The sequence below is a fragment of the Cupressus sempervirens genome, chromosome 6 (assembly GCF_028749045.1).
Source record: "Cupressus sempervirens isolate cs-2001-9-10 chromosome 6, ASM2874904v1, whole genome shotgun sequence".
Lineage (NCBI taxonomy): Eukaryota > Viridiplantae > Streptophyta > Pinopsida > Cupressales > Cupressaceae > Cupressus > Cupressus sempervirens.
Genome location: NC_143123.1, coordinates 66,875,563 through 66,947,651, shown reverse-complemented (window position 1 = coordinate 66,947,651; position 72,089 = coordinate 66,875,563). Strand labels below are relative to the sequence as shown.

The 72,089-nt window shown below is 32.4% G+C and overlaps 1 pseudogene; it reads right to left on the bottom strand.

Annotated features, from left to right (window-relative positions):
* Nucleotides 1–31,520: 31,520 nt before the first annotated feature.
* Nucleotides 31,521–32,522, bottom strand: LOC149551159 (galactinol synthase 4-like; annotated as a pseudogene).
* Nucleotides 32,523–72,089: the final 39,567 nt, after the last annotated feature.

The window sequence follows — 72,089 nt, the reverse complement described above, 5'->3', positions numbered from 1 at the left end:
AACTTTGGTGAAGCCATTATAAATGCAAATGAACAATTAGTGAGGTGTCAATTCTAAGGCAATTTTTTTTTCTATAACATATAGTTCAATTGCTAGAAATATTTCATCTAGAGGCGTTAATTGATAGATTGTTAACTTTTCATGTAATTTGCTACTTTGGTTGGGTAGTTCTCCTTGCATTTTTAAATCTTGTTGTAGCCTTTAGCCTAATGACAGTTTGGCATTACATCTAGGGTGATAAGATAGTTGACTTAAAACTTTGCATTAAAGAAAAAATCAAGGGATAATATTTGAATTGTGGATATTTGTAAATTATGTTGGTTTTAGACATAGTTATAGTTATAGTTATATATGTGATTGGGACTATAAGTTTTTTCGTCATGTTTATCTGTTTGAAAAATAGAGATTAGTTAGTGAAATTATTGGCTTTCATTCCTGATAAATAATTCTTTCCTAATTTTATTTTTCCCTACAGGAACCAAAATTTAGACGGGCTGTGCCAATATTATTGCAAAGACTTTGCTCTCATAGGAGCCTTTTAAATTGAACAAAATTTGAGTTGTAAAGCATAATTGCTCGGTGGAGACTTAGGATATCGTGCACATTTCTTCCTCCTTCCCACTATTTTGTATGAAATAAATCATGTGATGAACAAAAAAATGGTGTGGAAGTAGAAATGTGCATGATACCCAAACTATGCACCGAGCAATTATGCTTTAGAATCAAATTTTGTGTAGTTTAGAAGGCTCCTATGAGAGCAACGCTTTTACAATAATTGGCATCACTCATCAAAATTTCTACCTATCTTTGGTAGCAATTTCAATGCACATGTCTAAACTTTGACGTCACTTATATGGCACCAGTGTAGAAAATTCAAGAGTGTTGGTCACAATTTTGACACACATGTCTACACTTTGATGTTTCTTGTATGGCACTAGCATAGAAAATTAAGGAGTGTTGGTCACAATTTTGACACCAAATTAGGCATGGTTTACATCAAAATTTTGACCAGCGACACCCACAAATGGGAAAGTAATAGTTTAGTTTGGACTAAGGAAATTGAAATAATTTGCGTCAGTAAATCCACCTTGATGAAGTCAAAATTTTGATGCAAAATGTTTGTGTCAAAAAATCAACTAAAAAAGATCAACAACAAGTTTAGTTGCCTATTTGACCTACTTATGTCAAAACTTTGACCTTTTTGCATCAAAATTTAGGCCTAAATTTTCTAGTGATTACATCTTTCATTTGAGATGTAATGATGAGATGCATAGTTAGCAAGTGACAAAGGATAGTCGGATGCGCAAGGCCTAGTATCGTACATGTGAAGTTTTGTATAGACTATGAGCCAACTGTGCTATTGTAATTGTAATTAATTACTTATCTTATTATAATTAATTGGAAAAGCCTCAAGGCCAACTCATGGAATTATTTTAAAGATAAGGTATAAAGGAAAGATGTTCTATGTGTTTGTAATGGGCTGTGATGATTGTATGAAGTGCAAAGTGTGAGAAGGAGTAGAGTTTTTACTAAATGCGAGTAAGCAATCCAAGGGATTATTGGATGCAAATTTTGTGATTTGGTTATAAGATCAGAAGGAGAAGAGGTCTGGTTGAAAAGACAAAGGAAGGAAGTACTATTAAATTCTATTATCCTACAAGGAATAATATAGAGATCATTTGGATAGTGGGTTCATTGGCCTTAACCTTGAATTTGTTTGGGTAGTGAGTCTAGCTATCTTCTACAGCTCCTAACAGGGTTGGAATCTCTTAACAAGGATTCAAAGTCTTCTAATAGGGACTGATATGTACTAAATGTTGTTATAGACTCCTAAAAGGGTCCATCCTCTAACAAGGAATATTTATATTAGTACATCATCTTGTGGGTATCATCCCCAGCAAGATTTTCCCTCTAATCAAGGGTTTCCCTAGTTAACATATCTAGTGTTAGTGTGTATGAGTATCTTTTTGTGGTTTTTGATTATATTACTCATATGGTTAAAGTTTTTTAAGGTTAATAATTGTGATAATAGTTGGATAATTGATTCAACGCCCCCACCCCCCCGCAATTATGTTCATGGACTATATATTCTAACACTATTGATAATATCACTATCAAAATTATTAATTGTAATGTAACATGTAGTTCTAATATCTTAATGATGTCCTATATTATTCATTGTAAATTAAGGATGCCTCAATACTTATTTTAGGACTTGGTATAAAGGAAAAATCATTTCCTTGTGGACTAGTATCTAGTGCAAATGTTTAGTAATTAGTGAGATCATTGTGTTGATTATGCAAGCTTGAACATGAATTTTGATAAGCTCAGAATAGGATTGATGTTGAGGATGTATTATGAGCCTTAAAGGAACTATTTTGGTAGAGAATTTCTTAGTTAGTTCGAGACTAGATAGATTATCCAAAGGATTTTTTGGTGAAGAAATTTTGAGGCTATTTGAATAGCTAGTTTAGTTGTCCTACTTTCAACTCCTAACAAGGTTAGCCTAGCTCCTAATGAGGTTGGAATCTTCTAAAAAGGATTCAAAGTCTCCTAATAGAGACTCATATCTATTGATTATGTTTCATTGGCTCCTAACAAAGTCCATCATCTTACATGGAGCTTATATATTAGTATATCATCTTGTGGGAATCATTCCCATCTAGGTTTTCTCTCTAATCAAAGGTTTCCCTAGTTAACATATCTAGTGTTATTGTGGATGGTTATCTTTCTATGGCTTTTGCATCTATTATTTACATGTTTTTGAATTAATAAAGATATTGAGAGTTGTTTTAAATGCATAAATGATTCAACTCCCCCCCCCTCCTAGTTATCTTGGTGAAATTTTCTTTCTAACATTCCCTAATATGCCCATCAAGGACTTAGTGCATCCCTTCCTAGCCCCTAGCTTGGTTCCCCTTCTTGGATCTTGAGACTAGATTTATCTACAATTCATAATTTGAGGTAGGTCAGCCTTCAAGAGAAAGTTAATTCAAGGCCCTTTATAAACCCCTTCATTTTATCCATTTGGGATCCATCTACAATCTACAAGAATCCATCATTCATATGTTTGAGTACACACAATCATTCATGCACACTAGCACTCAAGTTTTCAAGCATCCTTCAAGAAAATTTCTCCATTGAAGATCAAGAATTCAATTTCTCAATGAATTAAAGGAGTTTATCTTCATGATCTCCCTCAATCTATTCAAGGTCATTTGTTGCATCTTCTACATCCATTCATCTGCATTCTTGATCTAGGCCTATTGGTAAAGAGAGCTCATTGCATTCTATTTAAGAAATCCTATTATTGTAAGGTGAATTCATATATTTACTTTACATTGTACAATTCAATTATTCTAATTCAATTTTAATTACTAAATTGGGGTTTGACTGAGGTATACCCCCCAATCAACTAGCAAAAACCTTTTTTATTATAGGTTTTGTATCTTAGATTGGCAAATAGATTATAGATTCAGATACCCTTTTTGTCATTCTACGAAAGGAAAAAATCAAAATTAGGGTTAGACATAGTTTTAATTATGTAAAAATTGGTTTTAAAGGACCCAAAACCTTGTACAAAGTATCATAGAAACAAGAGAAAAGAAGCTCAAAAAACATAAAGACTCAGAACGTAAAAAAGAGCCAACAAAATAGACTAAAAACAAGAGGCCAAAATACAACTATGCATAAAATGATAGCAAAAGGAAAGAAAAAACATAGACCCATGACAACTACAAAGTCTTCAGAAGATCAGTTGCTTGGTCTGCCAGGATGTTCATGTTTTCAATAGAGGCTTTCATATCATCTAGCTTATTTTCTTCCACACCCTCATTCTTCTTGGAATTATCCCTTGTATGCTTGCTAGGACCATGGTCCTCTTTTATATCCTTAGAGCCTTGACCTTTACCTTGTTTAAGCTTTTTCAATAGGGTGTTAAAGTTGTCAGCCACTATCTTCAAGATAGTGCAATTTTGATTGGCAAATTTCTTAACCATTTTCTCCAAGTTACCCACTCTATTGTCTAGACCATCCACTCTTTTTTGAGGGTCTTTGCCCAACTGATCCATATTTTTATTTTTGGCTTCAAGTGGTGGAACATGTTTCATCAAATTCTTTACCTCTTTATCATTTCCTATAACCTCAAAAAGTCTATCAATGTGTTGACCCAGTGTTCTCTCTCCCCTAGTCATCCTGTTGAGATGATCAAAATCTCTCAAGATGTCCTACATTTGTAGCTTTAGATTTCCAATATCCTTCATCATAAGCCCTGGGTTACCAAAGATTCCCTTCAAAAAATCTTGGTCTTCTTCATCCCTATTATGCACAAGGTAATCCTCATGCCTCCTCTATTTGTTCCTATCCATCTCAGTCTCCTTAACCCCTTTATCAACATCCAAATCCTGAGCAAGCTCTTTTTTCCTATTTCTCTTCATCCTCTTAATTAGGAGTTTATCATCAGAGGGAACAAAATTCCTTCTGATATTCTTCCCCTTGTTTCCTGAAACCTTGCGTAATATACCTTTCTTCTCCATACCTTCTTCCTACTCGTCTTTAGAATTAGTGTCTTGTTTAGAATCAAGGGTCAGACATAGTTGATCAGGGACACACTATGACTTTTCTTTAGGATAATTCCTCCCTTTTATGAAATTTACCCTACTATATCATCGAATGATTTCTAGATTTTGTAGATTTGGTAGTTTTAGGCCTATATTGAGTGTTAATTGTTAGTTTAGAACAATGCAACAAGCATAAATTAAGATTCCAAAGGTGAGTCTCCTATCCTATTTGTCATTTTAGAATATCTACTTATTATATCTAAATATCTTATCCTATCTATCATTACAAATAGGGTTTTCAAGGAATTTTGCATTTTTCCCTTATTTTGCTCACTGAGATCTAGTTTACATTAGTGTCCTTTATCACTTAGCTAGCACTAATCTTTCTAGATCTATTCTTTTATAATTTTGATTTAAAGGATCAATTTTCTTGACTCCCTCTTTGAGTTGTGTAAGTGTGGTTATGTGATTAACTTAGGTTTATTTTCCTTGATTCATGTTTCCCCCTTAACACATAGATTGAAACATCAAAATGTTAGTATAAACTATTGGATCTGTATACCCCACTATTTTTATAGTAGCAATTCTTGTAGCATCCCTAGAAATTTTAAACATCTTTGGCTTATGACCTTCCTCAAAAATCACCCAAGTTGTTGTTGGAAGTCTTAGTTGGAAACCAAGATACTAAGAGGCGGGGGAGGATGAATCAAGATCTATAATACATTTTAACCTTTTAACAATTCATAGTGCTTTCACCACATTTACCATCTCATATTTGATTGCATGCATAACTTGTAAAATCAAACTACAATAACATATAGATTTAGTCTATCAATCATATGCATGAAAAGTAATCACATGACACAAAGATTTGGTTACCTAGAAACACTTCAATTTGAAGGTAAAACTGGGTTGGGGATGACACCCACAATTATTCACCACTATAGTGATAAAGTTAACCTATTAGGGTTAAAATAGGGGTCTAGCCTATTAAAAACATTTTAGACTATTAGGCCTCACCTTGTTAAAGGATTTTACTCTTACAACAAAGTAAGGACTCTATTAGGAGATTTAAAAAGATCTGTTAAGACCTCTCTACTAAGTAATTATCCTCGACTCAATTTGTTAAAACTAATTTAGTACCTAATCCTTGGTCTACTTTGATAAGCTATTTTTGGATCTCCTTTCTTCAATCTGATATGATATATCTTTTTTGTTCTTCTCTAGTTTGACAAGATCACTTTCTCTATTCTACAATAACAGAACTCTTTATCTTCTTCTACAAATCTTCTTACTTTCATACTTGAATTACATGAATAGATTATTTTCTCCTCTCATCACCATACACTTCATCTATACATCTATATTGAAATAGGTTTAGATCTACTCTATTTAAATATTTTGTAAAGAGATTTCTAGATGCTTCATGATTTCATCTCTCCATCTAATTCATTCATCACAAAACATAGGAATCTGTGATCCATGTCATAAAATGTTGAATAATATTTGTAACAACCTCTACAAGTATTAAATTCCTTGTCCATGTTATCCTAAAATGGTCAACCTCAAATTTTGTATCATTCTTGACTTGAATATCATTTCTATGTTGCTCTCCACTTATTGTCTTTAATACCTAGAATTCAATGTATATGTTGTTAACACTCAGTCTTTACTATGCTTGACGTCTTCTGTATAACTTAGCATCAATGTGCTCAAACTTCTTGATAGACATTAGACTCATATTACATTAAAAATACTCAACAATAAAAGACTCTCTCATCTCCTATAAAGCTCAATATATACATGTTTATATGTAAGTTTTTACATGACTTGGCCCATATAGAGTAGCTTAGTTGTAGTGATGACCATCTCACTCTACCTATTATATGACTAAGTGTTTGACACTAATGGACAACACCAGTTAGAGATACCAATACTTTCTTTGGTTTGGGTCTTTAGATTATACTACAATCCAACAATACTCTCTTTTATATCAAAAATATCAACCAAGGAAGGATCATCTTGCTCCTAACTTTGTCTAAAAGGAAAGTCTAGTTAAGAGTAAGCTTAGGGACCAAGAACATGTCACCTTTCTTCATCATCTCTCTGGCCTCTTCAACAATATAGTCAATATCATTCAAATTTAATTTCCTAAACATTTGACTAATTATCACCTCTTTCTTGGATTCCTCAACTCCCATAAGCCTAATCTACTTTTTCTCTTTAGAATATTTCCTTTTCATTTGTATCCAAAAATCCTTGAGTTCTTTGGAATGTATGAAATCATTAGACTCAATGAACCTAGCAATTATATAGTGTCTCTTTTATCTCCTAGACCCATAGGGTTTCCTTTGCATATCCGACATTTGATTCTAATATTTATTGACTTTTTAAAAAATAGAGGAGGGAAAAGATGGACCTACCTCATCCTCATGTCTCATGTTTCTTAATGTAGCAACAATTTTTCAGTATCTCCCATTTTTTTCACACATATCATATGGAACTATAGGGGGTGATAATTCATCTTTTGATATCTTAGAAGAAGTTGAATGACATGAATATCAAGCATACTATATTCTTGTATCATTTTCATATTTATACACAAAAGAAAGGTTCCATTAATCTTCCTAGCAGTTCTATTTTCATGCTAGTAAATTTTCTACTAGGGCATTAATTAACTCGATGTCTACAAACACATTTTGGACTATAGGCATTTCCATGTCTAGATGCGAGGGATTATTAACTAGAATTTTTGCATATCTCTTAGAATAAAATGGTCAAAATAGAGCTCTTCCATGAATAGGTAACTAAGCATCATGACCACCCATCATGTTGTCACCAAAGAAACTTCTAGTTTCTGTGTCCTGAGACTCTAGCAACAATGTCATCAAGGTATGTTGCAAAGGGTAGACTACTTTATCCCCTACGATCACTCCCTTCTTTTTTCCAAGCATGATTAAAATTTATGCAATGCAAGAAAAAATAATAGGAGAATCTAACCCACTATTTGTTTGCAAATAAATCCATTGTCTATAGTTCTTCAAGTGCCAACAATTCACCCTGCCAAAAATGCCCCTTGAATTCTGATTTATAATACCATCCATATTATTAGTTCACACTTTGAAATGAATAAAAATTTGTGCAAAATGAATTATTTCCTCAACCACCACCTTTCATGACTATCTCATAAATGTCTCATCATTTTGTGCCACCCCAATGCCTTGAAATCTAAAAAATCCTTTTTTTCCAAATTGCAGTGGCAACTTCCAAATATTTGAAAAATAGTAGTAATCGATATATTGCATCTCTATACAAAAGTAAATACTTAAATAGTGACATTTATATTTTAGATTATTTGGAACATAATAACAGTGGAGTTGCAATATGCCTTAGGTAAAAGTACAAAATTATGTCACCCTTTTGTAAAGGAAATGAATGACAAAACACAAACTATTCAATGTTAACGACATAAAATTGACATTTGTATTTAGAGTTTGAATATGATTTTGTTAGAAATTTGGATAAGGTAATATATTAAGGTTTTAATTTATGGTAACATATATTCTATTCTATTTTGAGATGGAAAAAGATAAGAATATGTTTGAAGTATAGAAATCCAAAACCCTGTCCAAGTATGATAAAGGTAAGTAGTTAAGATTTAGATATTTTGATTCAATACACTTCACAAAAAGACACCTGAGGTTATGTGCACTATAGGGAGGTAAAAAATAGTATATACAGTACATGGTTAATTTTTCTAATGATTTTTTCAAGTGCAATATGAGTTATTGTGGATTTACTAAGAACAGGTTGACAGGACAAAACATAGTTAAAGGGAAAAAAATGGCATTTTGATTAAGAAATTGTTTTTCTTTACCAAAATAATTACTCAAAAAAGTTGGGATGAAATCCTATATGTTAAACCACATGTGGAAAAATATTATTCAAATATTTAGGAAACTATAAAATAGCAATATCAACATGACTAAGAAGTTTGGGATAAAGGAAAGGAATTTTGCTAAGCAAAGTATGACACTTTTGTGTTGCATTGTATAATAATGATATAATGTTTATATGTGAACTTTATATGATTGGTATGGAAGAATAATTTGGTTCTAGATCAAAGAAGAGAAGTTATATGTACAACTTTGAAGAAGGAACTACAAAGACAGATCAAATATTAAAGATATTAACACTATAAAAGGTTTTTGTATTTATCTCTATTGATAGCATTATATAGTTGTAGATGTATGTTTGATAAGTGGGCTCATCTTGCACTCCTTTTTAATGTAATAATAACTCCTACTAGGTTTAAGGCTTCTAATACGGCCTAGTGCTCTAACAAGGGTTGATACACTATGCAAATGTAATAAAATCCTAACAGGGTCAATATCTTTCACATGATACTTTTGATTAGTGGATCATTTTATGGGTACCATCCCCATCATGGTTTTCCTTGGCCAAGGTTTCCCTAGTTGAAAAATAATTGTGTTATGAGTTGTATTACATTTTTCTTATGTTTACTTTTTATTTTGATCATCTATGCAAATTTAAAGATTGTTAATAGTATCCATAGTTTGGAAAAAGTTTGTGGAATATTGATTCACCCCCACTTCCCCTCTTAGTATTTCCTATTTCTTGTTGGAGTTGATGAAATCCAACTTCGAAGACACCCAAGATCACCTACATGTGAAAACTTGTCAAAGAGAAGCCAAGGAGAGAAGAGCATGGAGCAAGGGAAAAACCCTAAACGGACATGAGAGACAAAAAGTATGCAAACACAAGAAAATATGTATTTACAATATGTTAAATGTCTTGATGTGATAAAAATACAATGAGGGAGAGACCGCTTATAAATGCCTGAAGGAATCTCCTAGAACAAGCTAGAAGATGCTAGGAGATAAGTGTGACAACTAAGCATACATCCACATGAGGTGGAAACTCCGTGAACAAGGTGAGAGGATAAGTATGACTTAGGATAGAACAAACTCCCGTATTGTCAACAACTTATAACTAACTCCTAGACTACAATTAATTAATGAAATGCATTTACCTAAGTAAGCTTAAGTAAATAGAATAAATAATTAGTAAATTAATTATTTACTCTAACACCCCCCCTTAAGTGCAACTTAGGAAATGCCTTAAGCTCACAAAACTAAGATGAAAATGCAGAATGGGTCCTAGCAATGAGGCCATGTTAGGTACCCATGAACAATGCAAAAAAATGCAACCTCTAAAAATGAGGAAAGAGAGAAAACCATGTGGGAAAAACCCTCCCCTAAAAAGAGGTAAGAACCTAGTGAAGAACTGAAGAAGCCTATAACTAGGGGAATGTCCCCTAAAATAGGAACAAAAAGTGATCATGAATAACATCACTGAAGCAAGAAGCCGCAATATGAAATAAAATTGCTGATCTAAAGAACCTTCATGGAAGAAGAAGGCATGAACCGAGCATGTCTATATGGTAGATGATCCATCTCACTGAAATGCATAGGTAGCTAGCCACTACAATCACCTTGTATATAGGATCAACCACTAAATACATAGTTCACACTATCGAACCATCAAACCAAGGATGCATTAGAAAAATAGCATAACCCCCCCTTAATGCAGATGGGGTGAGATGACAAGCAACTAAGAAGGTGGGCCAAAGTCTCCTATAGACAAACCAAGAACGACAAGAGAGGAAGAGGTATAAACACCTATAAAGACACGGTCACACTAACACTGCATGGGGCTAATGTCATGGAAGGGACACACACTTGACAAAGGGAGAATGCCTAAAACAACAAACAACTATCCCCCCCATGGTGTTTTATAAAAATAGTGCATGTACAATTGACTCAAAACAACATTCATGACCCCCAAAATGCAAGAGTGGCACTTTATCTCAATGTGATACATAAAAGTGCTTCAAAATGATATCTACAATGATCAAAACTGAAAACAAGCTTCAACAAAACATAGTACAGCCCAAAACAAAGGAAACCATGCCAGGAAAATGATCCTCGGGCCTAAAACACTCAAGATATCCACCATAGAGAAAAAATGCCAAAAATATGATAGAAAGAGCATGGGCCAAACTATAAGAAAAAGGACCACATTTTTGAAAATGTGACAGAACCAACTTTCTAAAAATATAAAGTTTTCAAAAAATTGACATGGGACACAAAAGATATGCAAGCCAGAGTCAAAAATAGGACTTTAAAATTTGACTAAAAAAATAGGCAATAAAAATGCATCAAAACCTAAAAATTCCTACACTAATGTCTCCATCTTGGAACCAGCTTTCCAACACTTTTTTTGGATTGGAAAAATACCTCCGTATGCTCAAGTTATGGCCAAAAAATTGAAGGTAGGTCCAAAATGACCTAGGAGGAGAGGTGCAAGAAGTGGATGATGCAATGCTGATGTCATACTAATGTTAGCATTTTACTGTATTAAATTTGACGGTTAGCGGCTCGTCAACACAAAAAGGTGCCACGTGGTAGGCTGACATCAACAGGGTGATGTGGCAGGTGACATAGCAGTGACCACGTGGCAATTTGCCACATGGCGCACATGCCACATGTCACCCCCACATAGTGCCAAGTGTCTGCAAAATGAAAAAATTTATATGAATCCTAACTGCAAATGGCCTTCTAAATCTAATGGCAATGTCTGTTTGGGCTGAAAGTGCTCTAAAAATTCACTGATCCCCTAATTTGAAGAAAAATGCATAAACAAACTAGGGTTTGTGACTCCAAATCACGGCTTCAAAAATTCTTCAATGAAGCAGTAGTAGGGAGCCTTTTATACCATGTTGGAATTGATGAAATCCAACTCTGAAGATTCCCAAGATCACTTGCATGTGAAAACCTATCAAAGAAAAACCAAGGAGAGAAGAGTGTGGAGCAAGGGAAAAACCCTAAATGGACATGAGAGACAACAAGTATGCAAACACAAGAAAATATTTATTTACAATATGCTAAATGTCTTGATGTGATAAAAATACAATGAGGGAGAGACCGCTTATAAAGGCCTCAAGGAATCTCCTAGAACAAGCTAGAAGATGCTAGGAGATAAGTGTGACAACTAAGCATACATTCACATGAGGTGGAAAGTCCTCGAACAAGGTGAGAGGATAAGTATGACTTAGGAGAGAACAAACTCTCGTATTGTCAACAACTTATAACTAACTCCTAGACTACAACTAATTAATGAAATGCATTTACCCAAGTAAGCTTGAGTAAATAGAATAAATAATTAGTAAATTAATTATTTACTCTAACATTTCTAACAATTGGATAAGAGCATAATTACTTGAGGAAGGCCTAGCATATTGAGTAAGATCACTATTCATATGAAACAATTGAAGAATAATCTTGAGGGACTTGTTATAGTTAAAGAGGAAAGAAATAAATGTAAGATCAAACTAATTAAAGATGCAAAAGATTTTAGATCAAAACCTCTACATTGAAAAAAAAAAAGAGTCGCATGATAAGATCAAGGATTGTGAAGTAGTTTCAAGGCTTAAAGAAGGAGAATGAAATTATAAAACATGACCATGAAATAAAAAAATTGAAGATGAGTATGATGGGAGATGAAAATATATTTCAATCAAATTTAAGATCTAAGAATGTAGATTTGAAATCCAAACTTACTAAGGTGGCATCTAAACTTGAGACTACAAAGTTATAGTATACAAAACTTTAGAAGTACAAAATCATTGTTAAAACATAACTTACCCAGAAAAAGAAACATCTTAAGAAGTTATAGTAAAGTACTAAAATATTGATGAGCATATTATGGCACAAATACCTATTGGAGACAAAATAGGGGTTGGATATATTGAAGGAGAATCATCTAAAGGATATAAAGTTGCTGAGGAACTAGATCTACTAAACCAAATACCTAATCAACAAGAAGATATGAATTAAAAAGTACCTAAATCCAATGATTAATAAGTGTTCCATTTATTCTCATGAGAGATGGATTCATTTTGAATCACTACTCATGAAATATGTGTAAATGAATTTGACTCAAAAACTACATAGTTAAATCCTTATAGCAATATCACAATTTGGCTTGTTGTGGAAATTATCTCCTACTTATCAATTGATGAGCTTAAGAGGATTTCTAATGATTTTTTTTATAAGGCACAACACTTTGTGAAGGTTTTGTAAATGGGGTTGCAAGTAGATTGGGTTTAACCATGGAGGAAATTTCATAGTAAACTGCACTCAAGATGAAGTAGTACTAGGATGGGTGACCTCCCAAGAAATCCTAATGCTTCACCCTATGAGAATCACCTAGATCCAATGAGTGCTAAGTGTTCTATTTATTCTCATGAAATATAGATTAATTTTGAATCACTACTCATGAAATATGGATTCATGTTGAATTACTACTCATGAAATACGGGTCAATGAGTTTGACTCAAAAACTACATAGTTAAATCTTGATATAAATATCACAAAGAAGTACCTAATCAATCTGAATAATATAAAGATGTAAAGATAGAATTCAATGGAATATGCTTTGCATGTAATCATCTTGGATATATGAAGAAGGACTACATAGGTAAGTATTGCAAACCCTTTTTTGGTTATTGTTATAATTATTTTTATTTATGGTCATAGATCTAATGAATGTAGGAAAACTTGTTTAGTAATAATAATAGAATGTTTGAAAGTACTAACCCTACCACTACTAAACCTTTGGGAGGAAATTTTTTTATAAGAAATGGAGTAGTATTCTATAAGTGCAATAATTTTGGACATATTGCTAGAGATTACAAACTACAAGCAAATTGATTTGGACCAAGATATGGAAACAAAGTTATAGCATGTTAGAGTTGTAATAATTTGGAACATATAATAAGATTTTGTAGAATGAAAAACATGATTTTCAAAATTCAAACTCTGAACAGGGTGATATTTCTCTAGAATGTCAAAATTGAGCCCCTGGCTTGGGGCACGGGTCGCAGAAGGAGGATGGTCAGGGATCTTCAGGTGCAGGAGACTAGGTGGAGAAAGATGATGGGGACCTAGATGCTCCACCCAAGGGGTTGTATAAGATTCCATTGGCTGCCAAGGTGGCTCTTCTTGGCTTTGCTAAATGGTCATCACTTTTCAAGGTCAAGCCTACAGGTAAGTCCTCCTTCCCTCCTATAAAGATTTTGCCTGAGGCGTAGAAAGGTTCCTGTGCCATTGCCATTCTGAATGAGCTTGTGGATCAAAGCATTGTTTCAATGATTTTGACATTGGTTGGTAAATTCTTAGGTCGAAGGCCAAATATAGATATTGTGAGATCTTTCATTAAGAAGAAATGGGCCCTCAAAGGTCAAGTCTCTATCATGACAATGGTTAAGGGCTTTTGGTCTTTTGACCTCTCTTGTATGGAAGACCTCTCAAACATTCTATGTGAGGGGCCATGGGTTGTAGGAAATTCCACTCTGGTTCTTTAGAAGTGGTCCTCTAAGATGAATCTAAATGACTCTTTCTTTGTGAAAGCCCTCATCTAGGTAAGGCTTCCAAAGCTCCCCTTATAATTTTGAAATGAAGATGTTTTTGTGGGGTAGCCAGCTCCTTTGAGGAGCTCCTCTCAATATATCTGATTATAGCCTCAAAAAGACATCTTACCTACACTCATATTAGCATAGGGGTAAGGGAAGGTGTGGATATGCTAGAAATAGTGACATTCCACTCAAAATTGGGAGTGCATGTTCAAAAATTGATTTATGAGTTTTTTCCTTTTGCATGTTTCCTCTGCTTTAAATCAGGGCATAACGCAAACCAATTTCCCAGAGCTAAGGTAGAAAGGAAAAAAAAAAAGACTACTAGTACTTCAATAAAAGGTAAGAAAATGGTCTAGAAACAAAAAATGACCAATTCATTAGAGAACCAAGATGGGACTGAGGAAAAAAACAATGTCCTTGACTAGGAAGGAGATCAGAGCAATGAAAGAGGAAAAGGATCAAAAGAGAACTAGGATGGGACTAAAAAAAAAAACAATGTCCTCAACTTAGAAGGAGATTAGAGCAATGAAAGAGGAAAAGGATCAAGAGTTTCAAAAAATAAGGACCATGACGTTGGTACACTGGGGGACCCCCGTGAGGAGATCAAGTCGGTAGAAGAATCTTTGGCCCCTACCAGAGAACTAGGTGGATTCCCAATGGACTATGATCACAAACTTAGTGCAGGAAAAAAAGGAGAAGAGGTAAACCATGTAGGGTAGGAGAAGGAAGATGAGGTTCAAAATCAAAGGCTTTTGGAACCCCCTTTGACTTCTCTAGTGAATTCGCTAGCTTCCAATGCCCTGAGGAAGAAGTTTTTAGACCTGATCAATAACTCTTCCCTAGATTAGATTGCAAAATTGGAGGAATGGATTAATAGTTGCTCTTAAGACAACAAAGATAAGGGGAGTATGGTTAAAAAGAAAAAAAATGAAAATTGAGATCATCTTCCATTGTCCCCAGGGATGACTAGAAGTAGGATCAAAGCAGATGTTGGGTTAAAACCTAAGTCTGCAAGAAGAAAAAGTCTAAGTTAGGAATTACAAGATGAGGCCAAAAAGAACTTGGAAGATGGGAGCCAGAGAACCATCAAGGAATGTTCTACAAAAAAGAAATGAAGATCATATCTTGGAACATAAGGGGCCTAAATGGTGCCCACAAATAGGAGATAGTCTAGAATATGATTAATGATCAAAGACCTAATTTTCTACTGATTCAAGAAACAAAGATGAGAAAAGACATGGTAGGAAAATTATCTTTTAGTTGCAATATAAGTAGTGAAGCCACAGATTCGAAAGGAGTTGCAGGGGGGTTCTGACTCTTTATAATAAAAAGGCTTTCCAAATATCCATTTTTCTTAATGAAGGTAATGCTATCCTTTGTAAGGTTTCCCATGTACATAGTGGTGACTTCTAGTTTATTTTAAATGTGTATGCTCCTAATACTAAAATGGAAAGAGTGGTTTTTTGGGCCAAGATTCTTGATGCAATTCACAATAGTAACATAAATAAAGGTGTTATTATGGGGGATTTCAACACCCCCCTTTCAGATGAAGAAAAGTTAGACCTCTCTAATTTTATTAACAATCTTTTGGGGGGATGATTCACTTGGTCAAATAGGAGAATTGGTGGGGATTGCATCCAAGTTTATTTGGACAGAGCCCTCATTTCCCCAGACTGGATGCAAACCCAAATGTGCAGACTTTCTCTTCTTCCTAGAGTTGGGTTGGACCACTCACCCATCTCACTTTCATTTAATCCTCTATTAGTTAAATAGAATTTCCCTTTTCATTTTGAGAAGATGTGGACTTCCCATCTGGATTTGGAAGCTAATATTTCTTCTTGGTGGAATATAGAGGTGGAAGCTAAGATCAAGAGAATATTTTGACTTCAATCCCCACTTTGCTATAGGATCATCATAATTCTATGTTGAAGGCTATACCCTCTTTGCATGAGATTTACCAAGCTCTGTTATCTCTCCCTGCTAACAAAGCTCCAAGGCTGAATGGATTCCTAACTTTCTTCTTCCAAAAATATTGGGAGGTGGTCAAAGGGGATGTGGTGAAGGTAGTGTAGGAATTTTTTGGGTCCAAAAACCTTTTGAAGGAACTTAATTCTACTTTTTTGGTGTTAATCCCAAAAACCCTAGGGGCTGATTCGATGGACAATTTTAGACCCATAAGCCTATGCAATTCTTTCTATAAAATCATTTCAAAAGTTTTGATCACTAGAATTCTCAGTGTTCTCCATTTGATTATTTCTCCATAAGAAATTGGCTTTGTCCCAGGGAGATAGATTCTAGACTCAATAATGATGGTTCATGAAATGATTCAGTCTTTGGAAGTTGGGAAGAGGGAAGGATTTCTGATCAAGTTGGACCTATCTAAAGCCTATGATAGGGTGGAATGGGACTTCTTGAAAGTTGTTCTCCAGGATTTTGGATTTGATGCCCAAGTTAAATTAATTCTTTAGCTTGTTTCCACCCCCTCTCTGGCTATTTTAATCAATGGAGCTCCCTCAAATTTCTTCTTCCCCTCGAGAGGGTTTACAGAGGGTGATCCCTTATCCCTTATTCTATTCATTATTATGGTAGAATGTATTGGGAGGTTAATCTTGAGGAAAAGATAGGACCAGAGCCTACATGGTATTAAGCCATCATCCGAACATATTACTTTCACCCATTAGCAATTTGTGGATGACACAATTCTGGGAAAGGAAGCCATGGTTCAAGAGGCTAAGGTGTTAAAATGTTTTTTGGATACTTACATGAGGGGTTCAAGATAGGGTATAAACTAGGAAAAAAGATCGATCTTTTTTGTAAACACCCCAATTGAGCATCAAAGAAAGATAGCTCATATCCTAGGATGTGGTGTGGGGTCTCTCCTAGCTAGCTACCTTGGAATGCCACTGGGGTCAAAACTGCCAGAATCTTTCTGGAATGGCATTATTGATAGATTTAACAAGAAGCTAGTAGGATGGAAAGGAGCTACCCCTAGTCAAGTAGGTAAATGTACTTTAGTGAAATCAACTCTTCAAAACCTCCTAACTTATGCCCTTAGCCTTTTTGAGATCCTAGTTAAACATGCTAATAGAATGGAGAAAATCCAGAGGGACTTTTTGTGGATAGGGGTTGAAGAAAAAAAGAGATATCATTTAGTGGTGTGGGACAATGTTTGTTTGCCTAAAATATATGGTGGTCTAGGCATTAGAAAAATTAGACACCTCAACAATGCTCTACCAACAAAGAAGATATTGTGCTTCTTTCAAAATTCTAGAGAATGGTAGGATATCATGGTGGAAAAATATTTGAGAAGGCAGTCCCTTAGCTTCATATTTAGCAAAGCTGATCTTCCACATGGATATTTTATCTAGAATAGGATCCTTAAGGAAAAACCTTTGGCTAAATCAAAGGCAAAGTGGAAAGTAGGCAATGGGGAAAGTATTTTATTCTGGCAGGAAAACTGGTTAAGCCAGGGACCCCTCATAAATCACCCTAACTATGAGAGATGGGCTGATTTATGTATAAGAAGATTTGGCCTAAAAGTTAGTCACTACAAAGCTGATCAAGGATGGAAAGACCTATCTCTAGTATTCTAGGATCTTAAACCACTGATGACTATCCTAAATGCCATGATCCTTAATAACAAGAGGGATGAAATTATATGGGGAGATAATTCAATGGGTTATATTCAATTGCATCAAGCTATTTCTTGTTGTGGAATAGGATGAAGAAACCTATTTGGGAAAAGGCTTGGATGAATGGCCTCACTCCAAAAATAAACATATTCTTCTAGCTACTTCTTCAAGAAAAAATTCTAACCTTGTATAACCTAATTAAGAGGGGTTAGATTATCCCAAGATGGTGCAACCTTTGCAAGAATGATTTGGAGTCAACCAACCACCTTTTTATTCAATGCCCCTACTCCTTAGAGGTATGGGATCTTATGACTAGGGGCTATGGAATTAGTTGGTGTAAACCAACCAACATCCAAGAATTCTTTGGACAATGGACTAGCATGTACAAAGGAATGAAGACATAGATGATATGCTCCTGGTCCCTTCCACATTTTTGCTAGGAAATATGGAAAGAGAGGAACAATCATATTATTAGAGATAGGGAAGCCCCTACTTTTTTTTATCATAGATAAAATTGTTACCACCATGAAGGAGAACTTCGCCATTAGAAACATGGGAGACATTGAAGGAGGAAACAACATAGAAAAGAAAAAGGATAGGGAGAGGAAAAGATAGGAAGCTATGTGGCTTTTTCCCCCTGAAGAATGGCATAAAGCCAATTTTAAAGACGCAACCAAAGGGAATCTTGGCCCCGCTAGCTGTGGAGGAGTTATCAAAAATGGTCACAGAAAGGGAGTTGTGGCTTTTTCCTATCCCTTAGGGATTCAAATGAATCACTTTGTGGAGGCCAGTATGGCCTGTCATATTGTTAAGCTGGCTCTAGCTATCGTAATTGAGAACCTTTGGTTGGAGGGAGACTCTTTAAACATAATAATTTTTTTAAACAGTTTCTCTAAGCCCTCCTAGACCATTGCAAATGTGGTGGAGGAGATTAGATCAAACTTGGGAAAATTCAAAAGGGTCCACATCAGCCCTATGTACAAAGAGGCCAACTCAGTTGAAATCTGGTTTGCAAATGAGGTGGTAATAAAAAACATGGCAACAATGTGGCACAATGGAGATATCTCTCTAGTGGCTATGGAAGATATTATAATGTTGGAATGTATCTAGGGAAGTACAAAGGAAATCTTACATTAATTATGGAGATATATGTAATAGCGCAAGTAAGACAAGATGTTAGTGAAAATCATGGGAAGGTAATAACTCTCCATCATTTCATGTACTTGTGGCATGTTTTATGGGTAGCTTTTCCTATCCCCATTAAAATTTCCAAATGTAAGAAAGATTTAGGGACACAAAAATTGCAGGAAGTTGAAGTCTATGAGTATAGGATTTTCAAACAAGAATTCAAGATGGTTGGGGAGAGGAGCAAGAAGGAGCTAAGTAGGGAGGCAAAAAAATGGAGGAAAAGAACGAAGGTCTAGAACAAGTTGGAGAAGGGAGGTATAGTGAGGTAAATTGAGAAACTCCATAGCTTTGATAAGGAGATCACCAAGCTCTTGGTGAATACCTGGAAGGACGAGCATGTAAAAATTGATGAAGTTTCTCATCAAATCAATGTGAAAATGATAGCTTAGATCATGGAGATACCCATGGAGGGGATAAGTTTTCATAGGGATAAGAAAATGTCTACTAATGTAGTTAAAAATTTTGTAAAGAATGAGGAAGAAAGGAAGCAGTTAGTGAAGGTTGACATATACTATGAAATGGAGTTGATAAAAAAGTTGTGGAGGTATGTTTTAAGGGTAGTTATTGAATACATTTCTTTGGACACTAGATTCGACAGGGTTAGAACAAATCACTTCATTTTGTTAAATCATTTTAGGCATGGCACAAAAATTTTCTTTCCTTTTTATCAGTTTACTTCAATGAGTAAGGGCATTGAGGGTTTTAAGAAGAAACCCAGTGTAAACCCAGCCCTGCATGAGGGTCTGCTCCTATTGGTCTATGAATATCTTAAGACTTAAATGAGGGGTAAATATTTTGGCCACTCTAGGGATGATTCAAAGGCCACTAGGAGCTTGAACTATTTTGATTCTGAGGAAGTTCAAAGTCTAAGCTCAGAAGGTGAGGATAACAGCTCCTCAAAAGGAAAGAAGCCTAAGGGAGGGGAGAAAATTCCTCCTCCAATCAACACTGTTCATAGCAAAAAGGGCCCTCGGGGTTTAACCCCCAATCTAATGAAATAAGAGGAAGAGGAGTATAATGAAGAGGAAGAGGAAATGGAGTTAGAGGAAGAGAAGAAGGGGGAAGACAGTGAGAAGATGGGGGAAGATATTTCTATTCTGTTAGGGAACCCCAAAAAGAGAAATTCCAAGGAGGAGCTGCAACCAAAAGAGAGAAAAGATCATATCCCTGAGGCTTTAGGACCCCTCCCTTCTATCTCTCCATCTCAGGAGATAAAGGGAACTGTGGTGGAAGATAGTGGGGAGATAATTATGAAAGACAGAAGGAGATCATGGAAAAACTTCAACACTCAAATGACAAAGATGGGGATTGTTAGGGAGAAAGTGAACCTGTAAGTCATGGAAGACATAGAAGGAAAAGCCCATTTCAATGAACTCATAGATCTTGCTCTGGTTGCAATTTTAGACAATGCAAGAGAAACAAGGCTCAATCTACTCAATAATGCCAAAAATAGCATGATAGATAATTTTTTCTCTATCAAGTGGTTGTTCCATGAGATTGAGATGCTCAAGGAGAAAAGGAGCTAGGAGGAAGGCCATAGAATGAGCAGAAACCAAGATCATCTTGCTGGCCAAGATAATCATCTCTCAAAGGTTGAGAAAAAGGTGCAAAAAATGGAAATATCAAACCAAAACTTGGCTAATCAGGTGATTACTACCCTAAACATTCTGAATGAGAACATCAATAGTCTAGGTGAATTGCTGAAAAATGTAGCAATCGGTGGGGATAAGGAAGAAAAGGCTAGCTCAGACCTCAAGTAGACCGAGGGAGAAATTAAAGAGACCAGGGGCTAGGTGGAATGAACTAATGATCCAAAATAGGAATGTGTGGGTGTGGAGATCTAGAGCACCAACAAGGAAGCAGAAAATCTGTAGGATCTAGATAGTGAGAAATAATTGCTAGTGGTCTTATTTTTTGCTTCGTACTATCTTTAGTTTAGAGCTTCCAACTTTTGTCTCCTGGCCATGGGCCTATCTTTTTTTATGGCTTTTTATAGGTAGCTGCATAGGGTCTAGACTTTATTTAAAATTATTATCTCACATATTATGTAAAAACACTTGGGTTTTAGGATCCCTATAAAACCTATTTTTCTTAATCAAAAACATGAGAACACCTTACATAAGATTATAGAAAATAAGAACTCCTAATCCTAGGAGAAATGTGAACAACAATGCAATAATGAATGAAAGTTTGAAAGGGAAGCAAGTTGAAAGTCTTAATAAAATAGTTTTTGAGAAGGAACACATGTAATAACTATGGTATGGGATGAAAAGACAAAAGACACATCATAGAGTAAGATGAAATCAATAATCACTATAGAAACCCCTTTATCAACTTCAGCAATCATCTTTATGAAGAATATAGAGGATAATACATTAGATATTCATTAGACCCCATATTGGAAGAGTTAAGGTTTGTGCACTTAGTAGTGGCTTAGAATTAGTATGAGGATGTTATGGTTAAAAGAATAGAAAAAGATATGAAGATATGTCAGGTCACAAAAGAATTGAAGGTCTACTAGATTTAGTAATAGCTTCTTGATTGTGTGTACTTGTGCAATTAATGTAGATGTGATTTTGCAAGGATTTAAGGGTTATAATTGACATATTTGGACACCATTTGATTGATTGGAGCTTAAAGAAACTTTGTAGAGAGATTAGAAGGAGGTTTGAAGGATTTTGAAAGTGAATTCAATATTTTTTTTGAGAACCTTAAATTTTCAATATGAAGGTATTTATTTGTTTGTGAGATCATTTCTTGAAGTGAAATTGAAGATAAATTGTGAAAGAAAAATGGATTCACCAATTTATGAAATTTTAGAGAAATTTTTTGGCAATATGGATAGGTATCTATATGAGTGCTATCATTTATGGTAACATATACTTTTGATATTTCATGATGTTATCAAAATTAGAAAATTATCTAAGTGTTAGATAGTTTGTAATAGTAAAGAGATAGATATGATATGTATGGATGATAGACTTCAAGTTATTTCATGTGCAATTGAGGATTGATAGTTAATAGGGTCAAGATGATGTATGCTTGTGTGCAGACCTATATGGACGGTACAACAAAAGTTATAGTTAAATTAGCAGTTTAGGTAATTATCAGACACTACTAAATTTGAACTCAATTTTTGACAAAATTTGGTCAAAATTTTGATCTAGGTTGGTCAAAATTTTGACCAACCTACGAGATGGTCAAAATTTTGACCAATACATTTGTCAAAAAAAAAAAAAATTTTGCTAGCTCTGAGTTGTCATTATTGGTCAAAATTTCCACCAATGTTTGGTCATTTTTTTTAGAATTGGTGGAAATTTTGACCAATTCTTGGCAGAAAACTATCAATAATTGGTAGAAATTTCCACCAATGTTTGGTTGAATTTTTTTTATAATTGGTGGAAATTTTGACCAATTCTTGGTAAAAAATAATCAAGAATTCATTGAAATTTCCACCAATGTTTGGTTGAAATTTTTTTAATGCTATATCAAGTAATTGTTTCTTGTCCAAGCCATTTAATGTGAACAAGATTGTGAAGAATCTTGTTCAACAGATAATGGAATGGATTCTTTACAATTAGAGGACACCTTTGAGAAGAAAAATTCTCCTACTCCAACTTTATCTTTGCAGATATTTAAAAGGTTGCAAATTAAGTGGCTTGGATAAGAAACAATTGCTTGATACAACATGGAACAAATGGACATTTATCCATAAAGAGATGAATCATAAACATATTGAACTTCTTGCCATCCTAAATTTGATTCTATTATTCTAAGAGCATTATTGATATTACTGAAATTGACATAATAGATATAATTTTTTATATAAATTTATCTCCATTATCTACAGTAGTCCAAATATAAGGTTTATATAGCTAATTTTTTTTAATCTAGGTAACATCCACTAATGGTAAATAGTTAGCCTCTCATATAACAATTAATGACAATCTTGAATAACAACTCTTGTGCACAAAGAGGGTAGTGATTAACATACATTGGAAATCTTAAATAACAATTAATGAAGGAAAGGTGTGATTAAATGTGAAATATAAGATATATACATATTTGGTGTTTTTCTTTAATGATCTCAATCTTGAAGTGGCCACTATCTTCATGGGCTATGACATCATTGTCTGCTACCAAGACACTAAGATGTCACCAACATACTAAAAACACAATTTTTGTTGTATATATTAAAAACACCAAATAAGTTACACGTCTTTTATTGAAACTTTTGTGAAGAAAAACTATAACTAGCTCAACCTTCACTTGTTGCCTTTAGCTCCAAATTCTGGAATGGACTAAAATCTTCAAATTCTTCTTCCACAACCTACATCTAAAGTTTCTCCATTTGTCAACTAGATCTACAAACTGCCTTTCCACTTTCCTGAAAGATGTCAAAGGCAATAATAGTTTTCTTTACTCTTGGGGTGAGATGGGGTGGGATGCCCATCAACAAGTTCTAGCACTACATCCAAACCACCCTTAAATTCAATTCAAGCAAAGCATGCGAGTAAATGAAGAACAATGTCTTTGCTACTAGTCAAAATAATAAGATTGGAAAGATGGAGGCCACATCAGAATTGACACAACTTTGATCATTTTTTAGCATCTATAGAAAGAAATACATATATACTTGAAATAACATCAAATAGGAACAAAGAAAATCCAAACTCAATAGAAATCAAGACTCATTCAAGGAAAAAATGATGTATTTGTTATATCAACAATTATTAGTGATACACATTTGTTAGAGTAGACATAGTAGAAAACATCAGTCTAAGAGAAGCATCTGATTAGACATCCAATACAACTTATATTTTTGATATTGCATCCAACGAGAAGATCATACAATAGTACATCCTCAATCATCACAAAACATAAAACCTTCATCAGTAAATCAATCCCATAGACACAATACATCAGTAAAGCAAATAGAAGAGGAAGAATATAGAATATTTGACACATCAACAAATCATATTGTAGCTCACTATGACCTATTAATATTATTCCTTTAGCATGGGAATCATACTATGGCCTTCTAGCTTGACCAAGCATCTACATTGTTGGATATAATTAATCAATTGTGTGTTGTTTTTGATGTTACACAAATGTCATATTAGTTATCAGATAGAGTCTACAGAGCTTAGCTAGTCAACAAAGCAAAAGATAGAGTCTATCAAGCTCAGATGGTTAGCAAAGTGAATTATAGAGTCTACCAAGAATTCCTAAATATTACACTATAGAGATAGCTTCTACCGAGCTTACTTAGGCACTAAAGGATTTTATCATAGAAGATAGTTTCTACCGAGCTCACAAGGTCAATGAAGGAAAATCTATTCTTATCAAGTTTACTTGGTCTCTAAAGGATTTTGTAGAGTACACAGTGTTTATCGAGCTCCACTTGGTTAACACTAGAAATCATTTATGGAGTAGTGTTTACCAAGTAGGGTCGGCTAATGAAGGATTTCATTATTTTGAGAAATAAAGTTTATTTGTTTCATGTAATATTTGTAGCCGAATGATGTATTGTTTATTGGTAAATGTAACTTGTAATTGAGCTGACTTGACAATTTGTAATGTATAAATAAGAGGTCAAGTTGTGAATTCAAAGTATGGATGAATGAATGAGCGAGCATGCAAGTGAGTTGATTGCATGAAGAGGAAGGTGTGAGCGAATTCTGAAGAAGGATAAGATATCCTTGAGAAGCAGCAAAGTTATATTCGATCAGAGAGGATCTCGTGAAGTAGAACAAAGATCTATATTAGAAAAAGATCAATTGCATCTCATTCAGGTCACTTCATTGTTACTTTTTCATCATTGTAGTAGTGATTTGTAAATCTCCTAACATAGTTGGTTTAACGGCCATTTTTGTAAATCCTCTAACAAGGTGGACAGTTCTATTGAATTGTTCTAAAGTCCTCTAGCAAGGACACTCCTAGCAAGGTGATTAAATCCTCTAACAAGGTCACACCTAACAGTGTGTTTTGTAACTTTTAATAGAGTTGGCTCTTAACAGGGCTCACTTCAGAAGAGTGAAAATTGGTAGCTAGTTACTTGGTGGTTTTTCCCATATTGGGTTTCCATGTTAAATTTGGTGTCTCTTGAGTTGATGTTATTTCTTTTATGCATGCATATTACACTAGTAGAATTTTGGCAAATAAATGACTATGTGACTAGAACTTTTAGTCACAAGACTAAAATATTTAGTCATGTGACTTAAAGTGATCAAATTCTATTACTATTTTATATTTTATAAGTGACTAAATAAATGACTTATTTGATCATAGGGTAAAATCCAAGGTTAGATAAAGATAAGTGACTAAAAAATTGGTCACCAATAATTAGTCACCTACACAAATGACAAAATGAATAATTAATTTTTTTTTATTAACTTCTTTATAGATTTATAAATTTGGGTTGTTTATTATTATTTATTTTAATGTTTAGTGTGTAGCATTTTTATATTTTGGTTATCGGGGGCTTTTTTTTTTCTTTTTATCGGTAATGGGCCGAAGCCTAGATTAATTGTATTTTTTTAATTTATTATTATTACATGTATTAAGCTCGAGTAGATTTGAACCCAAGACCTCCCATGAAAGAGGCTCACAAGTTACCATTGTGTTGTAGGCTCTTGCTTGTTATCGGGGGCTTTTGATATCATGTATAATGAATCAATTACATCCATGATTTGGTATCTTGATATATGAAGAGGAAAACATTTGTGCTTTGACAGATTCATAATCAAAATGTGAAACACAATCACAAATCTATGCTATGGGATATCATATTTACATTCAAATTTCATAAGGAAATTGATTAAATAAAGGTTTAGAAAATAATATTTAATCAAATATCTCAAAAGAGTAGCTCTAAAAATACAAGAATAATATAGAAGGAATCGACCTCTATAAATGAATAATAATGAAATCTACTATACTCTTGTATGTCCAAACAATCAAGCATGATTTATGAGGTGCAAAATCATGACCAAAAGTCATAACACTCAATAATGAGGTGAAAATATAATAAATAAGCCTCAATACTCTTGGTGTTAGATATATAATGAAAACTTCCATTAACATGTAGTTGACTACCCTAAAACTCCCCTAGACCCAAGTGGAACTGATGTAGCACCTTAAACTAATGTGAAACTATTCAAAACTAGCCCAAAAACCTCAAAAATGTGCAAAAATATGATGAATTAGTCATAAGTTATCTACAACCCTTAATATTATATTATATTTTTTTAATGTTATAAAATACTATATTCAAATTGTTATATTTCTAATAAATGTTAGTAACTTTATAAGTTCCTTCATATCATTATTAATTTATTAAATCTTTATAAACTTTCTTTATTTGTACACCCTTAGTTCATTGTAAAAATTCTCTAATAAAATGGACTATTCAAATAAATACATTCATTAAAAATATTATTTTCATAAATCTAACTCTTTCAAATATGTTCAATAACATATTTTATTTCAATCTTTCTAATTTTTTAAAATAATTAAAATATACATGAAATTTGTTTTAAAAAGTTGTTTTATTTATCTATATATTTTTTTTCCCTTGAAAATAACATAAGTATGCAATGGTATATAAATGTTAATTGATGGTTGTCTTATGCTAATATACGCCTTTTGTACCAAAATAATTTTATAAACATTCATAATTTTATATGATTATTTATATGATATTAATATATATTTAAATCTTACCTTTACTATCATATCAACTTACACCTTGAACCCTTGGATGTGCAAATGCTAGTTTATAAGATCATTGCCCAAGTAATATTAATTACATAACATATGCAAAATAAGAAAAACATCTTTTAAACTCTTCAACACATAATATCTTTATTATAATATTTAATATACATAATATCTAGATGATAGTGGATATCACTATTAATAAATATTTAATATATTAGATATTTAAGGCCACATATTGATTTTTTGATTTTGCACTATAAAAAAAAATCTATTGTTGAAAATTTCAAAAATTGAAACCTTATTCTTCTTATAGTTTCCTTTTAGCATTGTAGTTTGTTTCTTTTTAAAAACTTGACTAAATGAGTAGGAAAAGGAAAAAAATCAATTACAATAATAGAAATATTTAATCAAGGTATAATATTTAATATTATTTTTTATACTAGCTAATAACATGAACAAGTGAAATAACATGTTTCCTTCTTATGTAAGAGATAACATTTTGTCAAAAGGTAATTTCTATTTAGTATCATATTGTTGTATGTGCTTTTATTGAAGTCATTGTTTAAACCTTTATTGATTCAAATCTTCTTAATTATAAATGATCATATTTCTTGTGTTGTTTATTATTCATTTGTAGTTTCTCTCTTGATTCATTTTCATCCTATAATTGTTTGGAGATTTGATTAATCTATGTTTTCTGTCTTATTCTTCTTATTTCTTTGATGAATGAAGTCTTATGTATTTTTTGGATAAAAAATAGATCCAGATAGATGTCTGGTTTGAACACTTACCTGATGTGTATGATAGCAACATATGTGTTCTTACAGTACCATTTTGTGGTATGTGTTTCATGTGGTGATGAATTTTTTGGTGTTTATTTTGTGTGGTTTTACATCTCAAATTAATTTTATGAAATGATAGTACCATTAGCTTCCTTTCAATTCTAGCATTCTATTGTTTGATATTTTAATATGTGATGGTGTGTGAGTAAAATATATTGAGAAAGATAGAGAATATATAGAATGTAAAATAGACCCATTTTTTCATTGTCTTATGTTGCCATACATGTTTTTAGTTTTATTCAAATACTTTTTTTTTATTGGCAGAAACTAATCAAATTACAAATATCAGTAATTATGGAAGAGTTGTAAAAAACAACATTGTTTCATTCAAATACTTGATGTGCTTTACTAGATCTTAATAAAACTAAATCCTTTTAGAATGTATATTTAAGATAGTAAGTTAATCTCTCTCTTTTTTAAATGAAGGAAACCATATTAGAAAGGGATTTGATTATAGCTACTTTCTTTAAATTCAACATATGCCCTATTATTACATTTTTAAAAATATTTATCATCAACTAAGAAATTTTCTTTATTATATTTAAGAAAAATCATATTTCCATTTATAATATAAATTTATGTTATAGAATATATAATTGTTTCTTTGATATTTTACTAACACTAATTCACAATGTATGATCATATTATTTGTATTATTATTATAAATGTTGTTAGAACAATTTATTTTATCCTTAGTGATGATATTACACCATAGTCCTTATTAGTGAAATTTTTTATCATCATCTAAATGCATTACTTTACCTTCTCTTGTGTTCAAATCTCTATTTAATGATTTTCCTATACCAAATTGTGTCTTGCAAAGAGTATCCAAGTTTTTAAAACTCTTATATATTTGAATTAAGTAGATTGCAATACATAAATAATTATCTATGAAAGCAAACCTTGTAAAAGGTTGCATACTTTCCTATCTAAAATTGATATCTTTAATCTAATTTGAATTTTTTAAATTAATTTCTATAATATATTTTTATATGGTATAATTTAGATTATTTTTTATTTTTTATTTATATTGTACACAATTATAACTATATACTTTTTATGTAGCACATAAGATACTATATATAATAATAACAAGGACGCATAGTGTCTAGTTCCTGCCGGTAGTAACATGGAGAGTAGTAATAACAATATAATAATATGAACCAAAAATTTGTAAAAATAATGTTTAGGGAAAAGTATTGTTGACAAAAAGAAATTCTAAATTGAAAATTGTTTCACCTTCACTTTTAATGTCCTAGTCTAAAAGTATTGATGATAATAATATATGCACATGTAATTGCTAAGCTTATAAAATTTGTTTAAACATAAAGATAGAAAATAAAAAAACTCTTAAATTTAGAATGGGAAAAAAAAATTGGAACACCTCTAGCACCTTTTATTCATAGTGCTATGAATCCCAACAAATGAGCCTTGGTCAACCAAATTTTGGTGGAATTGGCAAAAGATGCAAGGAAGGACGGAAAAAAATTAACATGAATGAATGCTATATTATAAATTACTAATAATAATGATGTTAACTTTGATAGATTGATTCACTAATTTGTAAATGTTATAGATATGTTTGATAATAATTAATTAAATAGAGAAAAAATATTTTTTGATCTAAATTATAAATTTGAAAGACAATTCTAGATTTACTCAAGATAGAGTAAATAAATTCGATAATAGATCTATGCAATTCAAAATATATTTAATTAGTTTTTCAAAAATAATTCTATACATTTGAAATAAAATTCCTCTTAAGAATTTCATTTTTAAAATAGAAATGAGTATATTTTAAATGTTGATAAATTTCCCAACAAGCACTAAACTAAGTAAAGCAGCTAAATCTTCTTTTAAATTTGGATTGATTGAGTTTATAAATAGTTGAATACTTCATTTCCATGCCACCAACTCGTTTATTATAGGAAGCCAACTATAAGCTTTGATTTAACCAGTTTTTGTCTTTTTGAAACAATGTGTTTGTTTCAATATTTAATGGCTACTAAGTGTTTGGTTTTGGTTTCTCAAATTGTTCAACCCATTTCAAATTTTTATCAAAAAATAAATAGATGTTCAAATAAATCTCTTCATAGTAGAATCTTCTGAAGTTCCATACATGCCATAAAATTTGAAAAAGGGCAAAAACCTGAAAATTTAAAAATCTGGATCACTATACAACTGTGTCTTAGCGAAAAGGGCTCTCATTGTACACCTCCAAGTATACTCAAAGCTATCAATGGAAAACCATTTTTGGAGCAAGGTAGACAAATTAAATAAACCAATCTTGAGATTTATCACACAACAATAAGAAATAGAATGTAGAAACAACAAGTCTCTGATCAAAATTTTGGAAGAAATTCACCGAACAACTAATAAAGTAAAATAGAAAAGTGCTCAAATACATCAACGATGCTTCATTGTGGGCTTTGGTATTGAATATGTTTGAAGGTAATGCAGATTAACATACTATGTACAAGAATATTGGATTCTCATTTGACAAAGCAGCACATAACACTTTTTTTTTGAAAAATGATTCCCTACCAACTACTGCTAACAATAACAATATTATTTTTGTTTGCTAAGAAAACTTGGAAACCGTAACCACAACCTAGCTCTGGAATCTCGAATATTTCAAAAGGAAAAGCTACAGAGAACCGTCTAAAGTGGCCAAAACAAAAATGAAAAATAATTTTAAAAAATATCAATGTACAAAAGAATGAATAACGCTTGCATAAATTAGAAATTAAAATAAAATGGTGAGGGAAAAACAATGTAAAAATTGAAGGGAGATGAATTTCTTACCTCAATATTTGTTACAAAAATGGAGGTAACATAATACCAATTGTTCTCCAAATTGATTTGGAAGAGACACTTCAAAGATAGAAGATCATTTAGAAGAGAGGCTACAAAGAAAGAAGACCATATATAGTAGATGAATGTTTAGGATTCTTGACTTTCTGTAATTCACAATCCCAATCGATAACACACATTCAATGCGGATAACTTTTTTCTGAAAACTACATTAAATGTTACCATTGATGTGGCAAATCTCTGAGATTTTAGTACAATTTGTAAATCTTTTCTGACATTTTCAGATTTGATAAAATCCTTGTTACTGTGTTATATGTGTGCATAATGAAATATTTCATTGTTATATCAAGTAAAAGTTTTTGAAAAAATTGGAACACTAACTGTTCAATGTACTAGCGAATAAGGTCATAGATAAATAATTTTAAATAATAAAGAAACATTATGTTTAAGTAGTAACATGTGAAAATTAATAAATCTGATTGGTTGAATAAAAATTCAAAATAAGCATTTGTGGATGCTATAGTTTTCTGCCTGTCAGCAGGAACTAATAATTATAATAGAAGTTTTTAGTTGGTGTCTTTGAGATCATGAGATCGGTAGTTTTGTAGTTTTAAAATTAATTAATAAATTTCATAAACTGTCAAATCAAATGCAATTTTTTTGTTGTATCGGTATTCTCTCATACAAGAGTCCGTATATATAATCTACCATGGTCTGAATATGCACTAAAAATATGAAACCGAACAGGAGTTCTAAAGGAATGCCTATAACTAATTCCCTAGACAATCTAGCTATTTTCTTGTTGATAAGGACAAAAAATAGAGCAGGATAGAGTTTCAGATCAAAACTCTAATGCTCCATCCCATCCAGAGACTAAATACAACAAAGAATATTATAAAAAGTACAAATGCATGGATTATAACCTCAGAACTGCAAGGAAAGATAACCATATTGTGATAGTGCTACTTTATCAAGATAACCATAGATAAATTAAACCAAATCCTTCCCCCTCACTAGAAAATACCTTAAACTATTTATTTATATTAAGTTGGGCAGATTTGTACTTAATAAAAAATGGAGGCTTCATGTCTCATACAATACCCTGTGTAGCATAAAAAAGGGTTAAACAATGTTTAGCTAATGCAGAGCAAAGCATTAAATGTGTAATTCTTCAGGATTTACTATGTAGAGTGTTAATCCAAATTAAAGAAAAAGCACAATTTAATTAATAATGAATGAAATAGCTAAATAAACCAGCTAATGACTATGTTTGTGACAAGCTCCTCATGCCTAATCTCTTTATATCTCACCTATCCATGTTTTCTCCTTCCCAGTAAACCTCCATGGTTTCGAACCCTGCACACATCCATCAATTTTTTAGTTTAAATTAGTTTTTCAGAAATGTACAAAAGAACCCTGATTTCGTCCATAATATGGCATGAACAAAGACTTATAGCTACACAATAGCTCACAACTGCACAATAGTAAACTACTTTGATAGAATCCAGATCTACATTCTCCGAATGATGCCATAGCATTGCCAGCACCAAATTGTAGGCCAAAGGGATTGGTTTGTACTGCTTTTGGAAATACATGTTCAAGAAATCCTGCAATGAAATAGGGTTTTCTGTGGTGAGTATCAAATCATGGAAAATTAGTACTATCTGGCAAAGATTGAGTTAAAAAAAGATATGCAATACGTGCTCTTCAAATGGTGTTAGAGTGGTAGACACTAGAGTTTCCATTTGCTGGGCTCAAACACAAACGTTCCAGCATTGAAATACAGAGCAGGGCGCTCATCCTCCAACTAAGCAGGCCACGTCACCTTATTAGGGCATTGCTAGCAGTATCCAATCTTATATTGGGTGGCGTGACTCCACGTCTTCTCACAAAAGCAGTCCATGACAGCATAGGAATGCCCATGCGGCATGTCAAATAGATTGTCTATGCTGTCGAAGACTTCAATCTCAGCATCTAGATACACCATTTTTCTGAATTCATCAAACTGCACAAACTCCACACAAAATTAATACAAATTCTAATTTTGAATCCTATTGCATCATTAATGAAACAGACGAAAAAAAGAAAAAAACTGCATCACACTTTTTGTTGTGCTTATTGCTGGAAGAGAATTGAAAGAAGTGAGATTTCATTTTCTAATGTTGTGGCTGGTTCGATCCCTCGCTGCTCCATTTCAAGAGAAAAATGAGAAAAGTCACAGCAGATCAAGATGAATCTCAATTTGAACATCTGGTAAGACCGCCATGACCACAGGATACAAACTCTTAGCTTTTCTAATTCCAGTGGTTGGTGTACATTCAATGCGAATAGATTTTTGTAGAGGGCTACATTAAATTTTAACATTGACCATAACAAGTGGCATGTATCTCACTGTGAAGTTTAGTGCAAATTTGTAATTTTTTTTTGACTCTTTCAGATTTGGTAAGATTTGGCAATAATATCTGTGCTTTTTTTGACTCTTTCAGATTTGACAATAACAAGAGGCGCAAGTGCCAAAGTTCCTACCGAATTTGATTGTTTCAAGATATTAAATGTGCCGTAGTCTAGAGATCTATGAAGTTGAGTTTGTGAGATATGAAATGTTTGTTTAGAAGTTTTATAATTTCTAAGAATATATTTATGATTGTTCAATTTGCATTATGCAGAAAAATAATAACCATAAAATAGGGTTGAATTAAAAATAAATATGAATATTATACTTTCAATTACTTCCTTCAAAAGATATGTATAAGTTTTTCTTAATTAAATCTTCTAAAGAGCAAAAGTAGTAAAAATAGCAACAAAATTGAAAATAACAGGAAAATTTTAGAAATCTGAATTTTTTTTAATTACTAAAATCACACTTATGCACACGAGTAGATTTTTTTGTACATACAATTTAATGTAATATTTTCAAATCTTCAGAATCTTAGAAGCTGTGAGAATTTGAGAACTTTTTTATAGTAGAGTTATTGCATGATGTGGACATAATAAAGTTTTTCAAACTTTGTATTTTTTTTAGTAATGTAAATATAAAATACATGCATGAGAATTTTTTGAAAACCAATTTAATAAATAAATAAAGCATAATTTCTATTTAAATTCACTAATTACTAATTTATCAATTACTTTGACATTTAATTGACCTTATAAAATAGCCTGGGAAGCACTCAAACAGGTATCGAAGAAGGGATAAAAAACAAAGGTATTAAATTTACGTCCTAACTAATGCATAAAAATAAATAAACATAAATTAATTTAAAAATAATATTTATGCTTTAAAAAAACCAAACGCACTTATAAAAATATCAATATAATAAAAATTATATATGTTAAATAAAAATCTAATAAAATTATATATAAAAATAAAAAATAAAAGAAAATCTATTAAAAGCATTCGTTTAGATATGTAAAAATAAAAATAATTAAATTCTAATTTAAACTATATATAAATTAAAATTAAAATTAAAATAAATATGAAATTAAAGTATATAAAAAAAAAAATTTAAAAATTGACAATTTAAAAGAGTTAAAATGTTATATTTGATTAAAATGTCTATATTTGAATAACATTTTACAAATGACAAAAATAAACATCAATTAAAACTATTATCTTTTTTTAAAAAGTTTATCCACTTGTCACAAATGTGGAAAAGATAAGATTGAAATCAATGCATTCATTAATAGAGATAAAGTTGCAATTAATGCTTGCATTAATAGAGGTGTTCAAAAAATAGTTGTATTTTTGTTGAAGGAAAATGAATTTTTTCATTGCCTTTTTCATCATGAGCCAATAAGATTTCAATTTAATGGTATTTTGTTTTTTCATTAAATAAGATGAAAATGTGAACTTTATAATAAATTTTGATCTTAGAATAATTCTGAAATCTTATTGGACAAATTAATTGGTTTTAAAAATTGAAGAGATCCAATAGATTTCCTGCCAAAGGCAAGAACTAATAATAGCTGCCACTGTGCAATACATCAGCACAATAAAATTTAATAGAAATGTTTTATTGTTTGATCAACTACAAACTTTTAAAAAATCTTGAACACTGACTGTTCACTATACGATCAAATGAAGTAATAGGAATTAAAAATTTCTAAAAATAAAAAAATCACTGTTCAAAGTAGAAACATTATAATTAAATAGTGTTTGGAAAAAATTCTGTTATTTTACTGGTTGAGAATAAATAAATAAAAGGACATCTACTGGATGCTATAGTATCCTGCCTATGGCAGGAACTAATAATAATAATTATTATTAACATGTAAATTAAAGAAGGCATTATATGTTATTAAAATATTTAACTCATAAAACTCCCTCTAAAATGATTTGAAACCCCTAAAAGTCATTTTCATGGCATCATTTTTTATAACTTAGTTTTCTGAAATTGCTGAGAGGGCGCCACTATTTCTAGGGTTTGTTGGAGAAAGGAGGATTCTCTATGTGAATGGGAGAGACTATGGGGCTTTCATGGAGTTTTTCCTCCATGGGATTGGCAATGGTGTATCTTCAATTTTATTTTATTTTCCTTCCAAAGGGTATTTGGCATATTGGAAGGTGCTAGATTGCCTATCTAATAAATTGCAGAGCGAGTATGAAAACTAGGGTTTTGTTTTTCGATTTATTATTTCAATTGTAAAATATTTTGGTGGGCTTCATTGTCCTATGTCATAGTGGGATCTCTTCCATCATGATTCTTCACACACTTTTCATAGTGTAAGTTCTATTTGATTTTATGGCCAAAATATTGTAAAACTTTGTGGCTGCGATCCTTGTAGGTGCCTCTTCTCCTAATCTAGTTTATGGAAAAAAAAAAAAAAAAACCCTTGTGCATCTATGCTATTGGATTTGATGAAGGAGGGATTTCTATCTGAGAAGAATCCTCAATCAATACCTCTGCTTCCAATTTGTACACTTATTTTTTCAAATTCTCCAAAAATTTGTCAAAAATGACTGCAATTTCAACATCCATTTTTGATGCCATGCTTGCTCAACAAATAAATCCAGAGTCCAAACTTAGTTGGCCGCTTAAAACTCCATGTCTTTTTGTTTGAATAGAGATGGGGAAAAGACTAGTTAATTATCTCTAATTAAATGGAAGCACTTTTAAAATTGTCCATTAAATTATGGCCATCAAAACCATACATCGATAGACCAAATTGTACGCATTTTTCTATCTTTACAACCAAAAAAATGTGTCGAGTCATCAAAAATTTAACATATTCCCCCTCCTGTGAATTCGAACCCTAGACCTTGAAGCAAGTTGGGCTCTACAAAATAATTAAATGCTTGAACAAAACCAACAAAACTATCAGAAATGGGAGCATCAAGCGAGGCTGTTGAGCTGATTTTTGAAGAGGTCAATCATGCAGTATTCACTAGTCCTTTGACATCCACTAAATTATCACATGCCAAGTGTTTTTCAATTGGAAGCATGTATTAAAATCTGTTAAGGTCAATCCACTACATAAACATGGTTGATTGTACTATTCAGTACTTGAAATGTCATTACCAATATGATTACTATTAAAACCTCCTTTGCATCTATTTTATTTTGGCTAGTTATTAAATGTGTTTATTTTGTGCTTAAATAAGTCCATTGGGGTGTTATGTTTGAGAACCGATGAGACAAATATATTATCTAAAAATATTATCTTTTGGCAGAGCTCCAATGTTGGAGTAGGTTAGCATAAATCACTGGCTATGCTAACTATTTTCATTTGGAAGAATTTAGAGTTATCTATTTGACAAAACATGCAAACACAATCTTAGAGCTCTTTGTGTGCACAGGTAGGGCTGAGACTATTTTAAAACTACTAAGTACACAAAAACCATTGTACGATGAAATAAAAAATATATATTACATAGCCTATAGATTTATATAGCCCGCAGATTGTGGGCTAAGAAGATGCATGGTATTCACCAAATATGTTACCAAGTTTACATCTAGGCTTAATGTTGTCAACTTCTTGCATGGCTAAAATCCTACAAGGCCTCTAGATAAGCCATATGCTAATCAATTTTCCAATAGATTAGGGCTACACTTTACGAGTGAGAGATTTAATCTATATACCTAGTATGCAAACTATAGGTATCCATTCCCCAGTTTTAGTCTATTGTACAATACTGCCCTTTATAATCAACAACTTGGACTTTTCCTATTGTGCACAAAGTTAACTCTATATTTGGCATGTTAAAAAAAATTAAAATTGTAAGGGCTATAATAGTCCACAAACATTGATTGACATGTAATACTAGTATGCTTGTGGAGCCTTGCTTTGGAAACTCTGTAGTTAAGTTTATAACAAATTAGAAGAATGGGTATTTTCTTTTTAGTAAGTTAGCTTGATGGTTTTAAATTGAAGAATTGTACTCACCATGTTTCACATGACTTGACTCATCATATGTCCTCTATTTCCTGAATTGGATAGGCTGAAGGGCCAAAGTATACCCTGTTCACAACTACCATTTGACCACTCACCGCCAGCAACCTTCTGTAGATCTATAGTTCAATGAAAACTCTATTTTTCACTTGGTAAGTGAATTATCAACTTTTAAAATGTTGAAAATCTATTATTTCTATATTCATTCAAAATAACACTGGTTTACACTAAAAAGATGTTAGAAATAAAATCAAATTCAAATAGAACTACTTCTGTAAGGCATTCTTCAATTCACTTTTTAGCTTGCCCTTAATATTTTTAACATTAAATGGAAACTTTCAAGTGACAGGTTTGATTCCTAACTGATTCATATAAATCTCAACAAAAAAATAGTATTTGGTGGAGTTGAGACAATGTAGATAGGCAACCATGTAAAAAAATTAATTTTGTTGTAGGCATTTGCTATCTGGAAAGCCCCCACCTATTTATTGTATCTACTATCTTTCGTGTATGCTACCTATTCAGTATTTTAAAAGAAAATGTCTATTGATCTTGATTCAGCTGTACATTAGCATTTTGTGTGGTCAACTCAAGTGGACAATTCCCCTTTTGCAAATGCTCTTCTCAAACATCCCACTTTCTTGGGGCTCTCTTCTATTAGACTAATTCTAACATTGAACACTTCCAATCAATCTTCATAGACTCTCAGAAATACAAATTCCCCTAATGCTTCAACAATTTACAGATTACTTATTCTTCTGATATTAGTTAGTAATGCTTTTTATTTCTTCTTTTGATGAGCTAAATAGAAATCATGCACATGATATTCAAATTATCATATAACATGATGGTTAATGTTGCAGGTCAAAAATTATGGCTTTACTCCTTTCAAAGACTTGAAAGATGAGTTTAGCCATGACAAATAATAGTTGCAATCATTTTTGTACAATAGAACAATTTATAGATAAGCTTGGTGCAATGCCAAGAAAATGCATATTTTTTCACTATTTGAACATTATTGCTGTACAATAGAGCTAATTTGACAGTAATGTTGGTGCAATGCCAAATAATTCATATTATTCTATTGTGCTACAACTTCATACTAGATTGTGTGTTGTACAACTTAATTATTTAATTTTACTAAATGATTTGTTCTCTATTTTCCTTAATCGATGTATATTAGCTTCACTTTACTAAACATAGATTAACAATTTTAGTCATTGTAAAATTAATCATTCCTCTAATGTCATTTAATTTTATGCTTTCTTTTTCTTCACAATTGCACTGAGAAATTTCTCGTTGGCTCCTATCAACTTTGCTGTTTGAAACTGAACACTATCCTCCTCCTCTCTCCCTTCTCAACAAAACAACTACTAACACTAAACATATGGAAGGAACTATGATGCTTTGCATCTCTTGTTGTTGTTTCCATTAGCTTTTGAAATTTTCATTGGAAGGGTCAAAGGCAAGGGTGTAGTGGCCTTTTGAGCTCTAAATCTATGATGGGCAAATTTCTCCAGATTGTAATGCCTCGGTGTTGAGGGGGATGGTGAAATTGAAATCTCTACCTATTAAATCAATCTATTCTTTAAAGATCCCCTCCATAATATGGGCCAAACTAGGAGGCCTAATGACCTCAATCCCATGTGCACACTAAGGATTTCACAACCCTCTATAATGAAGATTTGTCAGTATGTTTGTGCACTCTTCAATGTAAAGATCTCAAAGCTTTACTATGTCATGGCCATCGTCATTCAAAATGCAAGTGTCATAGCTCCTAAAATGCATGCATTTAAATTTCCTTGCTCCATAGAAGGAGAGGGATAACTTTATATATTGTATTACAACACTAAGCAATCTACTAATGTACCACACAAGAGCCTTTTGTCCGAGGATTTTTAATTGAATGAAGGAAAATATGGTACTAGATCGATGTTCAAAAATAGAAAGCATCATTGCATTGTCATGATTGATGCCAAAGCCAAAGGTATGGACTAGAATTTAAAATGTAGAGCTCTAGATTGAAGCTACATAAGTACTCTAGTTTAGAAATTATTGTTGTAGGTGCAATGAATTTACTTCTAGTCTTAGAGAGTAATGATGCATCCACTAATGTGAAGCCATGGTAGAAAGTGGTGCTATAGTAGCTCTTTTATAACTTCTTAGGTGTCATTAGTCTAAGGAGTCATCAATAATACTTCAAGAATCTCTATTAAAAAATCTGAAAATAAGAGATTCAAAAGCTACCAAGTCAGCAATTTCTCCATTATATCAACATTTTCTTGATCCTCTGACTCATTCGAAAATAATTATTGTTAGTTGCTCTTGTATTGGGAGATCATTTCTAAAATGAGATAGTGGCATGAATAATAGATGCAAAGTCAACATGTTGTGCACTAGTGAATTTGCTTGAGAATGAGCCAACAAAAGAAATGAAGGTTGTGGTTGTGCCTTACAAAACCTAGTTATGTGTAGCTATTCAAACAAGGGAGCACTGATAGAAGCTGGTGGAATAAAAGTTGTCATAGATTTTATTGGTTATAGTAAATCTGATACAACAATTTAGAAAAATATTTTTGTAAAACTCATATTCTCAAGTCACATTGTTGAGTAATATGCCTCTTGTGAAACTATATGAGCTTCAACTAGTTAGTTCACTTATCATTTGTAATCATATTATTTTATTTACATGCTTATGCATTATGTGTCTATGTTTTTAGTACATGAGCTGCAAGAAAGTGTTGGAGATGATCAAAATAAAATACATACAAAAGTCTGAAACTTTTTATTTGATATTTTTAATATATTATGAAGGGTACATGGTGTTGAATGATCATTTACAATTCCTTGTTCTCTATATTCAATGTATGTTAATAATTTTGAAGGTTTTTAAATATTAAGTTTTTTAAATCATCATTTCAAATCATATTCTAATGATAAGTTACATAGGAGAAAATGAATAAAATAGATCCTAGATTGTAAAACATGATAATAAAGAAGATAAGAATAATTATCTAGAAAGCCTTCAAATATATTTGTATATTTGTCTATATTTTTCTAGGCATATATTTGTATATTTATCTATGCATATTGTTGAAAAACTGAAATAAAAGGATATATCACAACAACATAATCAAAGAATAATTGCTACATCAAATTGGAAGAGAGGAGATTTTCATTAGATTGAATAATTTGTGCAATAACATTTCCTAAAATCTAAAATTGTAAAACCAAACTAAATTCTATCCTACACATTGCACACATTGAGATTTGAATAACCAAACACCAGTTTGGTTATAACTGATTAGTGACATGGAGACATTAGATAGTTTACCATTGTCTTATTTTTATTTCCTCTCTACCAATATTTTACCAATTTTAACTACATTCATAACAATTTTATCAAACCAATGCAAAAACAAAAATACCTTGATGGCAATGGAGCTGCCAATATTGATAATGGTCATGATGAACTAGTGGATAAAAATTCATAGCCCAATCATAGTTCTATTGAAGTTAAGTTAATATAATAATTATTGTAGAAAAATATTTAATCTTTTGCATTCTTTACTTGAGCTATATTAACTTTTCATGATGATTAAATCACATGCAAAGCAATGATATGAAACCAAATAAAAAAGGAAAGGGCAATGTTGATAGTGATTATGCTAATTTTGAAGATGATGCACATGATATTTATGGTACTGGAAGTGGTAAACTTGAGGTGAGTGCTATTAAACTTTACAAATCCTTGATTAGGATATGATTGTTAGCTATTTCATAACTAGAAACATTCTTGGATTTTTTTTAAGGCTCATCATGTATATGAATGTTTATTCATAAATAACTTTAATGGTTATTATTGCCTCATAATTTAGGGACCTTAGCTACTTACCATAATACATCCTTATTCATAGTCTTTCATAAGCCATTCCCCCAAACTTAATCTTCAAAGTCACAATATATATTACTTTTCGCTGTTGAACTTAAGATCTTGGAACTCAAACTCCAACTCCTAATAAATTGTTAACTATTAGAAATGGAAAAGAATAATAATATGCTAATAATAGGTTTGATTGTCAACTTGTTGACAATAATTTGCAAGCACTAATACTTATCCCAAATCTTATGGACTATCTCACCATACCTTGATGGATCTATTAGAACCTTATTCTATTAACAACTTACTTAACACCAACAGTTATGCTTCTCTTAGGAATCAATAATCAACTAGAAACATTCTATGAATGTATGTTATGCACAGTTATAGCTACTATGGATTTATTAGCCATCCTCACTCCACTACCATTCGAAAACTATTAGTGATCTAATGCATAGTCTTAAACTTTACTTATTAATCTTAGTTATTAAATCTTTGATCATATGTGAATAGAAATGTCTTTTATTACATTCACTACAATGATATGTAGTGTTAAGCTTACTAATGACTAACAAATCCATATCCGATCCAACATGCTCAAGAAGATTGAAGCCATCCATATCTTGCATGTATAATATGTAGTATTGAACATAATAATACATTGTACTTAATGTCATTGTGCCTTCTTCCATGTAATTGTGAATCACACATTGTCCCTTGATGATATGAACGTACCTTACACTTGTTGTCTCTATACAATCATATACTTAACTAGTCTGGATAAACTTAACTTATTGTTATATCATGATGAATATGTTTTTCTCTCCTAGAGGTAAGTACATGCATGTTATATATTGGATGAAGCTACACAAAAACCAATTTCTTTGAGAAAAATAAAAATTAAGAACTTGAAACGGTAGTAAATTATCATCCAAAGTTTTCAAACTTAGTTTTCTCCATTGTTTGCACAAATAAAGGTCTATCATATTTTGTTCCACAATTTAATTATAATAAGGGGAATGAGTCACATGTAATGATTTTGACAATGAAAACATTCTCTTGATCTTTATATTATGCATTTAATAACATCACTATTCTTTAAAGGATACTAGCTTAATAGGAAAGCACCTACTTTACAAGTAGGAGGATGGTGGTTTGATTCCATCATGCCTTAATATGATTAAATTAATGATTAAATAAGCTACCAAATATACTAGCAAATCAAATACCAAATAAACTACCAAATATGCTACCAAATGAACTATCAAATCAAATACCAAATGAACTACCAAATATACTACCCAATAAACTATCAAATAAACTACTAAATATACTACAAAATTATGAATAAATTAATGATTAAATATACAACCAAATAGACTACTAAATATACTACCAAATCAATGATTAAAATATTCTAGTCATAGATTTAGTAACAAATTTATGATTGGAAATAAACTACCATTGGTCACGTGATCAAAATTAGTCATATATCCACAATTTGTAGTAGTTTATTTAATCATATATTATTGTTTTTGTACTAGTGTTAAATCTTTGTGAATACTTAATAAGTTAACATACATCTACCGAGTTACAACATTTTCTATGTGGCTACCGAGTGACAGCATTAACTAATTTTATAAGACATCTAAGGGATTTGTGGATTTTTTTTTGTGGTAACTAATTCACCCCACCTCTCAGTTACTCCATCTATATTTCCAACAATTGGTACCAGAGCTTTTGGAGCTGCAAGAAGGATTTCAAGGATCTAAGCTAAAGATTAGGATGTCTTACAAGAGGGAAATTCCAAGGCTCAACAGGGATAACTTTTCAACATGGCAAGATCTCATGAGACTCCATATAGCTTCCATTGGAGGTATAGGATTGAAATATCTAGATGAAGCATATGTAACTCCTAGTACATTATCTACAAATGACATTATTGAGAAGACTCATAACACCATGATGATAGACATTGCATCTTCCCTAGGCTATGAAGAATTTGATGATGTCAAGGACTACAAAACTAGCTTTGAAATGTGAAACAAGCTAAAAGATATCTATGGAGGTGATGATAATGCGAGAAGAGCCAAAGCAAAAATTCTAAGAGGACAATTTGATCAAATGAGGATGAGAGAGGATGAAAACATTTCCAAATATGTTGAAAGAGTTAAAGAAATTGTTAGTGCAATCAAGGCTTCTAGAGGAGACATTAAGGAGGAAACAGTTGTAAGTAAAGTTCGTAGAACATTACTTCCCATTTATTCAATTAGAGTTTCTGCAATTCCAAAAAGAAGATGTGAAGCAAATCATAAGATAAATTTAGAGGCCATAGTAGTAAGATTGACTACATTTGAGCTAGATAACTATGACAACTATGTTCCAACTTCCAAGAACATTGAATCTACATTTGAAGCCAAGATTTCACTCAAAAAAAAAGGAAAGAAGATACAGGATTCTCAGTTAGAAAGTGAAGAAGAATTAGAATAGAGTTCTGACAGTGATCTTGAAGTGGTTGAAGCTCTATTAGCCAAGAAATATTCTAGAGAAAGAGGAAAATACAAAGGTAAGGTTCCTCAAATCTATTTTTCATGTGAGGAAATTGGACATATTGCTGCTAGGTGCCCAAACAAGCAAAATAAGGATGAGAAGAAAGGTCATAAGAGCAATGGCAAGAAAGACTTCAAATCATTCAAGGACAAAGGTAAGAAAACATGTGTAATGGCTAAGGATTCTAATGATTCTGATGATAAAGAAGATGAAATTGTTTACATTGTTGTAAAAGATGAATCTGATAATGACGAGGAAGATAAAATGGCACTTATCTCTCATGTGAGTAAAAATGATACATGGGTCATAGATAGTGGCTGCTCTCATCATATGACTAGTGATAAAACAAAGTTTGAACATTTTGAAGACTATGATGGTAGTAGTGTGAGGTTTGGTAATAATGAACCTTGTTGCATAAAAGGAAGAGGAAGAATCTCACTAACCAAAGAACTTGTATGTGATAGTGCATATTGGGTAGAAGGACAAAAACACAATCTATTGAGTGTGGCATAGCTACTCAATAATGGATTCAAAGTGGAATTCATGCATGGGAAAGCAAGACATTTGGATGAAAAGGAAAGCTGATTGGATTTGGCATTCAAACAAAAGGTAACTTGTTTGACCTTGAACTTGGTGAATGTTCATACTTTATTGCTCAAGTTGAAGAAAGTTGGTTATGTTATAGAAGGTTATGTGATGTGAACCTTGATAACTTGGTGAAAATAAGAAAATTTAGAAGAGTAAGAGGCATTCCTAGTATAAAGAAACCAAAGGTTGGTCTATGCAAGAATTGTCAAATTGGTAAGATGGGAAAGACTAGCTTTAAAAGTAAGAACTATCAGTCTGAAGAAGTTTTAGAAATTGTGCATATTGATTTGTGTGGACCTACTAGAATTGAGAGCTATACTAGAGAAAGGTTATTCATTTTTTTTGTTGATGATTACTCAAGAATGATGACTATCATGTATCTAAGAGAGAAATTAGAAGCTTTTGAAAAGTTCAAATGGTATTTGGCCAGAGTAGAAAAGGAAATAGGCAAAAGACTGAAATGCTTGAGGTCAGACAAAAGTGGCAAATTCATCTCCCATGAGTTCAATAATTTTTGCATTGAAAGGGGAATCAAAAGACAAGTATCAGCCCCTAGAAGTCTTGAGAAAAATGGAATAGCTGAAAGGAGGAATAGATCTATCATGGACTATGCAAGAACCTTAATGATTGAAACAAAAATTGATATCAAATACTGGAAGGAAACCATCAGCACTATAGTTCATACCTTAAATCGAGTACAGTTGAAGAATGACTCATTCAAAACCCCCTATGAGTTATGGTATGGCTATAAACCCAATGTAAGTTACCTAAAAGTGTTTGGAAGAAAATGTTACATTTTGAAAGAATCTAGAAAAGGTAAATTTGATGTGAAGGGTGATGAAGGAATATTTTTGGGATATTCTTGCAAGAGTAAAGCATATAGATCTTTGAATTTGTCTACTCACATAGTCATAGAAAGTGCACATGTGAAAGTTGATGAGTTTGTAGAAAGGACTGAAGAAGAAAGAAAAAAGGAACTAGAAGACTATAGGAGTTTTGTTTTCATTGAACCTAATACAATGCTAGATACTTCTATCAATCAGGAATCTTCTACTCTCAAGTCTTTAGTAACTGAGTTGCAAGAAGTTCAAACTGAGTTGAAGGAAATTGAGTCACATTCAGATGCTACCAAGCCAATGCCTATCGAGTCTAAAGGACCTGAGCAATGACAAAACAACCAAAACCTGAAGTTGAAGTGCAAGAGGATGAGAATGCAATATGTTCAAAAGGAAAAGAACCTATATTAGCCAAGTATGTCAGCAAACATCATGCAGCAGATCAGATCATTAGAGAGAAATCTAAAGGAACTATGACAAGAAGTAAGTTAAAAGGTACTTATTTACTTGCTGATTTTGAACCTAGAAGTGTCAAAGATGCATTAGAAAATGAAAGTTGGATTGAGGCTATGAATGAAGAGATAAAGTAGATGGAGAAAAACAAAAAATTGACTAAAAATGTGATTGAAACTAAATGGGTATTCAGAAACAAGTTGAATGAAGATGGTAAGGTGTCAAGGAACAAAGCTAGACTAATATGCAAAGGATACTCCCAAGAAGGAATAGACTATGGAGAGACTTTTTCTTCTATTGCAAGATTGGAAGGTGTTAGGACCCTACTTGCATATGCTACATACAAAGGATTTAAGGTTTATCAGATGGATGTTAAGTTAGCATTTCTCAATGTATACTGGATGAAGAAGTTTACATTGAGTAGCCTAAAGGTTTTTTTGATCTTGACAAGAAGGACATGGTCTAAAAATTACATAAAGCTTTTGTATGGTCTGAAACAAGCCCCTAGAGCATGGTATGAAAGATTGCATAACTATCTTATTTAGATTTCTTTTCAAAGAACTAATGATAATAGTAGCTTGTATATCAAGGAAGGACTAGATAATAAGATTACTTTGGCAAAAATATTTGTGGATGATACTTTTTTTATAGGAAATGATGACCTATGCAAAGAAATTTTAGAGAAAATGAACAAGGAATTTGATATGTCAATGTTTGGTGAGATCAAATTCTTTGTTGGTCTTCAAATTCAATAGAGTAAGAATGGCATCTACATCACTCAGTCTAAATAGATCAAGGAGATACTAAAAAAGTTTGGTATGGAGGATTGTAGACTAGTTGAGACTCCTATGTGCACTAGTCTAAAGCTTACCAAGGATGATGAATCAAAGGAGGTAGATTAGACATTGTATAGAACTATGATTGGAAAGTTTCAGTATGTAGTTCATACAAGGCCAGATATTGCTCTTGCAGTTGGTATTGTAGCAAAATTTTCAGAAAAACCAAGAGAAAATTACATGATGGAAATCAAAAGGATCATGAGATACTTGAAAGGCACTGAAGATTATGGATTATGGTACAAATTTGTAGGTAATCTAGAATTGAAAGTGTTTACTAATGTAGATTGGGTAGAAAACATTGATGACAGAAAGAGTACAAGTGGAGAAGCTTTCTTTCTTGGAAAGAGGTTAGTTTCTTAGACTAGTAAAAAGAAAAATTGTACATCCTAATCTACAACAAAAGTAGAGTATGTTGCAACAATAGTAAACTATGCTAATATTGTTTGGTTCAAGTAGTTATTGGAAGGTATGAAGGAGGAAATCAAATAACCTATTGTTATGTTTTGTGACAATATAAGTGCAACTAACATATCTAAAAATCTCGTGATGCATTCAAAACCCAAGCACATTGCAATAAAGTATCACTTTGTCAGAGAATTGGTGTAGGATAAGGAGATCAAATTGGAATATGTCCATAAAAAAGAACAAATTGCTGGCATATTCACCAAGCCTTTACCAAAGGATGCATTCTTTTATCTAAGAGGTAAATTAGGGGTCATTCCCCTATCTAAAGCTCACTAAAATGAAGTTTTAGTGATGCATCAATAGGTATCAGGTTGAAGATCTTTCAGTTGATGCAAAATAGTTATGAGAACATTGCATATGAATCAGTACATAAGGTACATTGTTTTTCATTTGGTTTGTTTTGTCTTTGGCATGTGCTATCAAAGAGGGAGAGTATATTGTCATATCTATCTGAAATTTTATTTTTTTGAAGAGTTTTCTATTTGCAAAGAATCTATGTAATTCCTTCATAGAGGGAGATTACTATATTTGAGAAATTTGTGGAATGAAATGTAAGAGGGAGAAACATTCTGTTAGAAAAAGACTTTTTCTCAAATTTTATTCTACTATGACATGTTGTGTTTCCATTAATGCTAAAGAGGGAGATTTTTGGATACAATTAATCAATTGTGTGTTTTCTTTGATGTTACACAAATGTCATATCAGTTATCAAATAGAGTCTACTAAGCTCAGTTGGTCAGAAAAGAAAAAGACAAAGTCTACCGAGCTTAGATGGTTAGCAAATTGAATTATAGAGTCTACCAAGTGTTCCTAAATATTACACTATGGAGACAACTTCTACTGAGCTCACTTGGGCACTAAAGGATTTTATGGAAGAAGACAGTTTCTACCAAGCTCACAAGGTCAGCGAAGGAAAATTTGTTCTTACCAAGTTTACTCAGTCTCTAAAGGATTTTGCAGAGTATGTAGTGTTTACTAAGCTCCACTTGGTTAACACTAGAAATCATTTATGGAGCAATGTTTACCGAGGTCAGCCAATGAAGGATTTCATTGTTTTGGGAAATAAAGTTTATTTGTTTCATGTAATATTTGTAGCTAACTGATGTATTGTTTATTGGTAAATGTAACTTGTAGTTGAGCCAACTTGACAATTTGTAATGTATAAATAAGAGGTCAAGTTGTGAATTGAAAGTATGGATGAATGAATGAGCGAGCATGCAAGTGAGTTGATTGTGTGAAGAGGAAGGTGTGAGCAAATTTTGAAGAAGGATTAGATACCCTTTAGAAGCAGCAAAGTTGTATTCAATTAGAGAGGATCTAGTGAAGCAGAATAGAGATGTATATTAAAAAAAGATCAATTGCATCTCATTCAGGTCACTTCATTGTTACTTTTTCATCATTGTAGTAGTGATTTGTAAATCTCCTAATAGATTTGGTTTAACAACCACTTTTTTAAATCATCTAACAAGGTGGAAAGTTCTACTAAATTGTTCTAAAGTCCTCTAGCAAGGCCACTCCTAGCAGGGTGATTAAATCCTCTAATAAGGTCACACCTAATAGTGTGTTTTGTAACCTTTAATAGGGTTGGCTCCTAACATGGCTCACTTTAGAAGAGTGAAAATTGGTAGCTAGTTACTTGATGGTTTTTCTCATATTGGGTTTCTACATTAAATCTAGTGTCTCTTGAGTTGATGTTATTTTTTTTATGCATGCATATTAAATCTTTGTGAATGCTTAATAAATTAACATACATCTACCAGGTTACAACATTTTCTGTGTGGCTACCGAGTGATAGTAGTAACTAATTTTATAAGACATCTAAGGGATCTCTAGATTTGTTTTTGTGGTAACTAATTCACCCTCCCTAGTTACTCCATCTATATTTCCAACACTACATAACATCTAAGGGACTGAGCTCAGTCCACATACCTTTCTTAGGATTGTAAATTTGAGTTCCTTTTATAATAATAGTGTGTGTAAGGAGATTTACTCCCCATGCAAGTGTGGTAGTTGATACCAAAACTTGTATATGTCTATTGGAAAAATCTTTTCTACCAAAGTTTGATCTACCCTAGCCATTCATTCATGATGTATTGCAAATCCATAAGGCAACTGTGATTCTAATGAAAATAAGGGAGCATCACATGACTATGTAGTATGTACATATTGCTGACTTATTTGAGCCCATGCATGCTATGATCAAAACTTAGAGCTTCCTTAACTAGTAGATTGCAACCTAATGCATTAGTAGAGAATAACATAGAAATTGCTGCTAAAGCCTTTTCAACCACAAATCAAGTAATTTATTTCAATGTTTAGTTTGACAACAAATCCAAGTGGCAACATGAGTACTATGGTCAGCATCAGCCGCAAACATATTATTATAGAATGCAACTATCTAATGATCTTGATACTAGTAAACAATGATTGAAACCTTTAGCTTCATGAAAAATAGTTTGCCTCTCATGGGGCACTTTGCCTTGAAAATTTTAATTCACCTCAACTTGTATATTAGTGCTTCCCCCCACCACTACTTCATTGCCATCCCTTTTTTGTTCCCTAGTAATTACCAAATTTGGGCACTTGGTCCTCCCATCCCTATAACCTATCTTGCATCCTCCATACAAAACTCCATTTAACTAAGCAAAAAGGTTGAAAACGATATACTAGTACAGCAAAAAATGAGTTAAATTAATGCTTTATAGTTTTGATTATTCTACCAAGAGTAGATCAAATAAGGCTCTATGGAGCCAACCACAAAATTATAACAATTAAACCCACCCTCATGTTATAGACTGACCAAAATTCATGGGAAAGACACAAATTCTTCATCTACAGATTTGGACATGACTAAAAGTAAAAGTGTAGAGATGTGGCAAAATTGGTTCAACTATACTCTTTATCAATTAATTTTATTATCAAATGAATACATCAAAGAATACAAGCAAACCATTCCACAACCTTGAGTCCAATCTATACTACAATAGTAAAATACATAGAGTAACTACCTTGAATAATAATTTATTAAAAAACCATATGTAGTGTGGAATGACCATTAGGATAGGTTGCTCAAGTTATCTATTTTGCAATAGTAATATAAATTAACATAATGTGTTAATCTATCATAGAATCCCAACAAAACATGTCCATCAAATTTCAAAGCATAACTCAATTTCTAAATAAACATGGACTTTAGTGATGCTCATATGTGTGTATGTATGTATACAGACACACACATGTGTGTGTGTGTGTGTGTGCGTGGAGAGAGAGAGAGAGAGAGAGAGAGAGAGAGAGAGAGAGAGAGAGAGAGAGAGAGAGAGAGAGACTCCTTGTCTGTAGAATGAGACATGTAGCCAAAAATTCAATGTGAAAGTCATAGCCAGATTTAAACAAAGATCAACACAATCTTCAAGTGCCATGTAAATTAAATAATAATAGCCAATATATACTTCTTCCCTGAATTTGAAATATAATAGCCAATATAAAGGGGATAATTTTTTGGTATGTTTTGAACTGGGGGAGAATTTTGGTATGTTTTGAACTATGATCGACCCACAAAACTAAAATTGGTAACTATTTCCCTTTGGCAACAAGTTTGATAAACATATTTAAAACAAAATAGAAATACTGAGATAATTCAGTGAAGGAATCCCAAACTTAATAATGATATGACATAGTGAGCATAACTTGAAGTTGATCTATTTGATTCTGTACCTTACAAAATCATGTTGACACAACTCCATCATTCTTTGAACTAGTTAGTTCTTGTTCAACCTTTTCAAGGCCCTTTCTCATAGCTTGCATCTCTTCTGCCAAGGTCTTCATTTGGATCTATCATATATCACATTATTTTGAATAATTAAAATTTTTGCAAATTAACATAAACATGACAATAATTCTCATAATTCATTATGAGGGGCCACGAATTCAATTAACAATACCTTCGAGGTAGCTTCAATGTGAACAAGATCCTTATCAAAATCTAGTAGCTCTACTATCTTTTCTGTGAGTACCTGAAAACAAAAAGAACCAATATCAAACAAGTTTCAAAGAAAATATTACAAGCACTTAATGTTTGGAAGGAAAAACTCAATAATGAATTATGTAAGAAACATAAATTACAAGTCAAAAGACCCTATGGAACCATTACAAATACTAACATCAATACTGTAACATAACATGTTAGAAGTATTGCTTATGAATTGTAACTTTCATCTCTATTATTCTTGGGTATATCAGTGACATAAGCTTGTCATTAGTAGATTAACTCTCACTATATCCCCAACATAGCTTCTATGTAATCCTCAATCCTAATTTACAAAAATCATGCTATAAACAATCATAAATCCCTAAGGAAACTTGTCCCCAATAACAATTTATTTTGTGGGAAATTTCTTATAGCTTCATGTATTTAAGAAAGAGACCAAAAAATTTAGCAACAACAATACTCTACTAAATAGTTTGTAGCTCGGGCAAACAATAGTGACTTGAAGCACAACATTGTATTTTGAAGCATGATTTTGGATTTCATCATTCTTTAGTTTGAATAATATTATCAATTAATAGGTATAATGTGCATATCCAAATCTGCAATGCAACTAAATGAAAAATCTAAAGCCAAGACCAATACCCTCTAAATATGCATCTCTTGATTTATAAAAATCACCTCCAATACAAAATGCATATGCAAGATTAAAAAAGTAGCACTACATTTGACTCTAACCTATAGTTTGATTTGAAAATCTGGATGAATGAAAAAATTATGATTAATTACAAGTCTTAAAATAATTGCTACTAGTTGCTTAATTAATTATACCCAAACAAAATATGTACATATAACTTTAAGTCAAGATGTGGCTTGGATAAAATCATAAATGTATCACATCTTCCACACCAAGTGCTTAGACAATAATTTTCCCCTACAAATCCTTGTCAACAATAGGATTAAGAAACTACAATATGTTGTCAACTACATAGAAATTGCAAGGTATTGCACCTTCAACCATATTCTCTTAATTGACTACAAACAAGATAGATATTAAAATCAAAACCTAATGCAAGTTCAAACATGGAATTGAGCCCATATGTGATAGTCACACATGACATAGTATTGCATTCTGCTCAATAAGCCTTATGGTTAGAAACAAGATCATTCCTATAAAAAAAAGCCATAGATCTTTTGCATCAAATGCAATGATTGACTTATTAGCATTTTGGAATTCCTCTTTAAGACTAAAAGTCACTTTAGTGTCACCAAAAAAATGCCACAAGCATATGACCCAAGCACAAGAGTGTATGTTACTTATGATCTACCACAACACACCTCGGCTATAAGGTGAGCATGCATTAGCATTGTATCAAGAGTTTTTGATCATAATGCAGCATTTCAAACAAACCATTGTAACTCTATGGAAATATATATGAAGAGCCCAAAGATGTCCCAACACATTGTGGTAAACCATTGTCCCCCTTTATATTTGATATAAGATCATTCCCCTTGGTGAAACAAAGATGTAATTTGAGTCAAAGGAGGTATAGGGGATATTTTTTGATTATTTAAAGAAAATCTAGTCAAAGAGAGATAGAGTTCCTAAGAAAGTTTTTTTGACAGAAAACATAAACTTGGAATGCCTACTAAGACCAATTTAAACAATTTCTATGTTTCAAGTTTCTTTATTGTTGCAATGCAAGATTTTTGGAGTTCCTCTTTTAGCATTTTCATAAAGATGACTTCCATTTATTTAATGGACTCTTCTACTTTCTTTAATAAGAAGGTTGTATGGTCTAGGAAAAAACTTGATATAGTTGCATATGTCAACCCTTCCTTTATAAAGAGACCATTTAATTTATTGAGAAAGGTTAAGGGAGCGATAAGAATTGCAAAGCATTGCTAAAACATGTTGCTTATGAAAATTTAAAAATTTTACAAAATTATTTTCACTTGAGAGAGAGAATTAAAGCAACCATGGATAATGCCTTGCCATTACATGATAAGCCTACTCATAGATGAACAATGATAAGTCAAAATGAATTATCAAGAGGTGAATATGAGAATTCTTACACTCAAATAAAAGCACATTTACTATATATGGTGGGAGAATTTGCAATAGAGTTCAAAAAGTAGCTGAAGAATCATCAACATCATCATCATCATCATAAATATACAACATAGGAAAAGTTTCACCATAATTGACACAACTTATAAAGCAATCATTTAATCCCATATAGCTATATTTTGAAAGAAGTGCCCACATTTTGAAATACATAGATAATATAAAAAAATTGTGGCTTACATAAAAAGCAAAAAATATATTGGGGATTAACAATGTGAATAGTAACACATTATTCTCAATGTTCTTTATCTCTAGGCTTGTTGATGTAGGCCATTTTCTTTGACTTCTTTATCGATTAGTCCTTGGCCTTCTCAATACATAAGAAAATAGAAGGATTTAACACCAAGCACCCCATTTAAGTTGACAAGAGAATTACGTGACATATAATACCTACTTAAGTGGGTGAACCCACAATAATGGGTTCCACTTTAGTGGGATGAACAAAAATGAAAAAAATTGCAAAATGAGAAATTGAGTTTACCATATGTTCATGCGAACACACTTATTGTGTTCATGAGAACTTTTTTTTTAATCATGTTCATGTGAACATATTTCATATGTTCACATGAACATATGCGATATATATGTTCGTGCAAACATGATTTGCATGTTTGCACGAACATAGGTTCATGCGAACATGGTAAACGTGTTCGCATGAATGCCATGTTCGCACAAACATGCAAAATCACAAAAATTTTAACTTTTTTTCTTTTTCTTTTTTTTTGCTCTTTTGACTACCATAATTGCAGGAGAATGATCTCCTACTATAAAATAAAAAATGTCAAAATGTGCTGCTCAGAGAAAGCTTTCCAATGACTATAATTTTATTACATAATTTAATCATTAAGACTTTCAAATATGAGTTTAACTCATTATAGGTTCATTACCGATTGAACATCAACTGACTTTGACACCTCGGAAAAATTAGTAAATTAGGTCAAATTTTTTTAAAAAAATATGGAGGCACTACCTTATTGAGATACCTTTCTATTCAGAAAAAAAAAATGGTTCATGATAAATTAACTTCAAATTATCTGTGTCAAACGGAACGTATGTCTGAATTATGGTTCATGTCACTTCAAAACTTCATAAACTATACAATATTCAACAAAAATAAATCAAACCAAATACAGACACTGGATATTGATGTTACAAATCCAACGCCAAAAGAATTACTTCATTATCATTTCTAGAAAAAAAATTATGTGTGTCAAACGGACTATCACTTTTTAAAATATTGAATTTTATTATGTACCACTTTTTGGAGGAGATAAAAAAAATTGACATAAATAATTTATTTTTTTTAGATTAAAAAATATGGTTATGAAGTAGGAACAAGGTACTCAAAATCACTAGTTTATGTCATCTTGAAATTATTTATAGTTTTGGAGATATAGTCACTTGAACGTGACGTTTGTTGCAAAAATATTGATTTCAGTGTCAAAATTGGTCAAAAAGTGGAACCCATTATTGTGGGATCACCCTACTAGTGCATACAAGTTTTAGTATGTGGAGAAAATCCTAAAAGCTATGGTACTTAAGAGTTCTATTACTTCCAATTTCTATATTCATATTTGAGTTTTAATTTCCACCTTACCAGTAAACTTGTTAAAGCTAAAACATTGAAGAATGTTTCATATTGAGAAGCTCGTTCCATATGGCTCTGCAATAAGAGAAAACTAGAAATTAGCTTTGGACAACCAAGAAATTTCATACCATCAAGCACCATATAATACCACCAAATAAGTGTTCAGTAGAAAGTGAAGGCATGTTTTTCATAGAAATTCAAAACAACCATTAGGCATTTTATAGACACTACATTCAAGTAAAATGAGAGACCAAGAATGAAATGACATATGGCTTTTAGTGACACTACCTTCAATTAAAATGAGAGGCCAACAAGAAAATGACATATGGTCATACCTCTTGATGAGCCCTATTGACAAAACAATAAAACATGTTAGTTCTCTCCACCATTGAAACTTTGTTCCCAAATGACACAATACAAAATCATGATAGCTACAAGATTTTTCTCACCATAAGGAGAAGATGTTGACCAGCTTTATCCATTAGGAATATAATAAGCCTAGTCATGAGCACCTATAACATTATCCTTTATTCATAAGAAACATGAGACTAAATCATGATAAAAAATTCATGCAAGACTTCAAGAAAATAACTAAACCTAAATGACACCAAGTTGAAGTGATGCAACACTAGTAGATGAAATTGTTCAATTTTGAGGATAGCACAAATTGTAGCTCAGTGCTTTGTTTAAGAAACAAGATTGACATAGACACTATGAACTAAAAATCACTTCTAGAAATTTTTTATCTTGTTGACTTTAGATTTCTGAGATAATTCTCTATTGCCAAAGGCTATAGAAAAATGTGCTACAAATTCCATAGTTTATAATATGATAAAATTGAACATGAATAAAGACATGATATAGAACCTCAACTTTAGATACCTATAGGCTAGAACTCACCAGTAGATTTGAAAATGGAAGTGTTGTAAAACATAACACCATTAACTCCACTTAATTGCTACAAAAGTAGCAACCCAATACCAATTTGCAGTGTCCCATTTCAAGACAATATCAACATAAAAAATTGTGAGTTTTGTCCATTTTGGAAGAATGAAGTAGTTGTTGAGCTATAAACTTTCTTTTGTAAATTGGCCAAAATGGGAAAACTTAAGATGTAACTTACAGTGAGAGGAAGGGCATATCTTTTCTTAAAGAGCTCACATAATTTGATTCTACTTTGTTGACTATTCATCTCCATGATGCTCTAGACCTCAAAATATTTCCATTAGTTAGACAAGATTCTACCATTTTAGAGATGATGTTAACTAATAGACAATTAAATCCCATTCACAATAGGAAAAGCTTAAAAAACAAGCAAAAGCTATACAAAAGCAGATGACTCCTCAAACTAGTAGAATATTGAAAACACACTAAGAAGTTTGGTGATGCAATTAATGGAATGAGCAAAAAAATGCAGTTCATTTTGGAGAAATCATAGTATCTTGATTTCAACTGCTTCAATGGCGACATCAATATAAGATCCTTGGAGTGCTTGTAGTGAAGCTTCAAAATTATCATTACCAACTTTTACCTGCACTCAAGTAATCATAAATTTACCAAAAAAGTTTCTTTGTATAGTATATGTCATTTTAAAACTGTTGGAAAAAAATGAATAATATCATCTCAAAATGTATCTTTATGTGAAATATGCTCACTAGCCATCTAGGGGATTCTAGGATGAAGAAGAGGTTGAATACCAAAAGGGCATAAGGGATCATACCTAGCCAACTAAAGTTGTCAACCTATCATTTCTTTCCTAAAAGTTAAAAATCTAATTTATTTTTTAAAATTCACCCAACAAAAGCTTAAATAAAGGGTACCTACAACTGCAAGAGGATGCCATGAAAGGAACAAACTAAATAGATATGCTAGCATAATACCAATTGTCATAAAAAGCTGTTGAAAAATCAATTAAGTATAAGACTCAAAACTATATCAAATTACACTTTATATTAGGACTATTATCATGATTAATATACAAAATAATTTTGAGTATACAAAATAGACCTAATTTACTACCCCAAGACCTCCTTGCAAATACTTTGGTGCAATCACACTATTGGTGGTCCTTTGGTATATCCAACACAGCAGACACATGTAGCATTATATAAGACTATGAGTTTATGATTAAACTCAATAAGGCTCTTTATACCATAATATATATCCTCATTCCTTTTACTCCATAACAACCAAATAATTTCACAAAATAGAATAGACCAAAAAGAATTAACCTTGTCATCAAAGAAATCAATGAAACCAACAAGTATTTCAAACCATGAGAGGCCAAGACAAGTGCTCCAACTAAGGGGGGCGTGAGAAATATGGACCAGACATGAATAGCAAAAGGGCAATCAAATAATAGGTGATAGAGGGACTTTGTGGATGAAAAAATAGAGTAGACAATAGGGGCAAGACCAATAGATGACAATGCTTCACCCACAACAACCCTCTTAAATGAGACTTGCCACACAAGATAACATTTTTAGGTTCATCACTATTCCAAAACCTATTAAACATAAAAGACCATCTAGAGTCATTGTTGCTTAGCCCAAAAACTAATTGGAACCTATTGAATGAGTGGAGAGAAAAAAAAAAGGGGTATATTCATTTGATCAAAGTTGTTGCAGCTAACTTCTCCCATTTCAAGATTGCAATCTGTCACATGCTTTTCATCATAATATAATAAAATGAGTCTAAAAATGTGATAGAATTGTAATGAATTGAATCATTTCAATAATTTTGGTTGAGTGAAAATACCATTTTTAAATCCAAATATTCTCTTCAATTGCCACATTAATTAGGGCTTTATAATCCTTGTAATTGTGCATTGAATTGTCTTGTCAAGGAAGTCTAGTTGTAAATCCCTCTTTAGCTGATTTATTAGTTTGAAAAACTTGTGCAACTATTGCTTTTGATTCTTCCCTCACACGCTTAGTGCACAAAGACTTTTTTAATAGTTAGATTAGGCATGCATATAAAATGTGCATTCAAAGATAGGATATGTGAGTTGCTTGACAAAATGTCTAAAAGATATGCAAAAAATAGATTTTTTTGAAAAAGTTTTGAATAATTGAATTCAGTGACATTTGCCAGCAACCAGAATGATGATCCATGAAAACATAGAGGGTATATTTGTAAATAAAATAGTTGAAACTGCCATGATAGACAAATTTCAAATGTGAAAGGATGGAGTAGGCACATGAATTGTTTTACACAATGCCTTAACCATGAACTGCAAGGATTACAAGATATATACAAAAAGGATTTGTTGAAAAGACTTAGAAACCTTTAAAAAAATGTGATGAATAGGTGTAAAGTGAAATTTGTCAAACTACATAGGATGTGCACAAGATGGACTTGTTAGAAACACTTAAATTTTTTTTAAGAAAATGAAATTTGCATGTGCAAAGTTGGCACCCTCTCTACTTTTGCCAAAACAAAAGCTATTTAATGGAAGGGTGGCTTTTTTTTCCCTATGCCACTTGAACTAGAGTAGATAAGCACTAAGAAAAAACTATTTTTGAGGCATTCTTACTAGCATGTCAGGAAGAGAGAGGGAGAAAACAAATTTATAAGAAATCCACGTAGAGATAAAATAGGGGTTTTAAATGACTGTAAAATAGATTTAAGGAAATCCACGTAGAGATAAAATAAGTCTTCTTGCTATCAAGGGTAATCTATAATTCAAGATATGCAGCAAAACCTTTTACTTTAACCAGTCAATAAGGTCTAGGTATAGATGATTGAGAGGAATCATTTTCCTAGATTAAAAGCTAGATGTGAGAGATGGAAAGTCCAATGTTTCGAATGAGGATCCAGTAGTGGGAAAGCAAGCAACACTAGCATGGGTGGACCCAAGGTTCTGTAGCCCAAGATTCTTGACTCATTTTTGTAGTCCAAGAGGAATTACAACCTGAAAAGAAAAAGTGAATATTTCTAACAAAATTGACATAAAAAATAAGTGGTTTTTTAAAAAAGAATCCTTTCATTAATTGAACTTAATAAAGTGTGTATTAAGGTTGAGAAATTGAAACCTCCCATTGTGGATGCATCTCATCTAAATCTAGTCTGTAGTTGGGCTATGGGACCTTGCTCACAACAACTGCTTTTGTATATTGCTAGCTAAAAGATAGATTTAAATCTAAATGTTTCCCATTCATCTCAATACAATAAAAAAATTTTAAAACTAAATGCATAAATTTGTCCACATGTATAAATGAATGGTTTTAATTTGCTACATGTATAAACCCATTCTAGTGGTGATTGTTGTGATTTTCTCATAATCATGTCTACATTTTTTATCCTTTTATACTATCTCCTATTCTTCCTTGTTGCAGATAAGAATGCTAAGCTTCCATTTCCATTCATCAATATTGGTAGTAGAAGAAGAATCCTATTACCAAAATACATGTTAATATAGGATTGTACAGCTCAAGATGTCAAATTCAAATAAGTAAATAAAAAGTTTTGTTTCAATTAAACAACCATAACCAAGAGACACACATACTACATGGGACATTAAAACATAGATAAATAAATCAATGTCTAAAACAATGAATTTCTAAGAGAATTTACCCAACACAAATTAAAATTTAATGAATACATGAGTCCTGATAATTAATATGGAATTGCATTTATATCTTACAACACTTTATGATTAAAAGTGGACCAATCATGTAATAGTGCTTCAATTCCTATATTTAGGATGTGTGGATCTATCTCACATGGACTATACCTTAGACATTACTAATTTACTGACATGTTCCACCAAGTTTTTGGGATGGTAAAGGTAGAGGCCTTATTTTAAGGAATTAAAAAAATATAGGAAATATCAGATACTCATATGATAAGGTATTTTACTAGATCCATTATAATTTATCATATCAAGAAACATTAGAGCTAAATTAAGACCTCACATGAATCAACATTCATATTAATAATATTTCAATGTCTGAATCATTTAACATTAAAATGTGCACATAAACATAGAACAAAAAGTGAAGACCAAAATGCTACAAGTGCAAAATGAAAAAAGTTACAAAATTGTATATGGTACCACCATGCCTCTAGCTCATCTACAACTAAGGGAAAATCAGAATTAGATTTTAAATCTAAGTCATTACCAACATTAGGAACTACCTTGTCCAATGGTACTATGCAATCAAAGTCTATCAATCTTGAAGTAGTGAAGCACCATGTTTCTCCATGCATTGGAAGGTATGCATATTTCACTTGAATAAATAAATGAAGTTGTATGTGAACTAGTTCATATCTACAATCTGTATCACCTAGTTTAGTACTGCAACATGAATACTAGCTATTAAAGAAAGCATTAACAATGCTAAAATAAGTAAACACTTAAGATAGGATTGATTTATTATCACCACAAATGGAGGCAAACCAAGAATGGTAAGCTCCAAATGGTATAACATAATGATGCAATAGATTTGTCCCCGATCTAAGGTATGTGTGCTCACAAGTATAGCTCAAGCTTCAAATGAATGGATGGGGTGAGTGAGATAAGGTTGCAACAATGGAGTCATGGAGTGATTTTGCCATTATAATGGTATTTTGGTAGTATGTGTGCTCTCAAAATATTATTATAACTTTGCATGGAGGATGGATTCTTTTAGTGAAGGAGGGAGGTTCAATTTATAGGCCAAGGGTTGGAGAAATGGAGGGCCAAGATGCAAGGATGGCAAGATGGTGAGGGATGGTTAAGATGCACTCAAAGGGGAGCACATGGATTGTGCTAGTTTAGCACCAATGGGGAGGTGACACTTGTCACGAGGAGGATGAGTGTGAGAGGATAGGATGAGGGTTGGTCAAAGGCTTGATGACGGTGGTTGAGTATGCAAGACTCATGAATGAAAGTGTAAGAGCCATTAAGAGGAGTGTAAGAGATATTTGAGGGTCATTTATGTTGGAGGGTGAGGGGAAGATATTTTTGACTTTAGCTTGGGTTAGCAAGTCTTAACCCATGTTTATGATTGTGCACATGATTAGAAGAGGTTTAGGATTAGCTTAGAAGGGGGGTTAGGTGGTGAGTGATTTGTCTTTGATGGGATGGGTTAGTTAGGTGGCTAAGTGAGTTTAATATGGGTGAATGGGTTGGATTAGGGGTTAGGATAGGGTTTAGGAAGGCTTTTGGATTTTAGATATTTTATTAAATGATTTATTTAATAAAATGGGAGTATGCAATTAAATTGAATAGATTTGATTATTTATTCAATTTAATAGGGGAAGAGGGATTTAATTGATAAATTGATTTTGGGTTATCATTTGATTTTATCAATTGGACTATAGTTAATTAAATAAATAAATTAACTAGGAGATGATAATTAATTAATTAATTAGTAAATATTTAATCAATAATGTCCAAGGAGATGACTAAATACAATTACTTATTGATGTAATCAGATTTAGGTGTCTACATAATCAAGGAATTAGCAGCCTATAAATGGAGGCAAATGTCAAGCATCCATAACTCTAGAACATCCTTCCCATGCCAAACTCACTATGCAATGAGTTTGATTTTAACTAATTCAGCCCTATCTAAATCTTCCTATAGTTTATTAAATGTTGGAGCCTAAAGATTACCAAACCAAAGCCACTCCATTGGAAGAAAAGTTGACTCCTTATCATTATAAATCTTTCAAATTGTCTTCGTGAAACCTTTTCATAAATTTTCATCATCAAGAAGGCCCACTCTTCAAAGCCTTTGCATACTAATTGGAAATTAGAGCACAAATTATTGTATGAAGTAAGATATTCATAGTGTTCTGGCTCCATGCATCATTGGGCCCCGTATACTCCTCATATAATCCCACATCAAGATTTCTACATTAAATAGATTGGTTCATCTACTCAAACATGTTATCAAATAAGTCTCCTATATCAGCATATCTAATGACTCACACAACAGAGTGTGAAAGAGAAAATATATTTGCTTATAATTTAAAAAAAAAAAAGGAAACTCAAATGACAAAGATTGAAGTACTACTAAAAATGAAGAAAATCCATAAGTTATATACACTCACAAATCATCATAAAGGATCTTTTGCTTCTCATATCCCTTCAACTATGTTCCTTTTTGAGAATACCATATACATGCAACCATTATGGCAATATTTAAAATCTCATTAACTGTAATAAATAGTCATTGTGGCATTTCTCATGTAGGTGGTTTCCAAATGAAATCAATGCTAATGATTCCTTGGGACATTGAATATTAGTAGAGGATTGTAGAGCCCTAGATTCTTTTTTTGTGGGCTTTGTAGTGCAATAGGGAATACAAGACTTGGTATGGTGTTCAATGTTTTGAGCATGGAAGACCCCAAAAAATTGTTGTAGTACTATTGATAGTGACTTGTAAAATGAAGTGAATCTACTATCGAAGCATTTTCTTTGAATTAAATTCTCACTCCCATATATATGAGTCTGCAATTGTTGATGTGTAGTAAGATGTCCAAGGAGGTGGTTGGGTGGCATCCAAGATACTTAATAGTAGATTGCAATCCCTTGTGCAAGGTTATAGATGCAAGATTGTGTGGTTGACCTACTTCATTTGATTGTTTGTCTATGAGGAAAAAATCCATTAAATGATCTAATTATGTATCTAAGCTCTACCACAAGGCTTATTAAAATTTTCTAACAAACTTTTGATCACAATTAAACATAATGGATGCCAGTAGATAAACACAACCATGGGTAAAGAAAAGATGCACAAGGATGCTTTCCTTGAATGTGACCAACTAATACAACAAAGCTTTTGAAAATTTGTTTACAACAACAAATATAGATTAACTTTGGTAATTTTTTCATAGGTAGTTTACCCCTTTATTCCATGCTAATGATTTTGATAGCTTTTGTGTTATTGGTAGAGGTTTGTGTTATATTCATATCTAAACTAGAATGATTCTTCATCATGGTGATCATTTTCTCTTTCTTGTAGAAAATAGAGTCTTACACCATAATTACATGAGAATCAAAATTATATGCATCACCTAGAATTGATGAAAATATTGCCTTGACCAATAGTGTAGCATCCTTGTTGTGTCAAAAATTTCTTAGCTTTAGTGCAACATTGTATTATCATGTGGATCTCTCTCTTTTTGTTAGGACCTACTTCCTAAAAAATCTTGCCCAGAAGATTCAGCTTTTATAGATTCTCAAAATCTTGTGTTGCATGGTGAGGAGTAGATGCTTTTGAGAATGGAAAGAGAAATATGGAGATTGATAATGCACATGATAGTGACACCCATCCTTTATTTTACCAAAGGACCAAATTCACCATGAAGAATCTAGAAAAAGAAAATGATTTTTTTTTCCAGAAACATAGGTGAAGGAATCAATAGGGATATGCAAAGTTCTAGACACATTTGGGAGTTCCTAGTTTTATTTCATTGAAAATATCATTTCTTGTTTCATAAAAAATACCTAATTGAGTTTTCTATAATGTCAAAGGGACTACTATGACCCCACTTCATAGGTTTCCAAACAAGACATTTCCTCATTTTATAATATTGTGAACAAGATCTCATTTTTTTCTATGGGAAGTCATGACCTAAATTAAGCTTATGACTAACAAACTGCCATAGGGGATTCTTATCTATAACAAAAACAAATCCAAACCCAAAGATAGATCACACTATTTCCTAAGATTTTTGGAGGAAATCATGTCTACTAACTATTTTCCTCTTGAAACATTAGAATATATTTCCATCTTAAAAATGGGGTTACTATAATTAGGTCAAGATTTGAAGAACAAAGCAGCAACACAAGAAGAGATAGTGGAGATGGACTTTGATATATGGAGCAAGCTGCCACAAGAATTATTAAGGCATGTTATAACTCAGCTATCCACTCTCTTTAATGTAAGATCCAGGGCTATTTGCAAAGGATGGAAACATATTCTTTCGCCTACCTAAAATTATCATATAATACCATCCACTATTATTCGTGAGTTTCCATTCCTTGCTTTTCTAATCAATGGTGTACATCACTCTTATAAAAAAGAAATGATATTTTAAATGTTACACATATATTTTTTATTTCAAAGCTTAGACTTTAATCCTGCATTGATTATGACACATGGAATTAAAATTTCACCAGGTTCTAACCTTCAAATGGAAAATCATGCAGATTTGGCTTGTCTAAAGAAGATCAATTGCATAAACTTTGTGCTAGACTTTGCAAGAATATGGTCTTCCACCAGTGATCGATCACTGCCCCAATGTTACTTGTGAAGCCCCAATATCTTCAAATTTCCATGATACCCTTATACATGGGAATGAAATAACAATATGACTACAAGCCTACATGAATACAAGATAAAATCTTAACATACTTTTTGACCAATACTATTATATGATACTTTTAACATATTAAGGTTATGACCCAAGTTGGTCAAAATTTTGGCCAACTTGGGAAAACTTAGGAAATTTTCAACCAATATGGGGATGCAAACCAAAAAATAAAAGAAATCATACCTTTGGTTAAAAATTTTGGTAGGAAAACAAGTGGAAATGTACTAGTGAGAGTAGGATAAAGCATGATAGATAATTCAAGTGTACAACTTAAGGAATTATTTTAGTAACAAAATAATTACTTGATCATGTTGGGCTGACATCCTAGATGTTTACTCAAAGTTATTTTATATTCGGTCAAGTGTGTGAAAGCATCAAGGATGACTAAGAAGAGTTCTATTAATTTGCAAGATATAAGTAAAGATCATATCTTACACAAATAGTGTGTGGTATGAATGTGATGCAAACTTTAGTGAAGAAAACTTAAGTGATATAGTAGGAAGTCAGTATGATCTGAACAAGTGTGAAATCTGATGTATGATCAAAGAAAGTGTGAGATACAATAGTAAGTTAGTATTTTATGTATATCTACTCTTGTAAAGAAACTTAAGTGTATTTTGCATGTTAGGGAAGTGGGCTCTTCTTGCATACATTGTATTTGATCTACCAACTCCTAACATGGTTGAAGCAACTCCTAACAAGGTTGAGGCTTTTAAAAGGACCTAGTCCTTTAACAAGGACTCGAGATACTATATGTATTTAATAGACTCCAAATAGGGTAAATATCCTTAACATGATGCTTTTGTTTAGTGGATCATCTTGTGGGTATCATTCCCAATGGGGTTTTCTCTTGGTCAAGGTCTCCCTAGTTAACAAATAATAGTGTTATGAGTTCTCGTTGTGTATGGTTTTATTTACTATTCAACATTATTGGTTTACTTTCATATGCAAGTTATAAAGTAATTAACAATATTTAGTTGTGGGTAAAAGTTTGTAGAATATTGATCCCCCCTCTCAGTATTATCTATTTCTAACAAATTGTATTAGAGTCTAGTTACTCTAAAGAGGCTTAACAACTTGAGTAAGATCCCTACAGATATGGAATGATTGATGAGAAACCTTGAAGAAGCTCTAGAGAAAATTGATCTTCTTACTAAACAAAGAGATAACCTGAAAGATAGGTATGGGGATGTAAAGTTTTACATTAGAAAGTTGAAAGACAAGATTGATGATCTGAAATTGAAAAAGGAATCAAACGAGAAGATTTGTGATAGTGATGAAGTAGGAAATCTCAAGAAACAAAATGAGATCTTGAAGCATGAGTTGAAAATTGTTGAACTTAAGCTAAGTCTTAAGAAAGATGATAGAAAAATTGAACCTGGTCTAAAAAATGAGAATGCAAACCTTTGATCCTAGTTAAGCCAAGTAACATCTAAATTAGACTCTATTAAGATAGAACATATTGAATTAGAAAAGTAAAACATTATTGTGAAAGGAAAATTGACACAAGCTAAACAATAGTTAGAGAATATTTATTCCAGTAGTGAGAAAATTGATGAGTACATAGTTTACCAGAGACCCTTTTATGATAAGACAAGCCTTGGATATTTTATTGGAGAAAAATCAGCCAAGAAACTTGAAATTAGAAAAGAACTAGATCCAGTTGTTGAGTCCCCTCAAGAACCTGATCTGAGTAAGATTAAATCAAGCATAACTACTAAAGTATCTAAAGATATTGAACTAGTTGATTGGTCTATGAGACTTGATGAGCCAAAGAAAATAGAGAAAGTTGATGACCCAAAGCAAGTTGAATCATTTAAGGAAGTTAGACATTAATTCAAAGGTAGATGTTTCATATTCAATGATGTTGGTCATATGAAAAGAGATTGCATAGGCAATTATTTTAAATCTATTACTACTTTCTATTGTTATAATTTTCATTGTTATGGACATAAAGCAATAGAGTGTAAGAAACTTAAGTTTTATAGTAATAATGGGAATAGTAGAATGTTTAAGAATACTAACCCTATAGGTAATGAGAGATGGAGATCACAAAGTTGGTCTAATGATGGAGAGAAATATAATGGTGAAAGGAAATAGTTTGTATGTTACAAGTATAATAATCTTGGACATATTCCAAGAAATTGCAAAGCACCTCAAAGTCAAAATGGAACCCATCAGAGAAGGAATGTACTTGTATGTCAGTTATGAAATAACTTTGGACACACAACAAGATTTTTTAGAATGGATAGAAGGAACTTCTATAGGAATCCTAATCACAAAAGGAACAATAATAGAAATGATACAAGAAATGGTAATGGAAGCAAAAATAGTTAGAAGGAAGTAATCAAAGAACATGTTGATGAATTCAAGGAAGCATTTGTGAAAGCTATTAATCTAGAAAGTTCTCATACAATTTTGGAAGAGCAATATTTTGGTGCACCTAATGGGAAATTGAAGTTGGAAATTATTTGTGACTCATCCTATCTAAACTAAGAATTTATAGAAAAGCAAAGCATCAATTAATCAGAACTAATGATAGATTAGGAATTATAACTTGTGCAGTCAGCAGAAGGTAGACAACATAGAGAGGAAACTATGGTCAAGTGTGCAAGAGTTTTGATGATCCTAGTTTGTCATATAAAAGAAAATGAGTCTAATGGTAATTAGTTATAGATTTTGAAGATGAAGAAGATCTGCATTTAATGAAAAGTGAAATTTGAAATGATTAAGGATTGCAAGTAAGACATTTAGTACCATTTGGTTGTACAAAGAGTTTGGAGAAAATTTTTGAGTGATTTGACACTGAACTCAAGTGCAAATTGAAGTGTTTGAGTGTGAAGTTGTAGAAGCCCTAATACATGATATTAATGGTATTTTATGAAGCTTTAAGTTGGAATTTTCAGTATCAAAAGTTAGTAGTATGGAAAGCCAATCAGTTTGTGATATAAATAAGAAACCTAGGTACAAATTCAAGAAACACCCATTTTTTTCTCTTATTGATGATCTGTTAGGAGCATTTTCTCAAATCTTGCCAAATGCACTTCACTTAGAAGATGTTACAAGCTAAATTCATTGTAAATTTGAGAGTGTTGGAGATGAATAAATTCACAAGGATTTAGGAGTTATGTGTAATGGAGACCTAACCCTAAAATATGAATATGCATACCTAAATGAACTGAACCTGATTAAGTATATGTTTTACACAAAATTTGATAGTCATAAGTGGAGCAAGATTATCCTAAGTCAAGTTCATGAAGAAATGTTTTGGGTAGGTGATGTGCCTATTGTAATTGACAATGACCTAATCCATAAGGTCACAAGTTTAGGAAATGAAGGGTGTAATCTAGTGAATGACATAGAGAAAAACTATCGAGACAAACCTAAAAACTAAGTTTGATAGAAGGAATATGAGAGTTGATCTAATCCAAAACAATGGAATTAGAATATTAAGCAAGATTTTAAGATATAAATTGAACCGCATTTCTAGAGTGAACTCTATTCTAGCAAGATTTTTGTGTGCATCTTACATAATGGCAATTGTGAAGAAGAAAGTAAATATGTATGAGATTGTTAGAGTGCAATTGTTCAACAACTTTCTAAAGATCAAGAATGCTAAAAATGAAGTCTTTAGATTTGAATCTCTATAGACACGCTTATTTTTCTATGCAACCAAGTGGTTTCCTAGTATGACAAGTTGGGACAATAATGAGTGTTCAATGAAGATGGTTACACAATATTACAAACCCATACTAGAAAATGTCAAAGATAGAGACATTGATAGAATGATGGAAAGCTTCCATTTCGAGATGAAGATAAGATATAGAATCCCTCCCTCTATGGTGGAGAAGTATAAAGATGAAATATGTTTCATGGTAGAGAATGACACTACTTGTATGGAAACAGTAGAACCTAGAGGAAAGTTTATTGAACCCATGGGATATGAAATGAATGAAGAACTCATTAAAGGATACACATAGATTATTCTATAGTCAAAGGATAGTAAATTTCCAAGATGGGGTAGTTATGAAGAGAAGATAAGGGAAGTTCATTCTGAACTTCACGGTAAAGAGATCAAGAAGAATGTGGAAAAGAAGATTAAATCCATTCTTAAGGAGTCAAGCATGACAAGAGAAGGATTAAATGAAATCAAAGGTATAACTATGGAGATGAAAGCTAGTGGGAAATCTAAGGTGTTGGTAGCCACATCTATTATCATTCTAGCACCATATGTGGATGTGATAGTAGTTGGGTCTACTTCACAAATACCTACACCTTATGCAATAGTTGAGTAAGAACAACCAATCAGAGTACAAACTAGTCAAAAAAAGAGGAAATTTGATGATGTTGAGGTGATAGCTACATCTGTGTAGAGGAATTCAGAGAGGTTGGTGAAGGTTAAGCAAGAACCAACACCATCTCCCAAGAAAAGGGTCAAGAAAACCACCAACGGAGCTAGAAAGAGGAGAAAGACACTGCAAAATATTAATTTTGAGGAGTCTAAGGAAGAGACTGAAGAGAAGCTAGTTGAATAAATAGTTGGAGAAGGAAGAACACCAACTAGTAAGAAATCTTGGAAACCTAAAGTTGAGAATCTAAATATGTAGACTATAAATAATGATAATTTTGAATAATTGAATAAGTATTATAGTTTTTATAGTAACATGGATAGGAGACAACTAGGAAATGCTATTGTAAGAAACATGATTTTGAGGAATAAGAGAGATTTGATAGCATCCAAAATAAGATTCTAGAAGACTTGTACAATAGATTGATAAACAAGAAGAGAAGATTAGTAGAAGAGGACACTAAATTGATAGAGAATATGATTATTAAATTGTGTGAAGTAAGGACAAAGGAAGATGTTGGCGCTCAAAATCGTAGCCCAAATTTTGAGCACTTTTGAGAAAATTAAGCCCCATAAATGCTTTTAATGAGATTATACCTAGCTATACTTTTAAGCCCCAAGAGGTGTTCAATGTTTCTAACACATTTCATTTAGTGCACCTACTTGTTTCATGAAGTTAAGCTGCTATTTTGAGCCATTTCGTGAAGTCCCATTTTGAGCAATTGTTAAATTTGCATTTTTACCCTAAGTGTCAAACAACGACAAGAAGTTGTGTTTGCCTTTGAATATCTTGTACCCAGAAATGTGTCATGACTGACCACTTTTGGAATGTCTAGTGTCCATACCTGACAGCCTATGTTTCAGATTTTGAGTTGTTTCAAATCTATTTGACTAGGTTTTGAATCTCTCAAAGTTGGTCAGTTATCATTGTCATGCTAATATGAAATTTTCATAATTCTGGAAGGCCCTGTTTGATGAGTTATAACTTTGACCTAGTTGACCAAAATGTTGAAATTCCTTTTGTGTTACATTTTAGACATCAAAAAATTGTTATGTTTCAAGTTTCAACTCATGAAAAATTCGTTTGATCAGTTTGCAAATGCGATTCCAAATGCAATTTCTATTTTTTGTACTAGTGTCAGCATTTGTAGATTTTTCAAAACCCCTGTTCATGATGTCATATCTTGAAATCCATGATAGCCTAGATTGAATGGAATATACCATTATGTTTTCCACTAAAAATACTTCAAGTGTGCCAGTTTGCAAGCTTTGATGAATCTATTTGCACACTTTTTCAGGTCATTTCCATTTGTAAAAAATGATTTTCTGTCATTGTTTCTAGTCAAAAATTCCAAGTAGCGTACTTTGACCACTTGCCATTTGTGCCCAGTTATTTTTCATGAGCTCAAATCATAGATTCATGTTGTCCTCATGATAGAGAACCAATGCCCTAGTTTTCATCTTCCGAAGTGTCAGTTTGCCCAGTTTGTGAAGCCAATTCTGAACATGATTTATTATTTTCTAACATGTTTTCTTGCATTTAGTTCTAAGAGGTCAACTTTGACGGTCAGTATCTTTTGACCTTGATGTTGTCATGAGACGAGATTTGATAGGGTGTAAGTATGTAGAACAGAGAATTAGTAGATCAAATTCCAGGGCCCGATCAGGTGTTAGGGTCAGTTTTTAAGGCCAGTCAAAGAGCCTTCTGGCACTAAAATGATAGTAGGCAGTAAAGGGTAAAAATGATTTTTTAAGGCTAATTCAATACTCAATTTTGATTTCAGTCAGTTTGAAGATCTCAGTAGATCAATTTGATAGTTTCGGTATTTGGAAACAAATTTTTTTTAGTCGGACCCACTTTGGAGCACGACTAATTATGTCAGATTAATGAATGTTAGGAAATGAAAATTAACCATGGCAGGTCAAGGTAGTGAGTGGGGTTTATTCATGATGAATCAAGAATAGATCCAGTTGTTCCAAAAGGGTATGAGAGTGTGGAGAGAATTGTGGGATGAGTTTTGAGTCACTATCTCATGAATAATGCAAAACGTTGTTCTAGGGATGGAAAACTTATTATCTCTAATGAAAATATTCATTATGGACTTAACATATTATGGGGAATCCAAAATGAGTTCCAAAGTGAGTCATGGAGTTCTAAGACGTCTATGAGGAATGTTGTTACTAAAGATGATTTTGAAAAGAGGCTCTTAAGAGGTATGACTTTGCCCGGTGATATTGGAGTTGCCTTTGAAAGTGGAGCTATTGACAACTGTGAAAGTTTTGGCTTTAACTATGGACAAAAATCATTATGCCGTATCTTGCCCAAACACGGATAGAGACATGAAATCTCTGATGCTAAATATTGCTCTGAGTGAAGATGGTCAATATAAGTGTACAAGTCTTGAAGGTCATTCCAATTCAATTGGAATTCAAGATCAGTCGTTTTTAGAAAAAATGATTTAGACCAAGTTGACTTGCAAATCAATTATTTTCCATGTTAGTGATTTTTAGTCAGTGAGCAAGGTTGTTCAGCCACAAAGAGAGATAGTGGAGGTAACATGCAGCTAAAAGTTAAAGATAAGTTGCAAACAAAAGTAGGGGATTGCTATATTAAAAAAATAGAGGCCATGCTGAGCACAAAAACTCATGTACATTTAGAGGATCTCCATGTACAAGAAGAAGCCAGGGAATCCATGTTTTAAAGGGTAGGCCATGTCAGAGCTATAGGGCACTAGAAGATGCAAGTGAAAGAAGTCATGTTGCAAATCAACAACACACTCACATGAAATTAGAAAACCCCAGGTAAAAAAGTATGGGGAGATCATAAAACCCCATGCAAGAAAAGAGGTGCAGAGATCATGCCAAAATTATAGAGGAGTGGCCATTGAGGGAGTAGTCACCAGTTGAAGAGCAATCCACATGTAATCAAAGTGTGGAAGCTGTCATGGGTAGTTTTCAGTGCAAAGGCATAACCTGCATACAAAGAAAGCAACCCATGCCTTGTAAAGGGAACCAGACATATTTGAAGGCCCACGCAATACCAAAGGCAGAGAGGTTTTTCTTCTACAGAAAAAAAAAATCCATGCAGAGGATACCTACAAGCATGTAAAAGGAGGGGCGTGGCATAACAAAAACCAAGCTATAAGGTTATAACAGAGCAAAGCATGCATCAACAAGTGGAAACCGATGTGAGGGAATAGGTGACAAGCTTAAACAAAGAACAAAGCCATAACCATAGAGGTCCATGCAAACTAAAGGCATGGTAATGAAGACAGAACAACCCTGACATTGAGAAAGACTACCGCTAAAACAAGGAAAAGGAACACATAGCCATGAGCACAGAGGAAGGGCACAATTAAGCAATTAGTCCCACATTGCCTACGTGAGGGGGCTTCTTGACTTTTAAATACTAATGCACATAAAGTACTTGGTGTATAATGACAAAGGCTTTTGAAAAGCCAAGGCCATGTGTGTGTGTCCAATCTGACTGGATAGTTAGCAGGTCGTGCCGAGACAAAATTTTGAATGGAGGTGAATGCATGCTAACGTGGAGGAGGATGCCCAGATGCTGACACATGGCACATCAAAAATTTAGTACAAATCTACAAAAAGAAGATGCTCATGAGTTAAACAAAGTGGGTATGCAAGATTTTGCCATGTGGTAGTGTGGGCCTGACTGGTGATGAGGTGGTGCTATAGATTCAGACCAACATGGATGCACCAGATTGTGACACATGTCATGATCTAACAGTTAGTGCACACTCGCATTTCCAAGATGCTCATTGGTTAAGAAAAGCGGGTATGTGGGCATGTGACACATGGCATAGGGCCTACCTAATGCTGACATGGCACTTAGGAGCAAGGTGGTGACATGGCATTCATATGGGCAAATCACAAAGTGAAACGTGGCAAAAGGCTAGTCAAATCAGGTTGACCCCAAAATTGAGGGGTAAAGAGAAATTTTAAAAGTAATATAAAATATTATTTTTTATTATGCTTTCTTAGAATGGACATGCATGCAAAGACTTTTAAATTAAAAAGTCATTTAATCTAAAGTTTTGACTTTAGGTTAATTTTAATTTAGATTTTTAAATTTTAAAAGGATGTGCAGACCTGATTTTTTTCAAGTAGAGGGGGACAATTTTTGAACTGAGATTTAGGAGGTTTTTGAGAGGCTAACATAGCGATGTTATGTATTGCTGGAATCATGACAAGATGAACTTTCTAATTTTGAGGTTAGTTTTTGCACAGGAAGTAGTCTATTCAGGATATAAGAGGTTTTCTATCAGATTCCTAATTTGCAACTGTATTCAAGCGAGGAAGTTTAGAATTGATTTTTGGCATGATAATGACCTGAATATGGTTGAAAGGTAGTGAGAATGCAGTTTGGGTCAAATTTTGATTAGATTCACTCAGTAAAAACTCAAATTTCACCAGTATTTCATGAGGCAGATTAGATTTTGGTGACTCAAAGG